The sequence below is a fragment of the Triticum aestivum genome, chromosome 3A, assembly GCF_018294505.1.
Source record: "Triticum aestivum cultivar Chinese Spring chromosome 3A, IWGSC CS RefSeq v2.1, whole genome shotgun sequence".
In the NCBI taxonomy this organism is placed as follows: Eukaryota; Viridiplantae; Streptophyta; class Magnoliopsida; order Poales; family Poaceae; genus Triticum; species Triticum aestivum.
The window spans coordinates 545516571-545588659 of record NC_057800.1 but is presented as its reverse complement, the minus strand read 5'-3'; positions in this window follow the sequence as shown (position 1 = coordinate 545588659).

The following is a 72089-nucleotide window of genomic DNA, read 5'->3' as shown; positions in this document are numbered from 1 at the left end:
TCATGTGACCCTTGTTTGTATTAATGTTGTGTGGCTCTTCTAGGCCTTAGCTATATGAGTTGCGTTATGTTGTGATGCCATGTTGTACATCACATACTTGCATGTTATGCGTACGTGTGACGTGTATTGCTATGTGTGGGATCCGAGAATCTAGTTGTTTTTCCTTGGCAGCCTCTCTTATGGGGAAATGTAGTCTAGTGCTTCTTTGAGCCATAGTAGTCCGCTATAGCCCGGTTCATCGGAGTCCTGCTAGCCCAGCACTACTGCTCAGGACACTTGACTGGCCGGCATGTGTTTCATTTCGTTCCTGTGTCTGTCCCTTCGGGGAAATGTCACGCGGTGACCTCCGGAGTCCTGTTAGCCCAGTGCTATAGCCCGGATTCACACGCTGCTGACCGACATGCTCGATGTGAATCATGTATGCCTGTCCCCATAGGTTAGTGCCACTTTGGGTTCACGACTAGCCATGTCGGCCCGGGTTCTCTGTCATATGGATGCTAGTGACACAATCATATATGTGAGCCAAAAGGTGCAAATGGTCCCGGGCCAGGGTAAGGCGACACCCGTGGGAATACCGTGCGTGAGGCCGCAAAGTGATATGAGGTGTTACCGGCTAGATCGATGTGACTTGGGATCGGGGTCCCGACAGTTTTGGTATCAGAGCCTGACTGCCTGTAGGATTTCCAAGCCAACCTAGTCGAAGTTGAGTCTAGAAACTCTTTAGTTATTTAAGGGAATTGATTATGGAAGGGAACGTAAGGCTCTTTTTACTCCTTTCACCTCTTGGCCTTCTGATTTGAGTCATCCTATCTTTCCTACGGGGTTAAGCAACTAGGCTTCCTCTTCTGTCTATCAAGATCACATGTTACTACTCCGTGGTCCCATAGGATTGGTTGATCAGAGTCATATTTTAGTTTTCAAGTACCTCCGGTGTAGTCTGCTTAGTAATATCTCAGAACCCTGAGTGATGATGTTGAGTTTGGTGCTACCCCGTCCTTGCAAAATGTTTCATTTTGAGCATTCTACTGCCGTTATGCTGCCGGAATTGTCCTAGGAGTTCAAGAGATAGTATTTTCCTTGTACTATATTCTACATCCTTATGATGATGCTGAATCCATCCTTGTTTCCTTGGTTTCATTCTTCAGGATGTTGTCGGTTAACCGAAATTCTGTTGCTCGTAGCCGGAACCACAGAGATGGTAGGGATGAGGATCCTCCCGATCAGTCTTTGTTGGCAAAGTTTATGTTAGAAGTTGAGATGAAAAAGCGTGAGACCAACCGCTTGTTAGCACGTGTCGAGGAGAACACCGCACCCCAGTGCAAGGAGTCAGCGACCATTTATGATTTCATTGGTCTGAAACCACCTACCTTCCATCATTCCATCGAACCACTCGATGCAGATGACTGGCTTCGTAGTATCACTCACAAGCTGCGTTCTGCGAACGTAGCTGAAAGTGACAAGGTCACCTATGCTACATATCACCTGGAAGGTCCTGCTAGTCTTTGTTGGCAGAACTATGAGGCTATGCTTCCAGCTGGCCAGATAACCACCTGGAGAGATTTCACTGAGGCCTTTCGCAAGCATCACATTCCTCAGGCTCTCATTGACCGCAAGAGAGAAGAGTTCTGTAGTTTCACCCAGAGTAAGATGGCTGTTGATGCTTACAGTAGGGAATTTGAGAACCTTGCCCGCTATGCTACAGAAGAGGTGTCCACAGACGCCAAGAAGCAGGCTAGGTTCCGGAAGGGTCTCAACCCCAAGTTGCGTCGTGATCTCCACTTGCACCATTGCAATACATTCCAGGCTCTTGTGAATAAGGCCATTAATGCAGAGACAGCTCAACTCACTTACGAGGAGTCTCGTAAGCACACCCGTGATTTGGGTTCTTCCTCTGGTTCTAGTTCTCAGAAGCGCCGGATTTGGGTTCCGAACTCCGCTCTTCCACCCGGTTATACACCAAGGCCTTCTTGTGTGGCACCTCACCCAGTTCAACCGTATGCTACACCCATGCCTATTGGTAGACCACTTGTCAATGCGGGTCCTTGTCCTACCTCCAAGATTTGTTACAAGTGTGGAGAGCCAGGCCACATTGCCCGTAATTGCACTCAGACCCGTGTTGCTCCACCCCAGCCCGATAAGTCTGTTGGCCGTGGTAGTAAGCCATCACGCAAGATAATCAGTGCCAAGTTAGCTTCCACTGAACTTGGACGTGTGCATCACGTCTCAGCTAAAGACGCTCATGATGATCCAGATGTCGTTCTTGGCACACTCCTTGTCAACTGTCATCCAGCTTCGGTTCTATTCGATACTGGAGCATCTCACTCCTTCATTTCCGAAAGTTATGCCCGCTTGCACGACATGTCATTTTTGATATGCCCTCCTACTCATTCAAACTCCTGGATCCAAGTGGCAAACTTCTAGGATAAGTTATGGCAATGAAATACATGTTGACAGACTTGTATTCCTAGCTTCCTTGATATCCCTTAAGTCTTCAGATATTAACATTATCTTGGGTATGGACTGGATGAAAGCTCATTATGCCAAGATTAACTGTTACACCAGGTCTGTTCAGCTCACACACCCCTCTGGCAAGATAGTCACTGTCTCCACCAAAATTGCAAAGCAACAACTATATTCTCTAAACGCTAGCCCTCTTCCTGACCTTGAAGATATCCCGGTAGTCCGCGACTTTCCGGATGTCTTTCCAGAGGAACTGCCAGGTATTCCACCTGACAGAGATGTAGAGTTTGCCATAGATCTTATCCCCAGAACCGCCCCAATTTCTAGGAGACCTTACAAGATGGCACCCTTAGAGCTAGCCGAGCTGAAGAAACAACTTGATGAGTCCTTGCAAAAGGGTTTTATCCATCCTAGTTCTTCTCCCTGGGCTTGCCCCATCCTCTTTGTCAAGAAGAAGGATGGTACGGACCGGATGGTTGTAGATTATCGCCCCATTAATTTGGTCACGATAAAGAACAAGCATCCGCTCCCCAAGATCAACAATCTGTATGATCAGCTTGCTGGATCCTCAGTCTTCTCCAAGATGGATTTGAGGTTAGGCTACCACCAAATCAAGATCAGAAACAGGGACATTCCTAAAACAGATTTTGTCACTCGTTATGGTCAGTACGAGTACATCGTCATGTCCTTTGGTCTAACCAATGCTCCAGCTACATTCTCTCGCTTGATGAACTCGATCTTCATGGAGTACTTAGATAAGTTCGTCGTGGTTTACCTTGATGATATTCTTATTTACTCGAAGAACGAGGAAGAGCATGCTGAACATCTTAGGCTTGTGTTAGAGAAACTCAGAGAACACCGCCTTTATGCCAAGTTCTCCAAGTGCGAATTTTGGTTGCCAGAAGTGACCTATCTCGGCCACGTAATCTCTGGTAACGGCATTACTGTCAATCCCGAGAGAGTTCAAGCCGTTCTTGATTGGACTCCACCTGAAACGGTTAAGCAAGTTAGGAGTTTCCTTGGCCTAGCCAGTTATTGTCGCCACTTCGTTGAGAACTTCTCCAAAGTGGCCAAACCTCTCACGGAACTTCTCAAGAAAGATAAAAAGTTTGAGTGGTCCCCACAATGCGAGTACAACTTTCAGGAACTGAAAAGACGCCTGACTTCTGCTCCCATACTTGTGCCACCGGATTTCACTAAGGACTTTGTTATCTATTGTGATGCCTCACGACAGGGACTAGGTTGCATTCTTATGCAAGATCGTCATGTGATTGCCTATGCATCTTGACAGTTGCATCCACATGAGGAGAACTATCCTACACATGATCTAGAGCTTGCAGCCGTAGTCTATGCACTTAAGACATGGCGACATTACCTTCTCGGTAAACGTTGCGAGATATACACCGACCACCAGAGTCTCAAGTATATCTTCACCCAACCAGATTTGAACCTTAGGCAAAGACGTTGGTTGGAGTTGATCTCAGATTACGACTTAGGAATTACCTACATCCCAGGCAAGGGGAATGTCATGGCTGATGCGCTAAGTCGTAAGTCCTATTGCAACAATCTCATGTTGCAACAGGGCCAGCCACTTCTCCATGAGGAATTATGTAAGCTTAACCTTCACATTGCTCCTCACGGATTCCTTTCTACCTTGGTGGCGAAACCTACCCTTGAGGATATTATCATTACTGATCAGAAGTTTGATAGGGGTGTTATCCGCATCAAGAGAAACATTAGGAAGGGAGTTGGTGGATGTTTCTCTATGGATGATCGAGGTGTTGTTTTCTTTGAGAATCGCTTGGTGGTTCCCAAGAATCAACATCTGCGACAACTGATTCTTAAGGAGGCCCATGAATCTCCTTTCACAATTCATCCCGGTAGTACTAAGATGTATCACGACCTGCGCCAGAGGTTCTAGTGGACTAGGATGAAGAGAGAAATTGCTCAGTTTATTGCTAACTGCGACGTTTGTCGTCGCGTTAAGGCAGAGCATCAAAGACCTGCTGGCACCCTTCAGCCTTTAGCTATTCCTGAATGGAAATGGGATAAAGTTGGTATGGACTTCATCACCAGCTTTCCCAGGACCAAGAGAGGGAATAATGCTATCTTCGTAGTCATTGATCGTCTTTCCAAAGTGGCTCACTTCCTACCTGTTCGAGAGAGTATCACTGCTAGTCAGCACGCTGACTTATATATTTTCTCGAATAGTGTCACTTCATGGTGTTCCACTAGAGATTAATTTAGACCATGGTAGTCTTTTCACTTCTCATTTCTGGGAGAGTTTCCAAACTGCCATGGGCACCCATCTTTCCTTCAATACCGCTTTCCACCCTCAATCAAGTGGTCAGGTGGAAAGGGTCAATCAAATCCTCGAAGACATGCTTAGAGTGTGCGTTATCTCATTCGGTATGGATTGGGAGAAGTGCCTTCCTTTCGCCGAGTTTGCTTATAACAATAGCTACCAATCCAGTCTCAAGAAAGCTCCTTTTGAGATTCTGTATGGACGAAGATGTCGAACACCTTTGAACTAGTCAGAAATCGGTGAAATACAATTCTTTGGACCGGATATGATCTAGGAGGCAGAAGAGCAAGTTCGCATCATTCGTGAGAATTTGAAAACAGCCCAATCTCGTCAAAAGAGCCAGTATGACCGTCGTCATAAGGAAGTGGCTTATGAAGTTGGCGACAAGGCTTACCTTCGTGTTACCCCTTTGAAGGGTATCCATCGTTTCGGTATCAAGGGCAAGTTGGCTCCTCGTTACATTGGTCCTTTTCTCATTCTCGCTAAACGAGGAGAGGTTGCCTACCAGTTGGAACTACCCCCACATCTTTCCCGAGTTCATGATGTCTTCCACATCTCTCAACTCAGGCGTTGCTTCTCGGATCCCATCCGCGGAGTGGACCACAAAATGCTTGATCTCCAAGATAACCTCACATATCGAGAGTACCCCGTCTGCATTCTGGATCAAGCAAAGCATGTCACTCGACATCATAACATCAAGTTTCTCAAGGTTTAGTGGTCTCATCATTCCGAGAGAGAAGCTACCTGGGAGCGTGAAGATCGTCTTCGACTTGAGTACCCCGCTTTCTTTCCACCAACTCCTGAATCTCGGGATGAGATTTTTTCGAGTGGGGGCGAGTTGTCACATCCCTAGTTCTGGTATGACCTAGACCAGCTAGTCAATTGTGCATCATGTTCAAATTCCATTTAAATTTGAAATGGGGATTTTTGAAACCCTCAGAATCATTTCTGGAAATAACCCAGATAAAAATTGCTCCAAAAGGGTCCAAGAAAATGTTCATGTAGCTCTCTGAAAATATTGGTTAGAGGTAAAATTGAAACAAATATTTTCAGGAGCTCATAAGTATTTATTTTGGCCATTTGGAATTAATGCAATAATTATTTGCATTGGATATATATATGCTATATTTATTTATATATGTCCAACAATTCTGATTTTTATGTGAGGGGCTCTGGAATACTTCAACTAGCTCCTACAATAAATTTCAGAAGAAAATAAATTGATTTAGTATTTTTATTAAATCAAAACAAATGTCACACAATAGAAAAGAAAAGAAATGGAAAAACCTACCTTGACCTTACCTGCGGCCAGCTCCTGTGCTGGCCCAGCACTGTGCGGCCTGGCCCGGCCCAACTGGCCAAGCCAGTCATTCTCCTCCTTGCCAGGAGGACGCGAAGGAGGGCACGGCGAGCGCGTGCATGCACGTCACGCTCCTGCCTGCCTGCCCCCCTTCCCCTCGGTGTTGTCCACCCCAGAGAGCTCCACCGAGCCCCCTGGCCTCTCCTCACTCTCTCCCGAGCTCTCTCCTCTCCTCTGCTCGTCTTCTCTCTCACGCCCGAATGCCACCGCAGCACGTCGCCGTGAGCCACCGCGACCGTCGCCACCGCCCTGTCCCTTGCTGTTGTCCAGGAGCACCGCCGCCCTCGACTACGCCTCCTCGTCGAGCTAGACAACGACAGGAGCAATGCAGCGTCGCCACCACCGTCATCCCCTTTGTCGGAGCCACGGATCGCCGCCGCTAAATTCGTCGCCGACTGGTCCTCCCCGAGCTCACTCATGACGCCTTCGAGTTTGTTGTGAGCTCCCCTTCCTCCTCCCCCTAGCCTCGTAGCTCGAGCGCCCCCCTAGCCCTGTCGGACACCTTGGCCGAGAGCTCGGCTCCGCCGTTCATGTCGCCGTCGTGGCCACAACTGCCACAACTCGCAACCGAGCTCACCGTCGTTCTCAGTGCCCTCCCACGCGTCATTTGCACCCAACCGCAGCCCCCCTAGTGCCCCACAGCACCTAACCCGCACGCACCCGACTCCGGCCGCGAGCTCTGCTCCGGCGAGCTCCGCCGTTCCCGCGGTCTCCCGTGAGCGCGGCTGGATGCGCCAGTGCACGGGCTACCCGCCGGTGGCCTTCGTGTGCCAAACCATGGCCTCCAGCTCGTTCCGGCGAACTTCCGCCATGGCTCGAGGTCGTTGTCGGCGAAACTCCGGCGGCTGACATGGTGCGTGATTAGCTTCTAACCCTGCCACTTAATCCACCCCCTAAGCCACTGACTATGGGCCCTAGGGCTCGGTCAAACCCTGGTCAGCTGGGTTTGACTCGGGTTTAGCCCCGGTGTCACTGACGTGTGGCCCCCACACGTCAGGTTTGACCTGGTCAGCCCTGCTGACGCCTTTGTGACGTCATGCTGATGCAATAATGATTTTTTCTGGATTTCAAATAATTCAGAGAATTCTAGAAATTGATATAAACTTCAAAAATTCATATAAATTCAACCGTAGCTCAGATTGAAATAATTTATATATGAAAAAATATTAGAAAAATTCAATCTATCCATCTGTACATGTTTCATGCATGTCTAACCAACTTATACTTGCTGTATAGGTGAAAAAATATAAATGGCATTTATAAAGATTTAATTTAGAGTTGCATTTGAACCTTTGGTTCAAATGGACCTCTTCCAAATGGAATGCTAAATGCATTAGCTCAAAGCACATCACATACTCATGCCATGATCATGCATCATATTGTTGCATATGCTTGTGTTTGATTATCGACACCGTTCCTTCTCAATAGGTGCTGCTCCGAAGACCCTTCCAGAGTACCTATCTGAGGAGCAGTGCCTTCCTTGTTGATCTACCAGGCAAGCAAACCCCCTTGTTCATCCCAATACAATCCTACTCTCTCGCTCCTGCTCTCATTTATTGCATTAGGACAACAACGATTCAACTGCTACTTTATGCTGCGGTAGTTGAACCCATTCCTCTGCATGACCTGTCATTGCCATAGTAAATAGTTAAAACCCACTAGCATGTGTAGGAGTTGATTGAGCCATGTTGTGTTCTTGCCATGCCATGCCTGCTATTGGTTAGAGTTGTGTCAGGTCTGATTCATCGGGAATGAATTGGAGTGGTACGATATGTTCTGGTGCTGAGAGTTAAGCGTGTGAACACGATTTGGTAAAGGTAGCGATGAGAGGCCATGTAGGAGTACATGGTGGGTTGTCTCATTGGAACCGTCCTTAAGCACTAAGTTCCATGTATGTTGTCTAATGACTAGCTACTACCACACATTGGAATGCTTAAGTGCCCCTCTCGACTTATTAGCCAACTTGATCTCTGTCCAGGAGCTGCAAATAGTTTCTGGTGTTTGTAGGTAGTGTTAGTAGTCTACCAAGTGGCACCCGGCCAGGTGGGCTTGGGACAAACTAGGCACAAGTGGCACGGTGTACCAAGCGTAGATCCATCCGGCTAGGTGGGCTTGGGAACCCTGCACATATCGTTTGGGGCCGTGAGCGACACCGCGGCCGGATCTCCTTGCGGATGGACCCGAATAGGCGATAAACCTGGACTAGAGTCTTGTGTGGTTAGTCTGGTCGTGGCCGACACCCTCGCCAGGCTTCCGCTTGAAGATTGCCGAGATACATGACGTGTACATGGTGATAAGTGGTGAGAGCGTGTGTGAAGAAGTACACCCCTGCAGGGTTATCATGATCTATTCGAATAGCCGTGTCCTCGGTTATGGACTTCTTGGATGCTTACGTGGTACATAGACAACTTAAAGTGGATACCCTAAAATGCTCAAGACAAGTGTGAGTGCTATGGATGGCCTTCTTGTAAGGAGACGGGGATGAATCCATAGTAGTGTATTTGATGTGGTGCTTAGTGGACTCGTGTGCGCTGCCTCACCTCAAAGAAGTTTCTCGTTGTCGTAGAACAGGATAGCCACTGAGTCAAAGCTGGCTTGCTGCAACTAAACCCCACATTACTTTCTTGATACAAATGCATGTATGATAGGATCTGATGTAAGTCTTGCTGAGTACGTTTGTACTCACGTTTGCTTTATTTATGTTTTGCAGGTGAGACATCTGTCTCACTAGTAGTACCGCTTGGACTTCGACGAGTAGCGTGTTACCTCAGCTACGATCTTGTACCCTTGGGAGGGACTTGTAGATAGTCAGACTTCTTAGCCTTTTCCTTTTGTAGTTGTCTGTACTCAGACATGTAATGCTTCCGTTGCTTGTATGCTCTGAATGATGGGTCATGTGACCCCTGTTTATATTAATGATATGTGGCTCTTCTGGGCCTTAGCTATATGAGTTGCGTTATGTTGTGAGGCCATGTTGTACATCACATACTTGCATGTTATGCGTACGTGTGACGTGTACTGCTATGTGTGGAATCCGACAATCTAGTTGTTTATCCCTGACAGCCTCTCTTATGGGGAAATGTAGTCTAGTGCTTCTTTGAGCCTTAGTAGTCCGCTACAGCCCGGTTCACCGGAGTCCTGCTAGCCCAGCACTACTGCTCAGGACACTTGACTGGCCGGCATGTGTTTCATTTTGTTCCTGTGTCTGTCCCTTCGGGGAAATGTCACGCGGTGACCTCCGGAGTCCTGTTAGCCCAGTGCTACAGCCCGGATTCACACGCTGCTGACCGACATGCTCGATGTGAATCATGTATGTCTGTCCCCATAGGTTAGTGTCGCTTTGGGTTCACGACTAGCCATGTCGGCCTGGGTTCTCTATCATATGGATGCTAGCGACACAATCATATACGTGAGGCAAAAGGCGCAAACGGTCTCGGGCCAGGGTAAGGCGACACCCGTGGGAATACCATGCGTGAGGCCGCAAAGTGATATGAGGTGTTACCGGCTAGATCGATGTGACTTGGGATTGGGGTCCCAACAGGCGTCACCGGATCGAAGGCGGAGGAGGACGTGGGACGCCGGATCAGGAGGCGGCAGCTGCGTTCGTCTCTGGCGGCGCGAGCAGGGAACGAGAGAGAGGGCGAGGGAGGAGATGAACAAGGTAAGTGGGGGCGGCCCTGGGGATCGAGAGAGAAATTGAGGAGAGGGAGATGGGATCGGGCAGAGGGCATCGGGCGGTGCAAGGTGGAGGAAAGGAGGAGTGGGTATCGAGCAGGAGGTTGGGCTAGGGTTAGCAGCAGGACTGGGAAGCAGGCCGGCCTGGACTGAGGCCCAAGTGGCCAGCTGGGCTACTCTCTCTCTCTCCCTCACTCCTTTGTTTTTTTTAAAACAGAGAACTAAAAGAAAGGAAAAAAGGACAGAGGAGAAGGTTGAAGAAGAATTTGGACAAGCGGTTAATTTTCTTGGACTCACAAAAATATGTTTGGTCCGAGAAAATTAGAAGTGGCAAGATCGAATGATAAGAATTCAAACTCATTTGAATTTAATTCAAATGGGTTTGAACTAGGACGAGGTTTTAGGAGTATCCAAAAATGTTGAGAATTTTTGGAGGAACCTCGGAAGAGGAGTGCGGGCAAGGTTTTGAAGTCAAACTTGAAGTAGAAAAGGCATGGGAAATATTTGCAAGTGTGTTTATGGGTGATTCCAAATAAATGGAATATTTTATAATAGCTCCACTAATATCGGGAGGATATGTTATAAAGAGAAGTCATCCTTCCCTCGATTTAAATGGATCAAAGATCCATACGATTTATTTAAAAAAGTTTTGAAACGGTTGCAATATTAATGGCATGATGACATGATGCGGTGCACATGATGCAATGATGAATGCAACAAACCAAACAAATCACCCCACGAAACCCGGAAACCCTGGAAGGCATCTGAAGCTCCGATCTTGGGGCGTTACACTGAAAGCGGAGAAGTCCGCAATAAGCAGCAGGTGACAATTAAGCGCGAAAGAGCAAATTCATTTTAAGTAGACGCGGGAGAAGCAAACGCCGTTGGGCCAGGCCCGAGCAGCCCGAGGATGATGCAGCCCGAGGGGCTCCCCCAACGAGGTAAGTAAAGAGCATAAGCAAAACGGATACATGCCGCAGGGACAGACCCATGCGACCTGGGAATGATGCGGCCCTGTGGGTGCTCCCAGCTAAAAACGAAACTTAGAAAGATGTCACCTGGTGCCGTTGAAGATGCAGTGATGCTGAAGAAGCGGGCGATGCGCGATGAAGACATCGATCCTCACGAGCCCCCATGCCCAGGAGCCTCGGGAGGCTCCGGGGGCACAAGTGGGTTTCCGAGGGCCATCTCCATCTCCGCCAGGAACGCACAATGCCTGACCTCCTGGGCCTCCAGAAGGCTCCTCAGTAGGCGCTGATGAGTGGCGACCGTGTTCGGCAGGCCGAAAGGCATGTGAACGTAGCTGTGAGGTGGACCCACGCAACGCCCCACTCGGGAAGGCCAGAGGCGCTCCTGAGATGCGGCTCGGTTGAGCCTTGGCACGTCGATGCAGACGCGCAGCCCACCATCCTCGCCTGGATATGGGGCCGTGGTGGGCAAGCGGCAGCTGCCGCGCATGACTCTCAACTCCTGTAGCTCCTCGGTGTTTCTTGCGATGAACTCGTGAGGGTTTGGTCTTCCTTGCCTCGTACCTTCCTGAGGGAAACTTGCCTGGAAGCACCCCTCCAAGTGGTGCCCAAGCGCCTCCCTCGCGACCTTGGCAAAGTCGGTGGCTCTCCAAGAAAGAGCCCCCGAGCCCTGCCTGAGGAGGGAGCCAGGCGCGCCTTCCTATGCAAGAGAGGGTGGCGCTCCCTGATTGGGCGCAGATCCTGACGCAACACCTCCGGAGGCGCCTGCCTCCTTATGGCTTGGGCCAGGCGAAACCTTCTTCTTCTTAATGGTCGCCTCGGGAAGTCTTTCGTTTCTGTGGTCCGGGTCTTCGATTGCTGCGGCTTGGAACACGCGCTCAAGTGAACACACTGCGTCCCTTTCTTCACAGGGTACGGTGATGACTCCACCGCTTCCTGGCATCTTGAGGACATTGTATCCATGGTGAGTCACTACCATGAACTTGGCCAGGGCTGGGTACCCGAGGATGGCATTGTATGGCAGACGGATGTGGGCAATGTCGAAGTCGATGAGCTCGGTGCGGTAGTTGTTGCGCTGCCCGAAGGTGACTGGAAGGCGAACCTGCCCTATTGGAATAGTGGAACCATTAGTGACTCCTGAGAAGGGCTTGGTCGGCTGAAGCTAATCGTACGGCACTTGGAGATTGTCGAACATCTCGCTGGACAGGACGTTGAGTCCTGCTCCGCCGTCGATGAGGGTCCTGGTGACCTGCACATTGCTGATGACTGGGGAGCAAAGCATCGGGAGGACTCCAGCCGTTGCCGCGCACTTGAGCTGAACGTGATAGCGCATGCAGACCGCCTGAGAGGGCGCGTGGCCTCAAGCTTGGGGAGGACTGCATTCACCTCGCAAGCAAACTGCTTGAAGATGCGCTGTGAGGCTGGGGCCTGCGCTCCACCCAAGATGCAAGCGATTGCGCGCGGATCCTGGAAGACCCCAGCTCCCTCTTCTTGATGTTGGTCTTCGTTCCTCCTTGCCGGTGGTGGCAGAGGAGGAAGGCCTGCATTGCCGTGTGGGTGATCCTCATGAGGCTGATCTCTCCAGCCTCCCTCGCGAGGCTGGTCCTTCCAGCGATCCTCGCGAGGTCGGTCACGCCAGCCTTGGTGAGGGCCACGGTCTTCCCATCGTCCGCCACCTCTTCCTCCTCCTCGGCCATAGCCCCTGTCATTGCGCTCGGGGCATCGGCCGACACGTCCATCTCTCACGGCCCTGAGCTCTTGACATTCGTTGGTGTTGTGGGTGTGGAGGTCGTGGTACACGCAGTACCGGCTGCCCTTGGATGACTCAGGCTGATCCCTGCCTCTCTTGGTGTCTGGTTCCGCTGCAAGCACGGCAGCCTCCTTGCGCTTCACGTCCTTGGCCTTGGGCTTCTTCTCTTCTGGGTCGGCAGCCGGGAGTTCGAGGAGGGAAAGGCGCCCTTCCTCAGCCCTGACGCACTTGGTTGCCAAGTTGAACAGCTCCAGGGATGTGCACAGGTCTTCATGGATTGTTAGCTCCTCCTTCATCTTGATGTCGCATACGCCATTGGAGAAGGCCGAGATGATGGCTTCTTTAGTCACCTTGGGGATCTTGAGGCGAGCGTTGTTGAAGCGCTGGATGTATTTCTGCAGGGTTTCCCCTTGCTGCTACTTGATGCGGCGCAGATCGCTCATGGCCGGGGGCTGGTCACGAGTGCCCTGGAAGTTGGCGATGAAGCGAGTCCGCATCTCGTCCCAGGAGGAGATTGTGCCAGGTGCCAGGTTCAGGAGCCAGGTGCGGGCCCCGTCCTTGAGCGCCATGGGAAACCAGTTCGCCATGACCCTTTCGTCTTTGTTGGCGGCTTCGATGCATAGCTCGTAGAGCTGCAGGAACTCCGCGGGGTCCGCCGTGCCATCGTAGCAAGGGGCAGGTCAGGCTTGAACTTTTCTGGCCATGCGACGCCACATAGCTCGGGGTGAGGGCTCGGCAGCCTGTTGTGGCCACCGGTGCCTTTTGCTGGTGCTGTGCTTGTTCCTGGGGATTACCGCGCGCCGCCGCTTGGAGCAGTGCGGGGTCTTGGCGTGGAGGTGCAGGGACGCGATCTTGGCGCGCCGGCGCTGGGAGCGCGCGAGCACCTTCTCGGGGATGAGGGATCTCTTGGCAGCTCCTTTCTTGCTGCGCAGGCGCCGGACACGGAGGGTCTCGCCCCGGGGCTGCGCGCTTTGGAGCCAGGGTGCCTTCTTGGGGAGGAGGTGGCGGAGGCACCTCCTGATCCTCGCCTCCTGCGCGGAATGGAGGGCGAGGCAACGAGAAGGACGGCAAGGGGGAGCCCCCTGCGGCGCTGACGAGCTCGGTGATGCGGGCGAGCCAGTCCTCGTAGAGGTCGTCGATGGGGCGGTAGTGCAAGAGCTCTCTTGCCAGGAGCAGCGCGGCGTGCACGTCCGTGGGGGCGCAACGGGCGTGGGACGACTAAGCGGCTAGAGTCAGCGACGGTGTGGCGGTGCGGCCGTCCCGCCGTACCGAAGGATGCTGGGACGAGGCCTGCTGCTCGTTTCCCACCGGGCCGGTGGCGGCGTTGGCGGCAGGCGACAGGGAACGACGAGGGCGTCCGCCGACGGGCGCCATCTGGGCGACGCGGGTGGCGAGAGCAGCCCGGCGCTTGGCGCGAGCCCGACGAGCGTCAGCCATGGACACGACGGAAGATCGCACGCGAACAGCGAAAGAAAGATTCCGGCTGTAACGCCCCGAGACCGTTGCGTCAGGTGTCTTCCGGTGTTTCGTTGTTGTTGCCTTGTCATTTTCTTGCGTGTTGCATCTTGCCATGTCATTATGTGCATTGCATCATCATGTTTTCAAAACTTGCATCCGTCCGGGTTCCCCCAGTTCCGTCTGTTGTCCGTTCTGAGCCCAGACACACTTGCACGCGCCCGCGGCACGTCCGAAATATTATTTTATAAGTGGCCGGAAAATGTTCTCGGATTGGGTTGAAAGTTGGCATGTGGTCTTATTGTAGTGTAGATAGACCGCCTGTCAACTTTCATCGCATTCGGAGTCTGTTTGATAGCCCAACCGTTAACTATAGCGGCAGTATAGTCGGTCTAACGTCGGACGTTTTCGGTCTCCGGAAACCGTGCCGGGCTGTTTCTCTCCCCTCCTCTCAGACCAACCCGCTCTCCACAGTCCACCTAGGCCCAGCCTAACCCTCTCTGCATAGTGCATCGACCCCTCGGGCGTGTCCGAAGCTGTCCCGGACCCGACCCGGACAGTCGTCACCGTTGGATCCGGATCATCCACAAACGTCTACAAAACATCTCCGTTTTGTTAATGGGGTCCCCTAACCTATGTATCCGGGATCGTCCGATTACGATCGGAGGGATCCATTAGCCCCTGACCAATCCCACCAGCGTATATATTTGGTCCAACCCTAAAAATTAGGAGGTATGTCCCATCCACCCTCCTGCCGCCGCCACCTACCTACCCTCTCCCTCTCGAGATCCTTCCTCTCCTTGTTTTTCAGCGCTGAGCCAACCAGATCCACTCCCCTGCCTTCTCGATCCAACCCCACCAAGCTCCTCTGCTCGACCCCCCTGCTCCCTGCCTTCTCCTCGTCGCGCTTGGGCCCGAGGCCCCAGCCAGCCGCGCCCCGCCTTCTCTTCCACCTCGCGTCGCCGCTCCCTGCGTCAGCCCCGCATGGACGCTGTCCCTCTGCACCTCGTCTTCAACCAGCCCGCCACCACGTCCTCGCCATTGACCGAACCAGCTAGCAAGATGAGCCCCATCGCGCCTCCCCTATCCTTCCTTCCCTCCTGCCTCGTTTCTCACCTTCCTTTATCTCTCTTTTCTTGGATGCAGCGCCACCATGGGAGCCTCGCAGAAGCTCCGCGCGGGTCGCCTCCTCGCCAAGTCCCAACACGGCCACCCACCAGATCCTCGCGGCCTCTCTGTTTCTTCAGACGAACAGGAGCTCCAGGAGTCCATGGCGCCGCCCTTGCCTCGTCTCGTTCCGGGGGATTCGAACGCCAAGTCCGTGCCGCCCCGGATCTCCTCCGTCCTCCCCATCACGCGCTGTCGTCGCCATCAGCGAGCTCGAAAACGACGCGTTGACTCCCCTCGCTCGAAGCCCTGCAGCATCCGTGGTTGGTCCAGCCTCGCCAGGAGCCGCTCGCTCGACGTCTCTCTGCCCGCGTCGAACCGTCCCCTGCTCAGCTCGCCTGCAGTCGCTGCCGCGTTGTACTCTGCTTTGAGATCGCGCGAGACGATGAGTGGTCAGCAACCGCGTTGGCCGGATCGGTCAGATCCAGCTCGGCCCGCGATGATTCCCCGTCGGCCCAGTGCGCATCCTCTCTGGCCCAGCTTCAGTTCGGCCTGCTAGGCCCGATTTGAGCTTTCCCCTCCAGATCCCCTGTTCTTGTTGGGCCAGCAAGATTCGGCCCGAGTGCCTGTTTTTTTTTCGCGACCGAATTTCCTATTTATCCAGAGACTGCAGTTTTACAGAAAAACCCTCCATGTTCATGCATATAATAACTTAATAACCGTGCATCATATTCAAATGATTTATATATGAAACTTGCTCAGAATTTTGTGTAGATTAATAATTTGCAACTTTCATCTATGTTTTAAATGTTTAAAATGATGTTTGATTAAATTTGCTCCTATGCCATGTTAAAAATGATTTAATTCATAACTAAATAACCGTAGCTCTGATTTTAATAAACTTTATATGTAAATGGGGTAGAAAAATGCCTAGTTTAACATGGTGGCAGTACTTTGCATGTTTAACAACTCCAAAATATGGTTTATGGCAGGACAGTACCAAACCTAATATATGCATATGGGGATTTACCGGAATTGTTGTTCGTTGCTTCCGGCCTCATTTAAACTTGACTAGATAGGTAGTTTTACTTTGCTTCACCCTCTTGCCATGTTTAACAACATTTAATATTGTTGGGTACATAAACAAGATCGAACTAAATAAGTCACGTGGTGTTTCGTCAATATGCAACGGAGTTGCGTATTGAGCTCCACTTAAGTTGTAGTGTTGTTTGTTGCATCATGCCATGCCATGCCATGTATCATTAAACCGGACATGCATCATACTTGGTTGTGCATCATGCCATGTCGTTGTGTTGTTTATTTACTATGTTGTGTGCTTCTTTCCGGTGTTGCTTCTTTGGGTTGGTTTCATTAACGTCGCGTTTGTGAGGAACCGTTAGACTACGTCTGTTTGTCTTCTTCATGGACTCGTTCTTTTTCCTTGTGGGATTTCAGGCAAGATGACCATACCCTCGAAATCACTTCTATCTTTGCTTGCTAGTTGCTCGCTCTTTTGCTATGCCTATGCTATGATACCTATCACTTGCTTATCATGCCTCCCATATTGTTGAACCAAGCCTCTAACCCACCTTGTCCTAGCAAACCGTTGTTTGGCTATGTTACCGCTTTGCTCAGCCCCTCTTATAGCGTTGTTAGTTGCAGGTGAAGATTGGAGCTTGTTCCATGTTTGGAACATGGATATTTTGTTGGGATATCACAATATCTCTTATTTAATTAATGCATATATATACTTGGTAAAGGGTGGAAGGCTCGGCCTTATGCCTGGTGTTTTGTTCCACTCTTGCCGCCCTAGTTTCCGTCATATCGGTGTTATGTTCCCGGATTTTGCGTCCCTTACGCGGTTGGGTTATAATGGCAACCCCTTGAGAGTTCGCCTTGAATAAAACTCCTCCAGCAAGGCCCAACATTGGTTTTACCATTTGCCACCTAGCCTTTTCTTTCCCTTGAGTCAGCCGGCTCAAGGGTCATCTTTGTTAAACCCCCGGGCCAGTGCTTCTCTAAGTGTTGGTCCAACCCAGAGCACCGTGCGGGGCCGTCCCTTGGCAACTTGGGTTACATTGGCTCCCGTACGCTTAGCTTATCCGATGTGCCCTGAGAACGAGATATGTGCAGCTCCTATCGGGATTTGTCGGCACAGTGGGTGGTCTTGCTGGACTTGTTTTACCATTGTCGAGGATGTCTTGTAACCGGGACTCCGAGTCTGGTCGGGTCTTCCCGCTAGAAGGAATATCCTTCGTTGACCGTGAGAGCTTGTGATGGGCTAAGTTGGGACACTGCTGCAGGGATTTGAACTTTCGAAAGTTGTGCCCATGGTTATGGGCAGATGGGAATTTGTTAATGTCCGGTTGTAGAAAACCTGAACTTGATCTTAATTAAAACACATCAACCGCGTGTGTTACCGTGATGGTCTCTTCTCGGCGGGGTCGGGGAAGTGAACACGGTGTTGGAGTAATGCTTGACGTAGGTTGTTCTAGGATCACTTCTTGATCATAGTTTTATCGACTGTTGCCTTGCTTTCTCTTCTCGCTCTCATTTGTGTATGTTTAGCCACCATATATGCTAGTCGCTTGCTGCAGCTCCACCTCATACCTTTACCTTACCCATAAGCTTAAATAGTCTTGATCGCAAGGGTGTGAGATTGCTGAGTCCCCGTGACTCACAGATACTTCCAGAACCAGCTTGCAGGTGCCGTTGAACCGTGCAGATGACGCAACCAAGCTCAAGGAGGAGCTCGATGAAGATCTTGTCCTTAATGTTGTTTCGTTCTAGTCGATCAGTAGTGGAGCCCAGTTGGGGTCGATTGGGGATCTGTGTAGCTTTTGGGGTAGTCTTCCTTTATTTTGGTTCCGTAGTCGGACCTTGAGTGTATTTGGATGATGTAATGCTTTATTCATGTAATTGTGTGAAATGGCGATTGTATGCCAACTATGTATCTTTTCCCTTATTGTATTACATGGGTTGTTTGTGAAGATTACCTCACTTGCGACATTGCTTTCAATGCGGTTATGCCTCTAAGTCGTGCTTCGACACGTGGGAGATATAGCCGCATCGAGGGCGTTACAAGTTGGTAATCAGAGCCCGCCCCGACCTTAGGAGCCCCCTGCTTGATCGAATCGCTGGCGTTATTGAGTCTAGAAATGTTTTGAGTCATTTAGGAATTATATATATCGGAGAGTTAGGAATTCTTTTTACTCCTCAGTCCCTTCGTCGCTCTGTTGAGGCATCCTGATGTAGAGTTTTGACTCTTCTCTTCTCATATTTCACTAAAAAATTTAGGATCACGCGGGTATTTTGGAATCGTTCCGATGGTTTTGTGACGAGAACATTGTTCTTGGTGCCTCCTGTCATTTAGGGGTTGTGGCAGTGTCCCGGGGAGTTGAGCTCCGAGGTATTGTCATCACAATTTTATCATTGCAGTTCTAGAAATCCTGAGTTTAGTTTTGCCAACATTGAAAATCTCTTTTATGCAGTTGTTGGTGAGATAACCTCGACGCCACCCAGTACTGGGGCGGGAGTTCAGGAGTATTGCCATAACTCGTATAACGGATGCTTTTCGAAGGTTGAGGTAGACGATTTCTGAAGGTTTCTTGGTTATGTGTTGAAGGATGGATACAGCTGGATGTAGGATTTGCTAGCTTTGGGTGAGATATTATGCTTCCCCTGTATCCCCAACACCTGATTGCATAACCGGAAAGTTTCAAGAGTTTATAAGTGGGAATTCAAGTAGTTCTTAGGATATCTTTCCGACAGATGTATGATATGAAATTGGGGTTCGACGTCTAGTGGTCCGCCTATTCACGGTTGGTTTTACAGTGGTCTCGTTGTGTCTTAAAGAGTCCTTGGCTATGCTGACTCGGGGATGCTTCGTATGTCATGTGCACTGCCTTGTACATGATGGTGCTGTACGATCGAGCCCGTGTAGGCCCCACCACGAAAACTTCGGACAAAATCTCTATCATATGTTTGTTTCGGCTTATTCTGCAAGCCAATCCTTTGTTTTGTTTTGAGTTGTGGTATTCGAGTTGCTTCAGAGACAAATGTGGATTCCATCCCTTTCCTAAGCGGTGTTCTCATATTTCTATGTGAATACTAATTCTTCATGATAATCGAGATTGTCATGTTAATCCTTTTCAACCAGTGTGCTTCTCTTCATGTGGATCCGATCATTTTAACATCGCAAGATCACCTCTCGGTTTCTCAAAGGTGTTTGTTTCATCCGTCTCCAAGTTGCCTTTGTTTTTTCCCGCCCACCCACCCTTTTTCTTCAAGGATTCAGATTTCTTGATCATGTGTCCATCTTATTTATGTGAAGTCTCTTCATTCTTTTCTTCCAATGTTCGTATCCGGTGATTCTCAGGAAGTTTCTAACGGAGCTTCAAGTTCGTCACTTTTCACTCGTTTTCTCCTCCGGTGGTTTCAATTCATGTTTTCTGTGTTGATTATATTCTTTTCCTCGTTTCAAATACCCTCTCATGCCGGTGCTCCTCATATTCATTCACTTCTCGCCATTCTATTATTCCGGAGTGTTGAAGATATCTCCAAGATTCGTGTTTCCACTCTGCTTTCATTCAAACTCTTTCGAGGATGTTATCTCTTTCAAGTCATTTAATTCAACCGGCGCAATCCTCTCTTTTAGATCATTTCAACAGTGTTTCTTTTGAGGTGGGCCCTAACCCACAGGTCTTTTCCCAGGATCTTACCTGACTTTTCTTATTTTCCCGGAGCTATCCTCAAATTTCTTTTCGAAGTTTGACGTAAGAATGATTCATCATCAGTCATATGTATTTCTCCAAGATCTTTCAAATTCTTTTCATTGTTGGTTCAACTTTCCATTCTTCTTCATTACGGAGTGCTTCAACAATTCTTCGTGGTGTGTCCCGCCGTAATTCTCAGAATTTGAAGACCGAAGAAGAGTTTTACATCCATATCTTATCCGTTCTCTCAGAGATTCATGGCTCTAGTTCGAGACTATCCTCTCATAATCATTTTCGATTATCAGAATTCTTTTGACCCACCCGGAGCACTTCATGAGTTGTTTTCCATTCATTTCCTCCGAAGGCCATCTTTTCAAATATTATTCATTCTCAGCTTTTAGTTATCATTCTCCAATCTTACCGGTGTTTCGTTCAAGTGATATCTAATCGGCTTGTGATCTCTTCGTTCCCATGTATCTAAATCCTCTCAAGCATCTTCATTCATTTTATAATTCGTCCCGGTGTTTTCTTTATCTTCTCTTCGTTCATTCTTAATTCTTACGGTGGGTCGTTCAAGATCTCTCTTCCTTCGTTGTAATATTAATTTATTCGTTGCTTTAATCCTACCGGTGGTCCATTAAGTTTATGTTATATCTCTCTTAATCTTTTCTACGGGAATAAGTAATATGTCAAATCCGTTGATTATCATCAATTTAAAATGGTGAAGGATAAGCATAATGTAATTCTTATTCTTGTTTCATCCAAGCGTTTAATTCTTTATTCCGGAGGCTCATCAAATTCCCGATTTCCATTTCATCTTCTCTTCTTCCCGGAGTTCCAACCTTTTTCAATTATTTTATCACGGAGATCCATCTAAATCATTACAAGGTTTCACCTTGTGTTTTCAACTTCTCTTTCTTTTCGTTATCCGTTTTGTTACCCAAGTTCTTCATGGAGGTTCTACATGATTGGTTCATCGAGGACTTAAATCTTTCTAGAAGTGTTCATCAAGATTCTTTTCAGAGGAGCTCAAGCATTCTTCATCTTGCTATCCGGAGTGCAATTCTTTCTTCCATATTATTGGAGGTGGTATTATGCCATTCTTGATAATTTGGGTTCATGTTTCATGATTCACATGTTGTTAGGAATGAGGTATTTTAAATCCATCAATCTCTTCATTGAAGTTTTCTTGGGTTATATTTCACCTAAAGCCTTCCCTAAGGATTGTTGCTATCTATGGTGTTTATAAATGACCCAAGTTATTCATCTATCCTCCCGGTGAAATAAGTTTCTCATCTCCTTGTTGTTATCAATCCAATCTATCATTTCCGTTAGTGGCAGATTTTCACCTCTTGGTTTTGAGATGTTTTCCATGAGCCCACTTCAAGCCTATCTTTTCGTTGTTGGGTTTCCAACAACTCCGTTCGACCCCTCTCCTAAGGATGCTTTCCAAGTTCATTTGTGGTAGGAGTTGTCATTTTCTTCTCCGTTCTTTTGTTCCGATGATCTACCTTTGATTCTTTCATCTGGAGGCATTGTGATGTTGCTCTTTTCAACCTGTAAATGCATCTAGTGCCACCCCTAGTTGGTTTTCGAGTATTCACGACAAACCTAGTTGAGGGACTAATGTGTTTGTGAGAATTGCAGGATAATACAGGTAGAAGTCCCTCATTGATTCGGTTTTACTACCAGAGATGACCCCTAAAAATGTATGAAGACATTGAAGACAAAGGTGGTACATGAAGATATTCACTTTGAAGACTATGACAAAAGAAGACACGTTATGAAGCCTATGGAGCTCGAAGACTTAGATCTTTCGTAGTTCTTCTTCTCTTGTGTTGAGTCATAGGAACCACCGTACTGTTAAGTGGGGTCCAGGAGAACCAGTCAGAATGACTGAAGTGATGCTCAAAATCAAAAACCTATGTCTTCGAGTGAAGACAATGAGAGCGAATCTTGTCCAGAGCCGGACAAGTCAGCTTTGCTTGTAGCCCAAGTAAAGTTGCCATGAGATTTTGAAATCTGACCGTTGAGACACGTGTCAGTTCCTTAGTGACCCAGGGTCATTTCGGACAAATCAGGTCGGGTTGCCAAGTGGCTATAAATAGCTCACCCCCTACAACCATAAACGGTTGGTTGCTCAGATTTCAGTGCACGGCTTTTGTCGTTTGAGAGCAACCCACCTCGAAGCCTTTGAGAGAAAATTCCTAGTGAGGAGAAAAGCCCTAACCACCCAGAGCCAGAGCAAATTGGGCATCACTTAGGTCTTCTTGTCTGTGTGATCTGAAGACTTATTACACTTGAGGACTGTGAATCCTCCAGACGGTTAGGCATCGCGTTCAGAGCATCCAAGAGACATTGTGGATTGCCAGTGAATGAAGTTTGTGAAGGTTTGGGAGTCTACCTTGAAGACTTACCAGAGTGATTGGGCGAGGACTAAGTGACCTTACCTCAAGGAGAATACGGTGAGGACTTGGTGTCCTGAACTGTGTGTTCAGGGCTGGGTGTCCAGGACTGTGTGTCCTAAGGTTTAAATACCTAGCCGCTCCAACCAGACGTACAGTTGTCACAGCAACTGGAACTGGTCCAACATATCATTGTCTTCAACGAGTCACTGGTTTCATCTTCACTTCCTTTTCTCACTGTTACACATTGTGAAGCCATTGCATGCTTGCTTTATCTTTTGTCTTCACAACGTGAATGTATGATCTGTTTGGCTTCATAACTTCTTCCTACCTGATCCTTATTACACTGCAGTTGTTTGTCATTGTGCTTTCACTCTATTGAATACATGACCATGGCTGGCCTAGTGTAATCTAACTTCCGCTGCATAGTAATAGGCATAATCTTCGCTGTTTGTCTTCATAACTCTCACGTTTTGAAGACTTTCATAAAAATCGCCTATTCACCCCCCCTCTAGTCGATATAACGCACTTTCAATTGGTATCAGAGCAAGGTGCTCCCTTGTTCTGTGTGATTCGGTTTAACCACCTGGAGTTTTAGCTATGTCGACTGCAGGGATAATCAAAGTCTCCGTTGCGTGCCCCGTCTTCGATAGAACTGAATATCCCTACTGGAATAATAAGATGCGCATGCATCTTGAAGCCATTGACGTCGACCTATGGTATGTCGTCGAGAACGGCGTTCCCAAGGCTGGAGAAGGTGTCACTGCTGCTGATGTCAAGAAGTTCACTCAACTGGACTCTACTGCCAAAAATATCATCTCTGGCCATCTGACAAAAGGACAGTATGGCCGTGTGAGTGCCTTGAAGACATCCAAGCTGGTCTGGGACTGGCTCTCCAAGGTCAATGAAGGCGTCTCAACCCAGAGAGATCAAAGAATCAGTGTTCTTCGCAACCTCTTCAACCGCTTCAAGCGAAATGACAATGAGAATGTCCAGCACACATTTGATCGGCTCACTGACATCACAAATGAGCTTCAAGCCCTCGGCGCCACTGAGATCACCGGACATGAAATCGTCAAGACGCTGCTGAGATCACTTGATAGTTCGTTTGACATCCTAGCCCTGATGATTCAAGAACGTCCTGATTTCAAGACACTCGATCCGTCTGACATACTTGAGAGGCTCAACACACATGAGTTTCAACTTTCTGAGAAAAGAGATATCTACGGTCCAAACTATGGGCGAACTCGTGCCTTGAAGGCAAAAGCTGTTTCCTCATCCGAAGAAGAATCTGACAGCTGTTCTGATGATCCTGAAGACATTGGAAGAGAACTTGCAATGCTAGTGAAGAAGTTCCAAAAATTCACCAAGAAGAAAGGCTTCAGAAAATCTTCACGATCAAGCTCAAGGAGTGATGAAGCTTCTGCTCATGACTACAAGAAGAAAACATGTCACAAGTGCAAGAAAACTTGACACTTCATCTCTGAGTGTCCACAATGGGACAATGAGAACAGAAGGAAGAAGAAGAGCAAGGAATATGATTCTGACGACAAGAAGAAGAAGAAATACTCAAAGTCTTCTTCCAAGTCTTCCTCAAAGTCTTCATCACACAAGAAGAGCTCATCTGGCAAGGCACGTGCATTTGTTGGCAAGGAAATGGATTCAGAGGAGGAGTCCGCTTCTGAGGAGGCGGAGGTGGAGTCTGAGGAGGAGTCTGATTCTGGCATTGCGAGTCTGGCTACAGCATACGTCGCCAAGTCCATCTTCAACACTGAAGACAATGACTGCATCACCGACGCCGATGCAAATGACAAGAACGACTCCACTCCTACCTACTGCTTCATGGCACGCGGTGCCAAGGTAAACTCACGCACTACTCGCTATCAAACATCTAGTGACGATGACTCTGACTGTGATTCAAAACCCAGCTACAAAACACTTGCTAAAATTGCAACTGAACAATAGAAAGCTATGGAACATATTCAAAAACTGTTAGACAGAAGCGATGATCTGTTGGGTGCTGAAATGACTCGATCTGAATCCTTAATTGAAGACATAAAAAATCTTCACGTTAAGTATCAGGAACTTGAAGATCGTCTTGATACTCTCTCAACGACTCATGAAAAGCTTTCTTATGATTATCTTCAAAGGAAGCAAGAACTTGAGAAATTGAGAGCGGCTCATGAAGATCTTCAAAAGGAAAACGAGTCACTTCGCGCCGAACAGATCAGTCCCGCTCAGGAAGGATTTGAACCACCATTTCTTAAATGCATTGAGCGTGATAATGCTACTTCTGTTGTTGAATGTTCCACTGCTACTACTGTTGCAATATCTTTAACTGCTGATGTGGTAACTAACCCCTCTGCTGAGAATACCACTGCTATTGCTGATGAGAATGCTAGGTTGAAGACATTGCTTGAAACAGGGATGTACAAAAGTCTTAAAGGACATCAGACATTATGTGATGTCCTCAAGAAGCAGATTCTAAACCGAAACCCCAGGAAAGAGGGTGTTGGGTTCGTGAGGAAAATAAACACAGATGGCTCTTACTGGAAACCTGAGCAGTACCCCAAAACCACATGGGTTGCTGCAAAGGAACTTTCAGCAGATCCATCCAATTTATCTGGCTTCACTTGTGCTAACCCCATTATCATTGATGAATCCTTTGATGCAAACTATAAACTGTTTAAGAATCAGAATGGTGAAGTGTTTGCCAGGTACATTGGTACTAATTGCAGGAATGGACCGCCTATGAAGAAGATCTGGGTTCCGAAAAAGTGTCTGGAAAATCTTCCTGTGAATGTCTTCATGACACCTCACTTGAAGAAGACAAACCTCAGACCAAAGGCTTCATACGGTCCAAAGGCTTCATACAAACAGAGGACTCACCTGAGTCACACTAACGCAAATGTTTTGCAGGGAAACCATACTCAGGCATACGAATATGAGAGCGGTTCTTCGAACCGTCATGTTCATATGACCAAAAATTATTCTGCTTATTCCTATGAGTATTATTGTCCACCTGCTAGACTGTTTGCTAAGGCTTCAAAGCCAAAATTCTCAGATGCTGCACTTAGACTTATAGCTTCTAAGCCACCCTTGAAGATGTGGGTGGTTAAGAAAGCTTAACTCTCTTTTGCAGGGAAAGGTCTCTAGCACAAAAACAAAATCTTCTGATGCTATTGCTGGGGACCTTAAAAATCTTGTGGGGCGCAAGATAAAATGCCCAAATGGCATCATTATGTACTTCGTTTCGGAATCGCATGCTACTCTCCCTATTAGTCCTAATCTGGATCTAAGTTTTCGTAACCCACTGGTTCGTCAAATGTTTTTGCTTCACAATTATCTTCGTGAAGCCTATCCCCCTAACTGCACTGTAGGGTACGACACCAGCGACTTCAAAGTCTTCAGAATGGATTATTGACAGTGGGTGTACAAATCACATGACTGGCAAAAGAAGCCTTCTTATGGACTCAACCTTACGTCCATCCGACAAGAGTCACATCACATTTGCTGACACTGGTAAAAGTAAGGTATTGGGTCTAGGTAGAGTTGCAATCTCAAAGGATCAACACATGGATAAAGTCATGCTTGTTGAATCCCTTGGCTTCAACTTAATGTCTGTCTCAATGCTTTGAGATTTGAACATGATCGTAATGTTTGGAAAATATCGTTGCCTGGTACTAATGGAATCTGACAAGTCTCTAGTGTTTGAAGGGTATCGAAAAGATGATTTGTACGTGGTAGATTTCTCAGCAGGGCCACAACTGGCAGTATGTCTTCTTGCAAAAGCTTCAGAATGCTGGCTTTGGCATCGGAGGCTTGGGCATGCTGGCATGAGGAACCTCCACACCCTTGCGAAGAAGAAGCATGTCATAGGCATCGAGGGCGTCAAGTTCAAGAAAGATCACTTATGCAGTGCCTGTGAAGCAGGGAAAATGACAAGGGCAAAACATCCTTCGAAGACAATCATGACTACTACACAACCCTTCGAACTGCTCCACGTGGATCTTTTCGGTCCCACTCACTACTCAACTTTTACTACTTCTGCTTGCCTCTATGTCTTTGTCATTGTTGATGATTATTCTAGATATACGTGGGTGCACATAATCCTTTACAAGACTGAAGTGCAGGATGTCTTCAGACGCTTCGCCAATCGAGCTATGAACAATTTTGGCGCCAAGATAAAGCACATTAGAAGTGACAATGGCACTGAATTCAAGAACACTGGCCTTGATACATATCTTGATACCTTGGGCATCACACATGAATTCTCAGCTCCGTACACGCCACAGCAGAATGGTGTCGTCGAACGCAAGAACAGAACACTCATTGAGATGGCCAGAACAATGCTAGATGAATACAAGACTCCAAGAAAATTCTGGACTGAAGCCATTGACACTGCATGCCATACAATCAATCGCATTTATCTTCACAAGCTTCTGAACAAGACATCTTATGAACTCCTAACTGGCAAGAAGCCAAATGTCAGTTACTTCAGAGTATTTGGAGCAAGGTGCTGGATCAAGGACCCACACCACACCTTAAAGTTTGCACCAAAAGCACATGAGGGCTTTATGCTTGGATATGGAAAGGATTCGCACTCCTACAGAGTCTTCAATCTCTTTCATTACAAAGTGGTTGAAACAGTGGATGTGCGGTTCGATGAGACAAATGGTTCACAAAGAGAGCAACTGCCAAATGTGCTAGATGAAGTTCCAGCTAATGAATCAATCAAGCTTGTGGGAACTGGAGAGATTATACCTTCTGAAGCTCATCCTGAAGAAGAACTTATCATCTCAGCACCTGATCAACATGAAGACAATGCTCAGCCTGAAGACATTCCTCCCAACTACAACACAGATCAGCAAGAGCAAAGTCTTCGCCCTGTACACCCTCGTGTTGCCAATGAAGTGCAAATTGATAGAATAATTGACAGCATCAATGCACCTGGTCCACTCACTCGTTCAAGGGCAACTCAACTGGCGAATTTCTGTGGGCACTTCGCACTCGTATCAATATCAGAACCCAAGAAAGTTGAAGAAGCCTTCATGGAACTTGAATGGATTCAAGCTATGCAAGAAGAGCTTCAACAGTTTGAACTGAATAATGTATGGAAACTGGTTAAGCATCCTGATCCACGGAAGCACAACATAATAGGCACCAAATGGATATACCGCAACAAGCAAGATGAGCATGGTCAAGTTGTCAGAAACAAAGCTCGTCTCGTTGCTCAAGGATATACTCAAGTGGAGGGCATTGACTTCGATGAAACATTTGCTCCTGTGGCTAGGCTTGAAGCCATACGCATACTGCTGGCCTATGCAAATCATCATAACATACTTCTATATCAAATGGATGTGAAAAGTGCCTTTCTCAATGGCAAGATTGAAGAAGAAGTGTATGTTGCACAACCACCTGGCTTTGAAAATCCAAAACATCCTGACATGGTATACAAGCTCAACAAGGCACTGTATGGCCTCAAACAAGCCCCTAGGGCCTGGTATGACACACTCAAATACTTCCTGAAGAGCAAAGGCTTCATACCTGGTTCCCTGGATCCCACTCTCTTCACGAAGACATATGATGGTGAACTGTTTGTGTGCCAAATATATGTGGATGAGATTATCTTCGGCTGCACCAATCAGAAGTACAGTGAAGAGTTTGGATATATGATGCAAGAGCAATATCAGGTGTCCATGATGGGGGAGCTGAAGTTCTTCCTTGGTCTTCAAATACGACAACAACGCAATGGCATCTTCATATCTCAAGAGAAGTATCTCAAAGATTGCCTGAAGAAGTTCGGTATGCAAGACTGCAAAGGCTTCACAACACCAATGCCAGCCAAACATCATCTAGGTCCTGACGACAATGGTAAAGAGTTCGATCAAAAGGTATACCGCTCCATGATTGGGTCGTTGCTTTATTTATGTGCATCTAGGCCATATATTATGCTTAGTGTTTGCATGTGTGATCGATTTCAAGCGGCACCAAAGGAGTCACATCACTTAGCTGTGAAGCGAATTCTTCGATATTTGGCTCACACCCCAGCTCTAGGATTATGGTATCCCAAGGGCTCAGAGTTTGATTTGGTTGGATTTTCGGATGCTGATTATGCTGGTGACAAAGTTGATCGCAAGTCTACATCAGGCACATGTCACTTTCTGGGACGATCACTTGTATGTTGGTCTTCAAAGAAGCAGAACTGTGTATCTCTCTCCACTGCTGCATCTGAATACATTGCTGCTGGATCTTGCTGCGCTCAGCTTCTGTGGATGAAGCAAACACTCAAGGACTATGGCATTCATCTGAAGCAAGTGCCACTTTACTGTGACAACGAAAGCGCCATCAAGATTGCCAACAACCCAGTTCAGCACTCGAAGACAAAGCACATTGAAATTCGTCATCACTTTCTCAGAGATCATGTTGTGAAGGAAGACATTGATATCATACACGTCAACACTGAAGAGCAATTGGCAGATATCTTCACCAAGCCCTTGGATGAGAAGAGATTTTGCAAGTTACGGTGTGAGCTAAATATCCTGGAATCCTCAAATGTCCTGTGATCAGGCACACATCCTAACACTTATGCATATGATGACTTAGATGTGCAACACACAAAGTAAAGTATATCTTCAATCAATGAAGACATACATTCTAAGTGTGAATACATTAATGCGGAATTTGACTTTGGAGCGCCACGATAATTGTGCGCCGTGTCTGGGTCTAATACTTCCTATACGGTGGGTAACACCACCACCAAACGTTCTATTTTGAAGTGTTTCACTCATGGCGTTACCTTGCAATATCTTCACATTTGGTTTGGCTTCGAACTCAACATGTCTTCATTATTATCTTCACTACGTTGATTATATAGATATATACATACTAGTGTTCTGTCCTCTACATCATTCACTTATAGCTATGTCTTCTTGGTTGAATCTTTTGAACTAAGTGAATGTGATCGGACCCTAATCTCTCTATGCTTTCTATCTCAAATTCTATCTCTCCAAGTCATATGCATTCTATTGAAACTGTCGAATGTCTTCACTGCGTCCTTGTTAGCAGAAGATAAAGAGACAACCATAAAGTCCGTTTTCAATGCTCATTCCTCCACATAAAATCTGGAGAAGCAGGAACGACCGCCCGACAATTCAGGCGTGCGTGGGACGTGGAACAAACCCAAAACTTCCACAAACTGGCCGCACGTTCCTTAGATGCGAACCGCCGGGGGAACCTGTGTAATAGCACAGTGCCGCCCCTGAGCCTATAAATTCACACTTACCGCGGTCATTATCTCCTTCTTCCACCCTCGCACGAATCCTAGCGCCACCGCTAGCACTCGACGACGCCGGAGACGAAGCGCTTCACTGCCGCAACTTCTCTGACGCCGTCTTCACGCCGATCGCGAACATCGTTCTCTCTGCCGTCGCCGTAGGTGTCTTCCGTCGCCAAGTTAGGGCACTGAGGACTGAACTGCTTGGCATCATCTCCCACTCCGTCTAGCAGTTCCAAGTGTGGTAAATAAAACCTCTTTTTACAGCCCCATTTGATCTCATGGTTCTGTCACTTTCTACCATAAGAGGTTTATCTTCACACAAGTTAGATCTCTCAATCTGCATCTCATAACATGCCTAATATATTCACTTGTGCTTCATCAAGTAGTTAGATTCCTCACTTGTACTGATCTGTGGGTTCGTACAAATTTGGAACCAACTTCTTATCTATGAGTGAATGTCTTCGCACGATGAGGTCAATGTCTTCTAAACTGATTAATCTTGAAAACCTTCTGAGAATGCATATGACCTCTTCCCCTTCCCTCGCACCTTAATGCTGTCACAGGTACATGTCCGTGGGAGAATCCTTCGGTTCTCATAGTCTGCATTCATTTGCAGAATTCCTAAAGCATCACATAAACTCTCCTGAAGCCAGTTCCTGTTGGTCCAGCAAAAGAAAGCCTTTGAAGCCTTTGAAAGTTTTGAAGCCTTTCAAGTTAAAGTTTATGACTTCAGAAGTAGCAGTAAGGAAGGGGGGCAAACAGCGAAGTGAAGGAACTTCCAAAGATCTGCCTGAAGACCTGGCAGAAATGTATAAAACAGATCCAGAAGAGAGTTATGGGCAGCGCAAGACCCGAATCCAATGGATTCGACGCTATTGGGCAGAACAGTGGTTCAAATACCGCTTCGTCACCCAGGAGTATGCTAAGAAATGTGCCATCAAGAAGCCATGGGGGGACATCCTTTACAAGAATCTCATACCCAAGACTAGAGGTGAAGCCATTGCTCAAGGCTTCTACCCATGCATGGTCCGAGGACCACAGCCTGATGATGCGCATCCGTCGTCACTCCTCTGGTGTCGTGACGACAATCTCTTCAAGCGCAACTTCCAGTTTGCTCAACAGTCAGCGAAGCTGAACAAGAAAAAATTTGGGTTAGACTTCAACCCTGGCCCCTCAGCACCAAGGGCAGATGGCACACGTTATGCAGAACCCAATATCATCGGTCCGTTTGCAAATCTTGAGGGCCTGATCACCCACATCTTAGTCCAAGGGACTGCCGTGAGTGACCCTCCAGCTGACTCTGAGTCTGATGAAGCTCCTGCTGTGCCGAAGCCAAAGCAGTCAAAGAAGCCAAAAGCTTCAAAGCCAGGCCCTGCCTCAAAAATCTCAAGGGCGAAGCCATTGAAAACTGCACCTCCTGAAGTCAGTGTGCAGTCTGAAGACGTATCCCGCATCTCCAAGCCCCAGAAAGAAAAGGAGCCCCAGCAACAAACCGGAAAAGAGATCACTGCTGCTGCCATTCTGCGCAGCGAAGCCATTGATCTATCAAGCGATGAAGATCTTGGAGATGACGCTCTAGAGCAGCTTATCAAAAGCAAAGAAGAAGCTGAAATCTTCAAAAATTTGCCTCTCTTTGATGTCGCCATCATCCACAACTTCATCGACGAATGGTTTGCCTCCCCAGACATAAGCTTCAAAGATCTGCAGCTGCCTGCCGGCCTCAGCGTCGCCTTCCAAGGCGCAATTGCTTCCAAACTTGCCATTGCTCAGCGCATAGTTGAGCTGAAGCAGAAAATTGATCATGAAAAGGCTCAGTTCAAGAATCACATGGCCAGGCTCAGCGTGCAGGAAGTGAAGAGCTTCAAAACCATGTTGCATGAGCTCAAGGCAAATTTCCTGAAGAAGCGTGCTGAAGCTCAGGGCTCGCGTGAGCGGATGAAGTCTCTGGCAGAACGATGTGTGCAGGCCTACAATGAGGCCGAGAAGCACAAGGCACTTGGGCGTCCTGGCATCGACCCCAAGATGGCCGCGAAGAAGAAGAAGCAGCCTACTGTGAATGAACCAGAGGCACCAAGACAAGAAGCTATTCCGATTGTCTTCCCAACCGCCACGACTGGCTCGAAACCAAAGAGCCGGTCAACCGCTTCAGAGCTTAAGAAGACACGGAATGCAGAGGCTGAAGCTAGGAAGAGGAAACACTCTGAAGCCTCTCCTTCTGACCCCAGCAAGAAGAAGCGCAAAGTCAAGAAATCTCGGGCTGCTCCCACAGAGCCCTTGATGGTTGAACCTATCTCTATGGTTCGCCCAAACCCAGAACGCCAATTGACAGTTCATGAGCCTGCTTCCACAGAGGCTCCTAAAGCGGAAGACATTCCAGCAGCCGACCCCATCGCTGCTGAAGACATTGGTCACCAGGACAATGTACAAGATGGTGCATCCCTTCCTCAGCTTGAAACAAGCGAACTCATCAGCATTGGTTGTCCTCTGACGCCAATGGCACAAGATGAGTCATGGGCGGATCGCCCTCAGGAGGAAGAAGACTTTGAGGCCCAGCCCACTCCAACCCCACAAGCGTCGTCTGTGTTTCGTAGGCTTCGCAAAGGTCCAAGGCCTCAAGTTCATACTGAAGAAATTCCGGCTGCATCAGCCGAAGACAATGAAGAAGCACCACCAGAACCCACTCCCCCGCTACATCAAGATGTATTTCTCCAGGAGAACATGCCTAAGGTTGTCCCTCCAACTACACAAGCGGAGGAAGAAAATGTTGAGGCTGCCACCACAAACACTGAAGCCAATGTGGAGCCCGCCCCACCAAATGCTTCAGCAGACAGCGAAGCTACTGAGCCAGACACTTCTGTTCCTGAGTCTGCTGCAGGTCCTCAATTTGATTACCATGTTGAGCACAAGCCTCATGTTCAGAAGCCAGTCCCAAGGCTGCCAAGGTTCCCAGGTCCTGCATCAGCACCTGGCTCCTTTGATATTAATAGCTTCAAGGCAGACAATACATTTTTCAACAGCTCCAAGAACCCCTATTCAAGGGAAAGGATTGTATCAGATAGGTTCTGGAGCTATCCTCAGCGCAGCTACTACTCAAGCATCCTATACAACCAAGGTCGCATCTTCCCGCACAAGCGCCTTGAGGTTGAAGCCATTGCTGGTCTGCCATGTCTTGAGGAAGCCTTGGATTGCTTTAAGCAAGTGGGTTTGCTGCCGTTTGTCACAGATGAAGAGCACTAGAATGAAGAGCTTCTGCTTCAGTTCTATGCCACCCTCCATATAAAAGGATACAACAGAGATCCGAAGACTTGGGTCCTAGAGTGGATGACTGGCAATGTCCATCATGAAGCCAATGCATTTGATATCATTGAGCTCACCGGCCTGCCCACTCCTGGCGAATTCTTCCAGGAAGGCTGTCAACCACATTCTGAAGCTATTGAGAGCATATTCCAGAGGCCTGAACCAAATATGAGTCAGATGCTCTCAATGATGAAGCCATTGCCTCATGATGCACCCTATCCAACTGAGTTCTTCGTTGAAGACCTTGAGTACCTGCCCAGGACCATATATCACATCATACGGCGGACTCTCTGGCCCATTAAGGGACACTCTCCACATGCCAAGATTGAGGGTGCAATGAAGACTCTCATATTCTATATCCTGCATGGCAAATGCTTCAACGCACAGGATCTCTTCATACGCCAACTTGCAGCGTCAGGCTCAGAATTATTTGGTTTGAAGTTCTATGCTCCTTGGGTGATGAGGCTGATCAAACTGCACTCTGCGATCTCGTATCAGCCCTCAGCCCGAAACCATCGGATCTTCTTGCCAGATATGGATACCTCTGTGGAAGCTATATATCCAGAGCCTGCCAAGCAACCGTTGAGTCTTCAGAATGCAGAACACCAGAGCTTCACTCAGAACGATGAAGGTGTTGAAGCCATCTCCAGGGTGTATCCTTTGGCTGGCACTACACGTGCGCCACACCCTGCTTCAACTGAAGCCACCGATAGTGCACCTGCTTCAAGACCCAAGAAGCGCACTCGTGTTCTCACTGACCGAGAGCTTCTTGTGGCCCTTCATCAAAAACAAGATAGGCATCACGACTGGCTAAAGCGTCAGATGAAAAGCCTCTTGGTGGATGTTAATCGACTTCGAAATCTTGCCACCAAGAATGCCTTCATCACTCATGAAACCTGTCGTCGTACCTGGAAAGGGCTCTCAATGATATGTACTGAAGCTGAACTTGAAGAGGATGGCTTCACAGAGCGATTCAAGTTTGACACCACACCTCCTAGAAGGGCTGTGATGCGCAACACACCATTACTTGAAGACTCTGAGTTTTCTTCATCTGCTGCCACAGTCACTGCCAGAATCATTGATGAAGAAGACGATGCTACATCACCGCCACCTGCTTCAGCACCTCCAAGCTCTTCTGCACCGCCACACACCTCCAACGACCCTGTTGCTCCTGGGAACACGTAGAAAACTCTATGTCTTCAAACCTTTTTGGTCATCACTGACAAAAGGGGGAGAAGCATATGATGTTTATAGTCTTCAAGCGGGTCACAATGGGCGGGTGCCTTTATATTTTGCTACATTTTGCTTCGTGCTTACAACTCCTGTTTTTGCTACATTTGCTTCTTTGAGTTGTAACACTAAAACTCGATGGTCGTCTGCTACTTGTTTGCCACTCTGTTTGCGAAGATAAATTCCGCATGTGCGACGATAAATTCCGCACTTATCTCATTCTGCAGACGTCCATTTTCCATTATGAATGTCATTATCTTCATATACTTTCACATGCATAGTGGATTGTCATCATAAGCTGAAGTGGATCTCCACAAGTACAACCTGCCATGTGCATTTGCATTCCAAAAGCAAATTAACTTATATGCACATCTTCAGGGGGAGCCCTTGCAACTTATGAAGACAATTCCTTTACAATTTCACAGACTATATTCCCCGTTGAAAACTTCAACTAGTTTGTCATCAATCACCAAAAAGGGGGATATTGTAAGTGCATCTAGTGCCACCCCTAGTTGGTTTTGGAGTATTGACGACAAACCTAGTTGAGGGACTAATGTGTTTGTGAGAATTGCAGGATAATACAGGTAGAAGTCCCTCATTGATTCGGTTTTACTACCAGAGATGACCCCTAAAAATGTATGAAGACATTGAAGACAAAGGTGGTACATGAAGATATTCACTTTGAAGACTATGACAAAAGAAGACACGTTATGAAGCCTATGGAGCTCGAAGACTTAGATCTTTCGTAGTTCTTCTTCTCTTGTGTTGAGTCATAGGAACCACCGTACTGTTAAGTGGGGTCCAGGAGAACCAATCAGAATGACTGAAGTGATGCTCAAAACCAAAAACCTATGTCTTCGACTGAAGACAATGAGAGCGAATCTTGTCCAGAGCCGGACAAGTCAGCTTTGCTTGTAGCCCAAGTAAAGTTGCCATGAGAGTTTGAAATCTGACCGTTGAGACACGTGTCAGTTCCTTAGTGACCCAGGGTCATTTCGGACAAATCGGGTCGGGTTGCCAAGTGGCTATAAATAGCTCACCCCCTACAACCATAAATGGATGGCTGCTCAGATTTCAGTGCACGGCTTTTGTCGTTTGAGAGCAACCCACCTCGAAGCCTTTGAGAGAAAATTCCTAGTGAGGAGAAAAGCCCTAACCACCCAGAGCCAGAGCAAATTGGGCATCACTTAGGTCTTCTTGTCTGTGTGATCTGAAGACTTATTACACTTGAGGACTGTGAATCCTCCAGACGGTTAGGCGTCGCGTTCAGAGCATCCAAGAGACATTGTGGATTGCCAGTGAACGAAGTTTGTGAAGGTTTGGGAGTCTACCTTGAAGACTTACCAGAGTGATTGGGCGAGGACTAAGTGATCTTAGCTCAAGGAGAATACGGTGAGGACTTGGTGTCCTGAACTGTGTGTTCAGGACTGGGTGTCCGGGACTGTGTGTCCTAAGGTTTAAATACCTAGCCGCTCCAACCAGACGTACAGTTGTCACAGCAACTGGAACTGGTCCAACATATCATTGTCTTCAACGAGTCACTGGTTTCATCTTCACTTCCTTTTCTCACTGTTACACATTGTGAAGCCATTGCATGCTTGCTTTATCTTTTGTCTTCACAACGTGAATGTATGATCTGTTTGGCTTCATAACTTCTTCCTACCTGATCCTTATTACACTGCAGTTGTTTGTCATTGTGCTTTCACTCTATTGAATACATGACCATGGATGGCCTAGTGTAATCTAACTTCTGCTGCATAGTAATAGGCATAATCTTCGCTATTTGTCTTCATAACTCTCATGTTTTGAAGACTTTCATAAAAATCGCCTATTCACCCCCCTCTAGTCGATATAACGCACTTTCACAACCCATCATCTCGTTTCGTCAAAGATCATGTTCTTTTCATCCTTATCCTATTTAACCGGAGTATCGTGCCCTCTTTTCAAGTTCTCTCATCTTATCAAGTTTTGCCTCACTTTTCAACTGGAGTGCCGTCTCAAATCGTTCTTACCCCTAGTACCATTCTTTCAATAGTTCCGAAGTTAGTATGTTTGATCTCATCAAGTATCCTCTCATCTTGCCAAGTTCTTATTCAATTCCTTTTCCTTTCAATCGGAGTGCTGCCCGAAGTTGTTCTTCCTAGTTTCTCTTTTCTAACAGAGTTTTTTTCAACTTCGCTCATCTCCGCTGTATTCTTTTCTTGAAATGGCTAAACCTTTTCAAGGTTCTTTGGTTTCACTCGTTTGTCAAAGAAGCAACTTAGCTTTACCTCTTCTCTTTCCCTTCCGTTTTTCCCTCCGGTGCCATTCTAGATCTCGGGACGAGATCCTCTCATAGTGGTGGAGTGTTGTAACGCCCCGAGACCGTTGCGCCAGGTGTCTTCCGGTGTTTTGTTGTTGTTGCCTTGTCATTTGCTTGCATGTTGCATCTTGCCATGTCATCATGTGCATTGCATCATCATGTTTTCAAAACTTGCATCCGTCCAGGTTCCCCCAGTTCCGTCCGTTGTCCGTTCTGAGCCCAGACACACTTGCACGCGCCCGCGGCACGTCTGAAATATTATTTTATAAGTGGCCGGAAAGTGTTCTCGGATTGGGTTGAAAGTTGGCATGTGGTCTTATTGTAGTGTAGATAGACCGCCTGTCAACTTTCATTGCATTCGGAGTCTGTTTGATAGCCCAACCGTTAACTATAGCGGCAGTATAGTCGGTCTAACATCGAACGTTTTCGGTCTTCGGAAACCGTGCCGGGCTGTTTCTCTCCCCTCCTCTCAGACCAACCCGCTCTCCACAGTCCACCTAGGCCCAGCCTAACCCTCTCTGCATAGTGCATCGACCCCTCGGGCGTGTCCGAAGCTGTCCCGGACCCGACCCGAACAGTCGTCACCATTGGATCCGGATCATCCCCCAAACGTCTACAAAACATCTCCGTTTTGTTAATGGGGTCCCCTAACCTGTGTATCCGGGATTGTCCGATTACGATCAGAGGGATCCGTTAGCCCCTAACCAATCCCACCAGCATATATATTTGGTCCAACCCTAAAAATTAGGAGGTATGTCCCATCCACCCTCCCGCCGCCGCCACCTACCTACCCTCTCCCTCTCGAGATCCTTCCTCTCCTTGTTTTTCAGCGCCGAGCCAACCAGATCCACTCCCCTGCCTTCTCGATCCAACCCCACCGAGCTCCTCTGCTCGATCCCCCTGCTCCCTGCCTTCTCCACGTCGCGCTTGGGCCCGAGGCCCTAGCCAGCCGTGCCCCGCCTTCTCTTCCACCTCGCGTCGCCGCTCCCTGCGTTAGCCCCGCATGGACGCTGTCCCTCTGCACCTCTTCTTCAACCAGCCCGCCACCACGTCCTCGCCACCGACTGAACCAGCTAGCAAGATGAGCCCCGCCGCGCCTCCCCTATCCTTCCTTCCCTCCTGCCTCGTTTCTCACCTTCCTTTATCTCTCTTTTCTTGGATGCAACACCACCATGGGAGCCTCGCAGAAGCTCTGCGCGGGTCGCCTCCTTGCCAAGTCCCACCACGGCCACCCACCAGATCCTCGCGGCCTCTCTGTTTCTTCAGACGAACAGGAGCTCCAGGAGTCCATGGCGCCGCCCTTGCCTCGTCTCGTTCCGGGGGATTCGAACGCCAAGTTCGTGCCGCCCCGGATCTCCTCCATCCTCCCCATCACGCGTTGTCGTCGCCATCAGCGAGCTCGAAAACGACGCGTTGACTCCCCTTGCTCGAAGCCCTGCAGCATCTGCGGTTGGTCCAGCCTCGCCAGGAGCCGCTCACTCGACGTCTCTCTGCCCGCGTCGAACCGTCCCCTGCTCAGCTCGCCTGCAGTCGCTGCCGCATTGTACTCTGCTTTGAGCTCGCGCGAGACGATGAGTGCTCAGCAACCGCGTTGACCAGATCGGTCAGATCCATCTCGGCCCGCGATGATTCCCCGTCGGCCCAGTGCGCCTCCTCTCTGGCCCAGCTTCAGTTCGGCCTGCTAGGCCCGATGTGAGCTTTCCCCTCCAGATCCCCTGTTCTTGTTGGGCCAACTAGATTCGGCCCGAGTGCCTGTTTTTTTTTCGCGACCGAATTTCCTATTTATCTAGAGACTGCAGTTTTACAGAAAAACCCTCCATGTTCATGCATATAATAACTTAATAACCGTGCATCATATTAAAATGATTTATATATGAAACTTGCTCAGAATTTTGTGTAGATTAATAATTTGCAACTTTCATCTATGTTTAAAATGTTTAAAATGCTGTTTGATTAAATTTGCTCCTATCCCATGTTAAAAATGATTTAATTTATAACTAAATAACCACAGCTCTGATTTTAATAAACTTTATATGTAAATGGGGTAGAAAAATGCCTAGTTTAACATGGTGGCAGTACTTTGCATGTTTAACAACTATAAAATATGGTTTAGGGCAGAACAGTACCAAACCTAATATATGCATATGGGGATTTACCGGAATTGTTGTTCGTTGCTTCCGGCCTCATTTAAACTTGACTAGATAGGTAGTTTTACTTTGCTTCACCCTCTTGCCATGTTTAACAACATTTAATATTGTTGGGTACATAAACAAGATCGAACTAAATAAGTCGCGTGGTGTTTCATCAATATGCAACGGAGTTGCATATTGAGCTCCACTTAAGTTGTAGTGTTGTTTGTTGAATTTTGCCATGCCATGCCATGTATCATTAAACTGGACATGCATCATACTTGGTTGTGCATCATGCCATGTCGATGTGTTGTTTATTTACTATGTTGTGTGCTTCTTTCCGGTGTTGCTTCTTCGGGTTGGTTCCGTTAACGTCGCCTTTGTGAGGAACCGTTCGACTACGTCCGTTTGTCTTCTTCATGGACTCGTTCTTCTTCCTTGTGGGATTTCAGGCAAGATGACCATACCCTCGAAATCACTTCTATCTTTGCTTGCTAGTTGCTCGCTCTTTTGCTATGCCTATGCTGCGATACCTATCACTTGCTTATCATGCCTCCCATATTGTTGAACCAAGCCTCTAACCCACCTTGTCCTAGCAAACCGTTGTTTGGCTATGTTACTGCTTTGCTCAGCCCCTCTTATAGCATTGTTAGTTGCAGGTGAAGATTGGAGCTTGTTCCATGTTTGGAACATGGATATTTTGTTGGGATATCACAATATCTCTTATTTAATTAATGCATCTATATACTTGGTAAAGGGTGGAAGGCTCGGCCTTATGCCTGGTGTTTTGTTCCACTCTTGCCGCCCTAGTTTCCGTCATATCGGTGTTATGTTCCCAGATTTTGCGTCCCTTACGTGGTTGGGTTATAATGGGAACCCCTTGACAGTTTGCCTTGAATAAAACTCCTCCAGCAAGGCCCAACATTGGTTTTACCATTTGCCACCTAGCCTTTTCTTTCCCTTGAGTCGGCCGGCTCAAGGGTCATCTTTGTTAAACCCCCGGGCCAGTTCTTCTCTAAGTGTTGGTCCAACCCAGAGCACCGTGCGGGGCCGTCCCTTGGCAACTTGGGTTACGTTGGCTCCCGTACGCTTAGCTTATCCGGTGTGCCCTGAGAACGAGATATGTGCAGCTCCTATCGGGATTTGTCGGCACAGTGGGTGGTCTTGCTGGACTTGTTTTACCATTGTCGAGGATGTCCTGTAACCGGGATTCCGAGTCTGATCGGGTCTTCCGCTAGAAGGAATATCCATCGTTGACCGTGAGAGCTTGTGATGGGCTAAGTTGGGACACCCCTGTAGGGATTTGAACTTTTGAAAGCCGTGCCCGTGGTTATGGGCAGATGGGAATTTGTTAATGTCTGGTTGTAGAAAACCTGAACTTGATCTTAATTAAAACACATCAACCGTGTGTGTTACCGTGATGGTCTCTTCTCGGCGGGGTCCGGCAAGTGAACACGATGTTGGAGTAATGCTTGATGTAGGTTGTTCTAGGATCACTTCTTGATCATAGTTTTATCGACCGTTGCCTTGCTTTCTCTTCTCGCTCTCATTTGCGTATGTTTAGCCACCATATATTCTAGTCGCTTGCTGCAGCTCCACCTCATACCTTTGCCTTACCCATAAGCTTAAATAGTCTTGATCGCAAGGGTGTGAGATTGCTGAGTCCCCGTGACTCACAGATACTTCCAAAACCAGCTTGCAGGTGCCGTTGAACCGTGCAGATGACGCAACCAAGCTCAAGGAGGAGCTCGATGAAGATCTTGTCGTTCATGTTGTTTCGTTCTAGTCGATTAGTAGTGGAGCCCAGTTGGGGTCGATCGGGGATCTGTGTAGCTTTTGGGGTAGTCTTCTTTTATTTTGGTTCCGTAGTCGGACCTTGAGTGTATTTGGATGATGTAATGCTTTATTCATGTAATTGTGTGAAATGGCGATTGTAAGCCAACTATGTATCTTTTCCCTTATTGTATTACATGGGTTGTTTGTGAAGATTACCTCACTTGCGACATTGCTTTCAATGCGGTTATGCCTCTAAGTCGTGCTTCGACACGTGGGAGATATAGCCGCATCGAGGGCGTTACACTGGCGCACCCCTACCTGGCGCGCCAAATGTCGGATTTCGGGTTCTGGCAGACCCTTGAGGTTCAAACACTAGGCTGCTCGCGGAGATCTCTCCCCTACCGATCTATGTCCGATCTCCTCACGTGATCTAAGCTGGAAACAACGAACAACACAAGGGACACGAGGTTTATACTGGTTCGGGCCACCGTTGTGGTGTAATACCCTACTCTAGTGTGTGGTGTGGTGCATTGCCTTAGGGGCTGATGATGAATAGTTCAAGGGAAGAACAGCCTCGCGAGGGGTGTTCTTGAGCTGGTGCGATGAACTTCTTGGGTGAGTTCAGTCGCCGCTCTCTCTCTCTCTCTGTGTTAGGGCTCTATCAGATCTCTAGATGTCTAGGTGTGTCGATCTCTCTCCGTCTCGATGTCTCGATGCCCCCTCTCCCTCTGTGGTGGCTAGCTCTATTTATAGAGGCCCTGGGCCTCTCCCCAAATAATGAGCAGGAAGGGCGCCAACAATTGGCCATTTTGAAGGGGAACATCTAGTACAAGTTATCCTGACCAAAGGTGGTCTTGGGCTGCCAAAAGCACTAGTGATGACGCCGTCTTCGGCTCCACGGTGACCTCCGTCCTGCCGCTTTGTTGGTCTTGGTCTCGTTGTGTCAGGACCCCGATTCCAAGTCACATCGATCTAGCATGTAACACCTCATATCGCTTTGCAGCCTCACGCACGGTATTCCCACGGGTGTCGCCTTACTATGGCCCGGGACCGTTTGCGTCTTTTGGCTCACATATATGATAGTGTCGCTAGCATCCATATGACAGAGAACCTGAGCCGACATGGCTAGTCGTGAACCCAAAGCGGCACCAACCCATGGGGACAGGCATACATGTATCACATCGAGCATGTCGGTCAACAGCGTGTGAATTCGGGCTGTAGCACTGGGCTAAAAGGACTCCGGGAACCCGGGCTGTAGCAGGCTAGGCAGGACTCCGGATGTCACCGCGTGACATTTCCCCGAAGGGACAGACACATGAACAAAGTGAAACACATGCCGGCCAGTCAAGTGTCCTGAGTAGTAGTGCTGGGCTAGCAGGACTCCGGTGAACCGGGCTGTAGCGGACTACTATGGCTCATGGAAGCACAAGACTACATTTCCCCATAAGAGAGGCTACCAAGGATAAAGAACTAGGTTGTAGGATCCCACACATACCAAGGATTTCAATCATACACACAATATGCTCGACATGTGAAAATACAACATGGCATCAAAACATAACTCTACGACTCAAGTATTTATTCATTAGGCTCCGAAGAGTGACATATTACAAACATGGGTCTCATGACCCAACATTCAGAGCATACAAGTCAAATCACATGCGGAAGCTTAACATGTCTGAGTACAGACATCTACAAATGAAGAAGGCTGAGAAGCCTGACTATCTACCAGATCCTGCCGAGGGCACAAGATCGTAGCTAAGGTATCAAGCTAAATGTCGAAGTCCACACGGAACTACTAGCGAGACTGAAGTCTCTCTGCAAAACATAAAATAAGCAAACGTGAGTACAAATGTACCCAGCAAGACTTACATCAGAACTAACTACATATGCATCATTATCAACAAAGGGATGGTGGGGTTTAACTGCAGCAAGCCAGCTTTGACTCAGTGGCTAACCTGAACTACTACTGCAAGTAACTCTTTTGAGGTGGCGCACACGAGTCCACATATTCACCATTTCAATACACCACTATGGATCCACTCCCGTCTCCCTACGAGAACACCATCCATAGTACTCACGCTTATCTTGCGCGTTTTAGAGTATCCAATTTCACTTGTCTATGAACTGTACAGGCAACCCAGAAGTCCTTCACCGCGAACACGGCTATTCGAATAGATGATGTTAACCCTGCAGGGGTGTACTTCTTTACACATGCTCTCGCCACTTACCACCATGTACACGTCGTGTATCTCGGCAACCTTCAAGCGGAAGCCTGGCGAGGGAGTCGGCCATGACCTGACTAACCACACAAGTCTCTAGTCCAGGTTTATCGCCTATTCAGGTTCCATCCGCGAGGAGATCCGGCCAGGGTTTCGCGCACAGCCCCAAACGATGTGTGCAGGGTTCCCGAGACACCAAACGGGGCGCCCGGTACACCATGCCACGGTGTATCTACCGCATCATATCCCACCCCTAGGGTCAGTACTACGCACGGCCTCCAACACATATCCTATAAACACCAGAAACTAGTTGCAACTCCTGGACAGAGATCAAGGCGATTAATAAGTCGAGAGAGTCAATTAAGGATCCCAATGTGTGGTAGTAGCTGTTCATGGATCACAAACACAGAACTCAGTTCCCGAGGACGGTTTCAATGAGACAACCCACCATGTACTCCTACATGGCCTCTCACCGCTACCTTTACCAAATCGTGTTCACACGCTTAGCTCACACACAGTAGGACATGTTCATCACCATTCCAATTCATCCCCGATGAATCAGACTTGACTCAACTCTAAGCAGTAGCAGGCATGACAAACAAGCATGAATGAGTAGGCACATCAGGGCTCAAACAACTCCTACTCATGCTAGTGGGTTTCATCTATTTACTGTGGCAATGACAGGTCATGCAGAGGAAAGGGGTTCAACTACCGCAGCATGTAATAGTTGAGTCGTTGTTGTCCTAATGCAGTAAAAGATAGCAGAAGCGAGAGAGTGGGATTGTATCGGGGAACAAGGGGGTTTTGCTTGCCTGGCACTTCTGAAGATAGTACAGATCTTCATCGCTGTCATCGAACTCATCGTCGGAACACGTCTATCGAGAGGGGACAAATACCAGCAAACAAGGAAGAACACAATCAATGAAATGCACAATATGATGCATGATCATGACATGGAAATATGAGTGTGTTGGCCTAATGCAACTACAACCAAATGAGTTTGGGTCATTTTGAACCAAAGGTTCAATCCCAAACTCAATTTATGAATTTAAATAGTGCCTTATCATGTTTTGCACTAAACAGCAAGGTTAAGTTGCTTTATCATGCATGAAACCAGTACAGATGGATATATTGGATTTTTCTGATCATTTTTCATATATAACACTTTGCATTTGGAGTTACAGATTAATTTCTATGAATTTTGAAGTTTAAACCATTTTCTGGAATTTCCTGGATTAATTAAACGCCAGAAAAGCTTTATTACGTGAGCACTAGGTCATGATGACGTCAGCTGGTCCACAGAGTCGACCAGGTCAAACCTGACGTGTGGGGGTCACACGTCAGTGACACAGGGCTATTTAGCTCGTTGACAGGTGGGCCAGGTCAACGCCACGTCGGCAGGGTCAACTCTGACGTGTGGGTCCCGCTGGGTTAATCTAAACTAAACAGGAAATAAAACCTGGGGTTAATTACGGTGTGGGGCCCATCCGTCAGTGGCACCAGCTTTAGTTAACTATAGTTAGATCCTAAACTAATGATGCCACATCGGCCACCGACTTTTAACCGCCGGCGACCTCATATCACGGCGGCGTCCGCATCGGGATTGCGCTACAGGGCACGGTTTGGGGTGTGGTTGGGTTCTATGGAGAGCTGGGGCTGAGCCGTGTCTGTGGGTGGTGGACCTGGACCAGATGGTCGCCGGAATCAACGCCGGCGATGAGGTTTGCAGCGGCCGTGGTTCGGCCGTGCTCGAGTTCCTCGCTAGGGTGTTCGGGAGGAGGAGCTGGTGATGGCTACGGGTGCGCGGAGAGGTTCTGAGCACACTGGTGTGCTCGGGCACGGGCTGCAGTGACCATGGCCGCAGCATTGACATGACCGGCGGGCGGAAGCTCACGGCTCCGGCGGATTCGATAGCTACGCGATGCAAACGAGGCAGGGGAGAGGGGGGTTCAGGTGAGGGGCTCACGGCGGTTGCAGCGGCGGCCTCTTTGAGCTCGGGGAAGGGCTGAAGACGACGGAACGACGCCGGCGATCTCAGCGGCCGTGGTTGAAGAAGACGACGGGGAGAGCGCTCGGGGGCGTCCAGCGATGCGTAGCACGTCGAGGACGAAGAAGAGGTCGTAGAGGAGCTCTTGGGCATGGAGATTGGTTGAGGGGAGACTCTGGGTGCGGTGGTGCTCGTTGGCGCTCTCAAACACTCTCGCACCCGGGCGAGAGAGAGAGCAGAGGAGGGGGAAGAGGTCCAGGGAGAGAGAGAGGAAAACGAGAGGGGATCGAGGGGGGGGGGGTCGCGTGGCGTCTCCAGCCAGCCTCCAGCGTCGGCAGAAGCAGGAGGTGGCTCGGGTGCGTGGATGCGCGCAGCGAGCACGCGACTCTCGTCCTTCTGGCGAGAGGAGGGAGATGACTGGCATCGGCCAACTGGGCTGGGCCGTGCTGGGCCAGGCCAGGTGAGCGCTAGGTAAGTGACTGCATAGGTAAGCCTCTGCTCTGTTTTATTTTCTGTGTTGTTTTCTTTTTATTTAATCATTTTTCCAATGATTCAAATTCAAAAGAATTTCAAAACAGTGACAAAGCCCTTTGAACAATTTTATGTTGCTAGATGGACTTTTCCAACAGCACATAAAACATTTCAAAGTTAATTGAAAATATATCCCATATATTATGAATATAATTCCAAATTCAAATACAATAACGATTTAAATTCAGTGCCAAAATAATTCCTTAAAAATGTTCAATATTTTTGGTTTGGATACAAACCCTTGCCAAAATTATCAAACATTAATGAAGGCCATTTTGGTTTCACTGAATGCAAGCTTAAGGGTTCTTGCCCCTTTTTTATTTAAGTTTTTGAGGCTTCCACTTTCCTCAATTCAAGTTTCAGAAATTTAGACATGATGCAGGATGCTTATGAAACTAATTGCAATCAAATTCTAGGGCTGTGACAACTCACCCCCACTAAACAAGAATCTCGGCCCGAGATTTGAGATGTGAGGTAAGAAGGAAGGGGGGTCACAAAACTATCACAGTCTTCTCGATCCAACTGCCCTTCCCAAGGATGTTGATTCATTGCATCATCTTGATCTTAACGTCTTTGCTTTCGGGATCTTCATCCAGCATGATGACGGCAGAAAGAAATTCTACAGGAATCGATCTCCTCAAGGATCAAGCACTCAAGATCAACTCATGGAGTGAGATAAAAAACATCTCTTGAGCGGAGACACGAAACACACATCAGGGGTGATGGAAAGAAGCGGATGATAAAGGTTCAAATTTGGTAGGCAACAATTCCACGCTTAAGATGATGGTGCATGGTTTCAAAGTAGCCAGGAGATAATTGCCATGATACCATAACGGGCCATCTTAAAGAAGGTGAGTCGCGGAAATATTCCCTTAAGTGGCAAAAAGAATTACTTTTGATTCAGAGATCATTGAAACCCTTCTCACCAGCCTGAGGCAATCACAAATGATCGTGTGAAGGAGCTTGAAGAAATGGCATACTCATACTAGAATGGATGATGTGGACTACCTTGTTGAAGACAACACAATGGATGATTTCTTCTTATCATCGAAAAAGGATAGGGTCTAGGGTAAGCCCACTTTTGAGGATGATCCTAAATTAAAAATTACTGAGAAGGCAGACCATAGTAAAATGGCACAAAGGCGGGTGCAAGCTGGGAACAAAATGCAAATGCTGGGAATGATTCTAGTAACTAGAGAAAAACTCAAAGTGATTCCACTTTTTAGTTATAGAATAACTGAAGAAACTAAGAGCACAAGAATCCCCAAGGAATAACTCCTAGAATAAGTTGCACTAAATCCTCATGGAGAAGATGGTCAAATAACTCAATCAAGTTACTACAATGATAGACCTTCCAGCTAGGTGTGTCTGCCAGAACATCAGCCTTGTCGGGGCCTACATCATAGATCTTGGAAAAATTCCAACCATCATATCTGCCCGAGATTCAGATCTGGTTGGTAACACGATATCCCAGACTCATCAAGTCTAGAAAGACAATTAAAGTTTGCAACACAAATCAACGAGATGACATTGCGAGATTCTCAGGAAATGGACTATGGTAGTAAGCTCCAAAACATGAGCTAGTTCTGCTAAACACACGTGAACATGTCCGAGACAAGCATGACCACATGGTGGTCTTACAATGAAACACTACCGAGTCCTGGTTGGGAACCATCATCAAGGATATCGAAGTCCTGTGCACTTAAATTAGACTTCTTTACCTAGAACAAGTCAATCAGTGGCTTGGTGGGCTACGGAATTCATATGGAGTGGAGGTAATTAATCTACCAAACCATAGTATACTTTGCACATGCATGACTGACTTGGCACGATTCCAAACAAAGCAAAACTAACTCTCTCAAATTCACGGCGGCAACTTGCATCGGATGCACATGAATGAGAGGAAGTCACTTCTTTCATCCAAACATATGCTTCATGAGCGGAACATGAAGGCATTGTTTACAAAGTTTCCAACACTAGCTTAATGTTTAACACGAATCATGGGGGAGACAAGATGCTGCTGATGGGCCCAATAGCAACTCATCGGAATTTCCATATCACTGGACTTCCACCATCATGTGAACACGGTGATAGCATTGGTCAGACCAAAAGACGTAATAGTGTATGCTCTAGGGATGAACCACGAGTAAGACAACATTACGAACATTGTTGGTTCTGATTTGACTTGAGGATAGCCCATACTCAAGTCAAAGTTTTGACAAGATAGATAGATCCAACAACTGATCATGAGGACCAATCGATGAAGATATCATCTTTCTTCAACACACACACAACACACAAGGATATCCCTTTGGAGATGAACTAAGCAGGACAAGCTTTCATCTTCCAACTCTCCAAGTTGTTCTCTAGCTCAACCAACTAGCTCAGGGGTATCCAACATAGATTCTTGGAGAATGGATGGTTTAAAGAAAAACCAACATGATCATGAACTCAACATAGCGATCAGGGAACAACCTGGTAATACTTCTGAGAAGATATTCGGAAAATTGCAAACCACCGATATATTATTAAGCTCGAGAACAATCTTGCTTTTCAGGGCAAGACGATATGATCAAGGAGCAAGGGATTGTCACAATCCTAACTCATTGGTCGATGAGTGCACCCGGAAATATGGACTAGGTAGCACGATCAATCTTAGGATGATGATTCGATAACCAACACGCTAAGAATGATAATAATGTCCATAACTACCAAGCAACACAGTTGCTAGGAGTATTGATTTCACACATCATGGTTCACTCGTCGGCATTCCGGTTACAACAACACGGGACCGAGGAATGAATAATGATGGAGAGAAGCATCACTGCATCAAGAATTCACAAGGGGTGGTGCAATTCTCATGACATTCTTGACATAAGACGGTAATACTTCAGGGTAGAATAGAATCAAAGGTTGGGTTGCCATTTGATTTGCAGATTACAACTGCTTTGACCCAATCCTAGAGATGGATAAGGCACTGGAGTTTGTTTCTCCTAGTCATTCTGGAATAGGATGGCTTGACGGACCACAAGAATAATAAGCATCGATAACACGGATGCACAATTACTCTTGATCAACAATTGATAGACGAAGGTCAGATAACAGCTAAAGAGGGACAACTCAAAGGAACATATATCTTTATGAGTTGTAGATGCATAGATTAGCATGTCGAACGAGTTCAACATAATTCTTCCGGATAACCCATGCAGAAGGGTAGAACTGGCAGAGTCATAATATAGAATCGAGAACTCATCAAGAGCTCTGGTCGTGATCTTTGGTTCAAGAACTTCTGCCATATTGGTTCATGGTACTGGAAGAATGATGTACCACGAACCTCGAGGTCTATCACAAGGTTTACTAATGTCCTAAGGAACTAGCAAACACTATCAACATGAAGCAAGTAGGGTGAGTCTCAGGTTCAAAACCCAGGAATAGAATGCCTACTAACTAAATGGCATCACGGGATGCTCTCGAGAATGGTGGCCAGATTCATCATACTGGGAACACAAAACATGGCCATATTACTAGGTGGTTCTCTAGGATGCCTAGGGTCATAATACTAGCTCCAACATATATGTCAAGGCAATAGAGTACCTCAACAGACCGATTAGTGTGCTTAATCTGGCCCAAAGGAACATCGAGAATGGAAAGAAGGGATTTGCAAATGCATCAGACTCGTTAGAAACCTGGGATGACTCGGACAGCATAACGGCTGTATATGCTCAAAAATATTTGTGACATCCTGCAAAATAGTGGCATAACCACTCAGAAGCACAATATCAAGATTCTGAGATCAACTATGAACACACGGAAGTGGTAGGAACTGAACTGGGGCTTGAAACCATCAATTCTATAAGTCTACGGATTAGTAACATGTGATCCTGATAGAAGAGGAGAAAGCCTAGTTCTTAATCCCCGTAGAAGAGAAGAGGATGACTCAGATCAGAAGGACATAAGGTATAAGGAGTAAAAAGAGCCTTACGTTCCCTTCCACAATCAATTCCTGTATATAACTAAAGCATTTCTAGACACAACTTCGACCAGTTGGCTTGGTAATCCTGCAGGCAGTCAGGCTCTGGTACCAAAGCTGTCAGGACCCCGATTCCAAGTCACATCGATCTAGCATGTAACACCTCATATCGCTTTGCGGCCTCACGCACGGTATTCCCACGGGTGTCGCCTTACTATGGCCCGGGACCGTTTGCGTCTTTTGGCTCACGTATATGATAGTGTCGCTAGCATCCATATGACAGAGAACCCGGGCCGACATGGCTAGTCATGAACCCAAAGCGGCACCAACCTATGGGGACAGGCATACATGTATCACATCGAGCATGTCGGTCAGCAGCATGTGAATCCGGGCTATAGCACTGGGCTAACAGGACTCCGGGAACCCGGGCTGTAGCAGGCTAGGCAGGACTCCGGATGTCACCGCGTGACATTTCCCTGAAGGGACAGACACAGGAACGAAGTGAAACACATGCCGGCCAGTCAAGTGTCCTGAGTAGTAGTGCTGGGCTAGCAGGACTCCGGTGAACCGGGCTGTAGCGGACTACTATGGCTCATGGAAGCACAAGACTACAATTCCCCATAAGAGAGGCTACCAAGGATAAACAACTAGGTTGTCGGATCCCACACATACCAAGCATTTCAATCATACACACAATATGGTCGACATGTGTAAATACAACATGGCATCACAACATAACTCTACGACTCAAGTATTTATTCATTAGGCTCCGAAGAGCGAGATATTACGAACATGGGTCTCCTGACCCAACATTCAGAGCATACAAGTAAAAGCACATGCGGAAGCTTAACATGTCTGAGTATAGACATCTACAAATGAAGAAGGCTGAGAATCCTGACTATCTACCAGATCCTGCCGAGGGCACAAGATCGTAGCTGAGGTATCAAGCTAAACGTCGAAGTCCACACGAAACTACTAGCGAGACTGACGTCTCTCTACAAAACATAAAATAAGCAAACGTGAGTACAAATGTACCCAGCAAGACTTACATCAGGACTATCTACATATGCATTGGTAACAATAACGGGAGGTGGTGGAGTTTAACTGCAGCAAGCCAGCTTTGACTCAGTGGCTAACCTGAACTACGACTGCAAGCAACTCTTTGAGGTGGCGCACACAAGTCCACATATTCACCATATCAATACACCACTATGGATCCGCTCCCGTCTCCCTACGAGAACGCCATCCATAGCACTCACGCTTATCTTGCGCATTTTAGAGTATCCACTTTCACTTGTCTATGAACTATGCAAGGGGTCCAAGTTTCTATATCCGAGGAATCCGGCTATTCGAATAGATAATGATAACCCTGCAGGGGTGTACTTCTTCACACATGCTCTCGCCACTTATCGCCCTGTACACGTCATGTACCTCGGCAACCTTCAAGCGGAAGCCGGGCGAGGGAGTCGGCCACGACCTGACTAACCAACAAGTCTCTAGTCCAGGTTTATTGCCTATTCGGGTTCCATCCGCAAGGAGATCCGGGCGGGGTGTCGCTCACAGCCCAAATGATGTGTGCAGGGTTCCCAAGCCCACCATCTGGGTGCCACTTGGTACACCGTGCCACTGTGCCTAGTCTGTCCCAAGCCCACCTATACCGGGTGCCACTTGGTAGACTACTAACACTACCTACAAACACCAGAAACTAGTTGCAACTCCTGGACAGAGATCGAGTTGATTAATAAGCTGAGAGGGGCCGAGTTACCGGAACCCAATGTGTGGTAGTAACTGTTCATGGATCACAAACACAGGACTTAGTTCCTGAGGATGGCTGCAATGAGACAACCCACCATGTACTCCTACATGGCCTCTCACCGCTACCTTTACCAAATCGTGTTAACACACTTAGCTCTCAATGGCAGGACATGTTCACCACGTTCCAATTCATTCCCGATGAATCAGACCGGACTCAACTCTAAGTAGTAGCAGGCATGACAACAGGCATGAATGAGTAGGCACATCAGGGCTCAAACAATTCCTACTCATGCTAGTGGGTTTCATCTATTTACTGTGGCAATGACAAGTCCTGCAGAGGAAAGGGGTTCAACTACTGCAGCATGTAACAGTTGAAACAGTGTTGTCGTAATGCAGTAAAAGAGAGCAGGAGCGAGAGAGTGGGGTTGTGTCGGAATGAACAAGGGGTTTTTGCTTGCCTGGCAATTCTGAAGATAACATTGAGTCTTCATCAGTGTCAACGATCACAGCGTCGGAGCAGCGTCTACCGAGAGGGGACAATTACCGGCAAACAAGGAAGAACACAAGCAATGCGATGCAACAATATGATGCATGATCATGACATGGCAATATGCTGTTGATTGAGCTAATGCAACTAGTAACAAGTTAAATGGAGTTGGTTCGAACACTAGGTTCAAATTCAAATTCAAACTATGAATTCAAATAGTGCATTATCATGTTTTGGACTAAACAATGAGGTTAACTTGCTCAAACATGCATGAAAATGGTACAGATGGATTCCTTCAATTTTTCTGATAATTTTTCATATATAATTTGTTTGATTTGGAGCTATAGATTAATTTCTATTATTTTTAGAAGTTTAGGCAATTTTATGGAATTTCCTGAATTAATTAAACGCCAGAAAAGCTTTATTACGTCAGCACTAGGTCATGATGATGTCAGCTGGTCAACAGAGTTGGCTAGGTCAAACCTGACGTGTGGGGGCCACACGTCAGTGACACAGGGCTGTTTAGCTCGCTGACAGGTGGGCCAGGTCAACGGCCACGTCAGCAGGGTCAACTCTGACGCGTGGGTCCCTCTGGGTTAATCTAAACTAAACAGGAAATAAAACCCGGGGTTAATTAGGGCGTGGGGCCCATCCGTCAGTGGCACCAACATTAGTTAACTACGGTTAGCTCCTAAACTAATGACGCCACGTCGGCCATCGGCGTTTAACCGCCGGCGACCTCAGATCACGGCGGCGTCCGCGTCGGGATTGCGCTACAGGGCACGGTTTGGAGCGTGGTTGGGTTCTATGGAGAGCTGGGGCTGAGCCGCATCTGTGGGTGGTGGAGCTGAACCAGATGGTCGCCGGAATCAACGCCGGCAATGAGGTTTGCGGCGGCCGTGGTTCGGCCGTGCTCGAGTTCCTCGCTAGGGTGTTCGGGAGGAGGAGCTGGTGGTGGCTACAGGTGCGCGGAGAGGTTCTGAGCACACTGGTGTGCTCGGGCACGGGCTGCAGTGACTGTGGCCGCGGCGTTGACATGACCGGCGGGCGAAAGCTCACGGCTCTAGCGGGTTCGACGGCTACGCGATGCAAACGAGGCAGGGGAGAGGGGGTCTCGGGTGAGGGGCTCACGGCGGTTGCAGCGGCGGCCTCTTTGAGCTCGGGGAAGGGCTGAAGACGACGGAAGGACGCCGGCGATCTCGGCGGCTGTGTTTGAAGAAGACGACGGGGTGAGCGCTCGGGGGCGTCCGGCGATGCGTAGCTCGTCGAGGACGAAGAAGAGGTCGTAGAGGAGCTCTAGGGCACGGAGATTGGTTGGGTGGGAGACTCTGGGTGCGGTGGTGCTCGTCGGCGCTCTCAGACACGCTCGGACCCGGGCGAGAGAGAGAGCAGAGGAGGGGGAAGAGGTCCAGGGAGAGAGAGGAAAATGAGAGGGGATCGAGGGGGGGTCGCGTGGCATCTCCAGCCAGCCTCCAGCGTCGGCAGAAGCAGGAGGTGGCTCAGGCGCGTGGACGCGCGCAGCGAGCACGCGACTCTCGTCCTTCTGGCGAGAGGAGGGAGATGACTGGCATCGGCCAACTGGGCTGGGCCGTGCTGGGCAAGGCCAGGTGAGCGCCAGGTAAGTGACTGCACAGGTAAGCCTCTGCTCTGTTTTATTTTCTGTGTTGTTTTCTTTTTATTTAATCATTTTGCCACTGATTCAAATTCAAAAGAATTTCAAAACATTGACAAAACCCTTTGAATAATTTTATGTTGCTAGATGGACTTTTCCAACAGCACATAAAACATTTCAAAGTTAATTGAAAATATATCCCATATGTTATGAATATAATTCCAAATTCAAATACAATAATGATTTAAATTCAGTGCCAAAATAATTCCTTAAAAATGTTCAATATTTTCGGTTTGGATACAAACCCTTGTCAAAATTATCAAACATTAATGAAGGCCATTTTGGTTTCACTGAATGCAAGCTTAAGGGTTCTTGCCCCTTTTTTATTTAAGTTTTTGAGGCTTCCACTTTCCTCAATTCAAGTTTCAGAAATTTAGACATGATGCAGGATGCTTATGAAACTAATTGCAATCAAATTCTAGGGCTGTGACACGTTGCACCGGAATGGTAACCTTTGCCCGATGCCTTGGCCTATGCTTGCCCCCTTTGCACCAAAGGGGAAGCAAGGACACTGCGCAGGCCGGCGCCCGCCTGGTCTCGATCGTCATGGCTTGCGTCATGGGCTCCTCGCGAGGTACCCCTGCCTTGATCTCTCTGCCTCCTCGCGAGCCTGCCTGATGTGGCTGCCTCTGAGGAAGCTTCCTGTCGTCCGCCCTGTGAGGCTTGGCCCCTCGCGAGGGTCTTGAGCTTGAGCTGATGAAGATGGGCCGCGCTGGGCCCCCACTTGAGCCACGCCGCAGGCCATAGGCAGGCAAGTCTGGGGACCCCCGTTCCCAAAATGCCGACAGTATTCTGTGGTGCTACGTTTACGATGGACGGCCCATCACAAATGGTTCACTGTTAAGAAGATTAGATAACCGTCGTAAGAGTGTCGGACAGGATTACGAAACGTCAGACCATCGTAACATCGTCGTACACGACAACTATCGCACACGCTATTCTATGGTGCAACGTTTACGATGCATACTTCATCAGAAATAGTTCACAATTGCGAATCATGTACGATAAGGCAACTAACACAAACGTTTAGTTTGTCCGCACCGTTCGTGATATTGTCTGACATCACACACGCTTTGCAAACGGCAACTGTGTGCATGCTTGCACACGTTTCCTCTTTGTGAACCATCTCAGATTATGGTGTATATCACAAACTTTTGTGTTTTACCAACCGTGTGTGCCGTAACAACCTCGAGAGCATAATTTCACTGTAATTTAATTCTTGCTATTTCAAATTGTACCGGATTTGAATTTGAATGTATGCTACAACTTTATTGATATCCATCAGGTTCAAACAACCAATGCATTATTCGATTCATAGGTACATATGTTCAATAATTACATAAGAACCAAATAAAGAATGATGAACTACAGTTGTATACTTGTACTATTAAAGACGGTAAAGAAAGAGGCAAAATATATTCGGGTTGTTGAACAAGGTGAAGCGGAATGCCCATATTGTGCCCTCCTCCATGCAGTAGGCACGCATGACTCTAGTCCAACCCCTTGTGATGGCCGACCACCCATCCTTCACGGTCTTCATGAAAACATCTAGATAATCATCGTGTTCTAGTAGAAATACTTTAACCTTTGCATGCCCACCAATCATGTAGTTTGAGAGGTAATCTTGAGTAAACTGCTTTGGCAACCACTTCAAAGGAAAAAGATTCAGACATTGTCATCTAACAAAACTCATTATGGGCAGTAAAAAGAAGGCTGCAGAGTTCTTACTTACCATCATGCAGTTCGCTGTTGTCTTGGATAAAGTGTAAACAAATAGTTTAATTGCCATCTTTGGAACCATTTTACTAACGATCTTTATCAGCTTCCTCACTTGATGCCTGTTCATCGATATCTCATTGCCCATACGCAAAAAGGGTCAAAGCACGGATCTTTACCAATGACATATGTACCTAAAAGCACCAAGTTAATATTAGAAGCTAAACAACAATTGCACAATGATGTAGCACAACACTCTTTTATAATATGTATATATACATCCGTATGTGGTAGTCCATTTGAAATCTCTAAAAATACAAATATTTAGGAACAGAGGGAGTATCTTATAACATCCAATATACTCACATATTAGATGAATTAACATCTTATATTATCGGCCGGAAGGAGTTTAGTGCGTTCTTACAAATTATCGGCTGATTAACTGATGTTGTATCCATGGGTTACAGTTAGTTTGAGCTAGTTCGGGCTCAAATAGCCCTAAAGTATATCTAAACATGAGGGCAAGTTTGAGCTAGTTGCATCATAACCCACCCAAAAAAAACTATCCAACCTAAGAGGTGCTAATTGGAGCTAGTTCTCCTAGTGCATTTATTGTCAATCTAACCCTGCCATCCAAACAACTCTTTGGATGGAGTTAGTTCAGGGTTAGTCATGAGCTAGAAACTAACTCTAACCTCTAGCTAAGTTGAGTATCCAAATAGGGTTGTGTTGTTGTTGTTGCTGCTGCTCTTCTACGTATATCTAGACATCATTAGAACATTAATGTAACACTCTTCCTTGTTGCTATGTAGCCTAGGATTGCATATTTAGACATTAAGTACAATGCATGTTGCTATGTAGCCTCGGATATATTACATATGGCCCTAGTTAACCTAATGATAAATGGGTTACAGATATATTTAGTTAAAAGTCTGATTCACCGAGTCCCTTATCAGTCGCCGACCTATATGGTACCAGCTACCGATATCCTGAACAGTGAGCAGATATAAGCCATGGGATGAAACTAACCTCGATGGAAAATAGTAGTCGTTCCCAAAATTGTCCTGTGTAGGTACATCGAGAAGCATGTTAAGCACAACAGGCTAAACATCAACCAAAATTATCCATGGCAGACAAAATAATCTCCAAAAGATAGCTTCAGTGTGCAGGTTTAAGCATGCTAGTAAAGAAAAACAAGTGGAAATGTGTGCTAACTACAACAGGCCTAACATTTAACAACAAGCAAACATAGTCATTCAAACTAGTATTGTGCCGGTCTAAGTACACTGGTTATTGTAGTCATTCATAGTGGTATTGTTGAAACTGGTACTGATGAAATTGAACTGCACAGTTCATACTTGCACATATAGAACATCACGTTGTGTATAACTGGAATAAACAGAGCATACTACAAACAACCAAAGATGGCATTTGAAACTGGACATATGCTAACTACAAACAATCGAACAATCAAAAAACTTTAAAAGAGGCATATTCTAGCTATAAGAGGCTTAACAAACAAGCAAATATATGCATTCCTATCAGTATGTTTAAAACTGGATTGATGAAATGTACTACACGGTAAATAATTGCACATATAGAGCATCACATTGTGAACAACTGAAATAAACAAGGCATACTGCAAACAACCAGATATAGCAATTAAAACTGGACATATTCTCACTACACTACAAAAGGGACTCGACAAAACAAATCATGGGTTTCCCCCTGTGAAGAGGCACGACAAAACAAATCATGGGTTTCCTCACTTGTGACAGAAGGGCTCGTTCCCGTGGGAAGAGCATAGACCCTAGATGCGCTCCATGTTGTCGCAGATAGGATCCTTCCCCTTAGAAGAGCACGGATGTAGGGTGCCCTCACTGATATCGTAGACGGGCACTTTCCCCTTGGAAGAGCAGATGGGCTCTTTCCCCTTGGAAGATTCGAAGAGGGTGCCCTCCTCGTGGTCGCCGTCGATGAGGTCTGACTTGGAAGCTGTGGATCCCAAGCCAGCGTCGCTGAACGTGTCCTTCAGAAATGATAAAAGGGGCTAGATGGCGATGTAGAATGGAAAATTGTTGACAACGAGCCAGAGGAGATCAACGGCGGGGCCATGGATGAGATCGACGGTGGTTGAATCCGAGGGGTTGGGGGTGGGTGCTACCTCTTGAGCATGCGTTGGTTTTCCCTTGAAGAGGAAAGGGTGATGCAGCAAAGTAGCGTAAGTATTTCCCTCAGTTTTTGAGAACCAAGGTATCAATCCAGTAGGAGATTACACGCAAGTCGCCTAGTACCTGCACAAACAATCAAGAACCTTGCAACCAACGCGATAAAGGGGTTGTCAATCCCTTCACGGCCACTTGCTAAAGTGAGATCTAATAAAGATAATAAGATAAATATTTTTGGTATTTTTGTTGTGTAGATTTAAAAGTAAAGATTGCAAAATAGTAAACGAGATGTGATAATAAAAAGAGATGCAATATAATAAGAAAGAGACCCGGGGGCCATAGGTTTCACTAGTGGTTTCTCTCATGATAGCATGTATTATGGTGGGTGAACAAATTACTGCCGAGAAATTGATAGAAGAGCGCATAGTTATGAGAATATCTAGGCAATGATTATGAAATATAGGCATCATGTCCATGTTAAGTAGACCGAAATGATTCTGCATCTACTACTATTACTCCACACATTGACCGCTATCCAGCATGCATCTAGAGTATTAAGTTCATAAGAACAGAGTAACACATTAGGCAAGATGACATGATGTAGATGGATAAACTGAAGCAATATGATATAAACCCCATCTTTTTTCCTCGATGGAAACAATACAATATGTGCCTTGCTGCCCCTACTATCACTGGGAAAGGACACCGCAAGATTGAACCCAAAGCTAAGAACTTCTCCCATTGCAAGAAAGATGAATCTAGTAGGCCAAACTAAACCAATAATTCGAAGAGACTTGCAAAGATATCAAATCATGCATATAAGAATTCAGAGAAGAACCAAATATTGTTCATAGATAAACTTGATCATAAATCCACAATTCATCGGATCTCGGCAAACACACTACAAAAGAATATTACATCGAATAGATCTCCAAGAACATCAAGGAGAACTTTGTATTGAGAAGCAAAGAGAGAGAGAAGAAGAAGCCATCTAGCTAATAACTATGGCCCCAAAGGTCTATGGTCAACTACTCACACATCATCGGAGAGGCTATGGTGTTGATGTAGAAGCCCTCCATGATCGGTCCCCCCTTCGGCAGATCGCCGGAAAAGGCCCCAGATGGGATATCATGGGTATAGAAGGTTGCGGCGGTGGAAAAGTGGTTTTGTGGCTCTCCTGGCTGTTTTTAGGGTATATGTCGGGGGTTAGGTGCGACATATGCCAAAGGATGGCTTATCATGGTGGGGGCGAGTAGAAAGTCGCCGGTGCCTAGAAACAGGATGAGGCAAAGACATGCACGCCGGCGAATCTTACCTAGCTTCAGGGCTCTCCGGGGAGATAATACCCCTACTACTGCTCTGCGGGGTCTCCGCATGATCACTATGGCAAAGTGTCTACACGGTTGCTCCTTGAGCTGTTTCTGGAGGCAGGAGAGGGCAAGGCTAGCTCTCTCCCTTCTATATGATCTGGTCTAGAGCTAATGGGTTCCAACCCTTTGCAAGGGTGCCCTGGGGGGTTTATATAGGCCTACCCCCCCGGGGGTACAATGGTAATCCGGCTGGACACGGGCCTAGCCGTCAGCGCCTCTGTCCTCCGTCTTCCCCGCCGATCGCTGGGGCCCGCCGACTGGCCTGGCATGGAGCCGACAGGCCGTGTCCGCCGCGGGCGGGTCTTGCCGGCTGCTGATTACTGTAGCCGTGCTTTTGATGACGCGGGCTTGATCATAGGGTCATGGCAACAGCCCCGCCGCCTGGCGAGCGATCACTATTGCCACTCTCCAACACATCTTGATTAATGGCATGTGGGCCCCGGGGGAGGGCTCGGCCGACTCCTCGGGGCCGACTCCCGACGGGTCCGACTGGTGGTCCTTTTGCCGTCTCCTGGGGTCTCACTGACTGGTGGGACCCGCTGCCTTTGGGCCGTACAGACAAGTCGTCATGGGTACAGGATTCGGTCCTGTGGTGCTCATGTCAGGGCCGGTATGGCAACAGTGCCACGCCACACGGAGATCCTCCCGGGTATGGCGTGATGTGTCCATGCCTGCCCTTGGCAAGGGGCGGGAGTGGGCTCCACTGTAGCCACTTCCCTGCCCCGTCCCTCTCGATGAGGTCATGGGGTTTGTTGGAGTTGCAGGCCGACTCCCCAATGTCGGCTTCTCTGGAAGTCGCCAGTCAGGAGTCAGCTTATCCCTGCAGTCGTACCTGGGACTCGGCCATGAGTGGTCAGTCGACCGTCTTGCCGTCGGCTCCTTAGAGGGCGGCTCGTCGTCTTGGGGTCTTGAGGGGCGCAGCCTGCCCCGATGCTTTGAAAGGTTCTGGGCCTCGAGTTGGCCTACCCGTGGCCCATTACTCCGACAGTAGTCCCCGAAGCTGGTGAGGCGCCGCGGACGATCGGCCGAGAAGCCTCAGCAGTTTCTCTTTCCAGGTGACCAACACAGGGCTCTTGGTTGACTTCTGCCGGGCCGGCTAAACGGAGTCGGACTCGCCCAACTCTGACTCGCACAATATTTCGAACGTCGCGGCAGGATTCAAGTAGCGTGCTTGCTAAGCCTCTGGGCCGCCGCCCGTTCTAGGCATGTCATGCGATGACACGTGGCTGGGCCATTCTGCTAGCCTACGCGTGCGACGGGACAGGCCCATAGGCGGGGCCCGCCACTACCGCGCCTCAGCGCCCGAGCGGATCCGCCGCGGCCCCAGCGGACGGTTGGGATTCCCGTGGAGTTACTGCGCGCAGTAACTTTGTCGTGGAACGTGGGGGTCGTGGGGCCGGGGGCGCAGTAAATCCCACGACCGCCCCCTCGGCTTCGCAGCCCACGAGGCTATAAGTAGGGGAAAGAGGGGGGCACGCGCGCTCCTCCTTCCCACCACTCCTCGCTCTCCTCCTTCTCACTACTCTTTGTTCTCCTCCTTCTTCTTCTTCTTCGCGTCGCCGCGCGCCCAAGCTTCGGCGAACGCCGCGGCGATCAGCTCGCGATGAGCTCCTCCTCTGCCGCCGCGCCTCCCCCGGTGCGCTCCGGCACGTGGGACTGCTCTGAAGTTCATGACGACCACATCGAGTTCCTCCGCCGAACTCGTCAGCTCCCCGGCGAGGATCACGTGCGGGTGCATCTTGCGCCGAAGGGGGAGATTTCCCCCGCGCCGCAGGAGGGCGAGCGGGTCATCTTCCGCTCGCACTGCTTACGCGGGTTGGGGCTGCCGGCGAGCAGTTTCTTCCGATCCTTCCTAGAGTTCTATGGCCTCCAGCCGCACCACCTCACCCCCAACACGGTGGTGCTGATGTCTGCCTTCGTGGCCTTGTGCGAAGGCTTCCTCGGAGTCCTCCCCACCCTCGAGCTCTAGGGGGAGTTCTTCTTCTCCAAGCTCGGCACCCAGGCTGCAGGCGTGCCGGCTCAATGCGGTGCTTTCATCGCCATGCAAAGGTCGGGGGCCGACAACCCCTTCCCCTCCATCTCGCTGATAAAGTCGGTGAAGATGTGGCAGAGATCGTACTTCTACGTCAGGAGCGTCTCCACGAGGGGTTACTGGGTCAACATGCCGGCTTTTGAAGCCGGCCCGCCGGCTGGGAGACTGCCCAACTGGTCGTACCGGGCCAAGTCGCTGACGCCTGCGGGAGTCGGCGCCATCGCGCGACTCCGAGTGCTGCCGCAGTCGGAGGGCTTGACTGGTCCAGACCTGCTGGCCGCCTTTGTGGCGCGCCGAGTTCTCCCGCTCCAAGGCCACCCCCATATGATATGCCAAATGAGCGGGCACCGCGACCCGAGTCGGATGTGCACCAAGGACATGCCTCACGAGGAGGTGGCCTTCATGGTGAACTACCTCTCGGACAACAAGCTCTTGGAAGATTGGCGGTTCGGCAAGGAGCCGTACTCCCGCGTCAACCCCCCGCCCGTGGTGAGTTGCCTTTCCTTTCTTTCTTTGGATTGTCTTCTTTTTCGCCGAGCTTGTTTTGACCAGTCGGCTTTGGTCAGAACCCCCTCCTTCACTCGCCAGCCGGCACCTCAGGGCCGGCCCGCGAGTTCCTTGCCGACCGGGCGGAGAGCGACGTTGACGACCCCGATCTGGGGGCGGCGGCTCTGGAGGATGATGCCGAGGAAGGAGGAGGAGCAGCAGGCGACTTTAGGCCTTCGGCCACCTTCTCCGACTGGCCTGATGACGACGCCGAGGGAGAAGTCGCCCCCCGCCATCGGCCAGGAGCCAGCCAGCCTGGCGCGGGCTCTTCTGCCGCGTCGGGTGCTCCAGGCGGCGGGAAGAAGCGTAGGGCCGTGCCGACCTTGTTCGGCAGTCGGCCGAAGATACCCAAGGGTTCAGCTGCAGCGACCCGGCGGGATGAGGCAGCTGCGAAGGCCATCCGCTTCCGTAACGAAGTGAAGAAACCGCCATTGGTTTCTGCGTGAGTATTCTATCTCAATGCTTTATTCTTTCTTTGTGGCTTTGCCTGAGTCTTTTGCTTGCTTCCCTTGCTTCAGGGCTCCCCTCACTCTTGAGAGGGTCACCGCCGCCCTCATCATGGGGTCAGCAGAGACGTCCGCCACTACTCGGCGGATTGACCCGGCTGCTGACCTCCGGGAGGCGACAAAGCGAAATGCGCAGGAGAAGTGCAACGAAGAAGAGGCCACTCGCCTGGAGAAGGCGGAGGCCGATAGGGCGGAGGCCTCCGCCAAGAAAAAACTGGCGGAGGCCGAAGCCGTCGCCGTGACGAAGCGGCAGGCTAAGGAGGCCGCACGCCGCCAATCGGCGGTGTTCGTCACCCCGTTGAACTATGCGCCGCGGCGTACCTGGCATCGTGGGCAGCCGTCCGGGTATGTTTTTTCCTTTGGTCCTTGTTTCCTTGTTCCTCTCTGTGGGGGCGTGCTAGCGCACCCACTGGGTGTAGTCCCCGAGTTTCGGGCTGGCTGCTGAGCAGGCGGCCCGGAACTCCAACTGATGAACTCTGGGTATTAACTTTTTGTCTGAAAACACTTGACGCAAGATTACCACAACCTCCGCGTCACTGCCTTCAACCGCAACGTTGAAGAGCTGGGCAAGCGGACTGCCAATTTGTCGGAGAGCCGGAGTAAGTCATTTTCCTTCTTTGCAGGGGCGCGCTGGCGCACCCGCGGGCTATAGTCCCCGAGATTCGGGCCGACTGTTGAGCAGTCGGGCCGGATCTCTCCGGCGATCTTCTTTATTGATGACTTAACGCCTTCTTTCTTCCTTCTTTTCAGGAGCCAACGCTGCTCTTCAAAAGCAGCTAAGCGAAGCGAACTCCGCACTGTGCGCCAAAGGAGAGGAGTGCAGCAAGCTCGCCACAGAGCGCGACCTGCTAGCCACTCAATTGGCAGAGCAGAAGGAGCTGCTTGCGAAGACGCAGAGGGAGGCGGAAGAGACGGAAACCGCCCTCCTGGCCGAGTTCGCGAGCGAGCGCTCCTCCTGGTCTGACAAGGAGGCGATGCTGGCCTCCGGCTTCCATGAGATTGAAGACATCGTTGATGGTGAGTTTCTTTACTTTCTTTCTTCGAGCTGTCGATTATAAGTCGTGCCGACTCCTGGTTTTTGACTTGCTTCTTCGTTTCTTCCATCTTGGCAGACTTCTTTCCTGGGCACTCGCAGGCCACCATCCAAGCCATCGAGGCTGACCGTGAAGGTCGGAGGGCGGAGGGTGCAGAGATCGCCGCCGACGCCCCCCGAACCCTTGACGAGCACATCCTGAGCATCGAGGCTCACCTTCGGGACGGCTCACCGGATGCTGCGCCGGCTTCAGCGTGTCGGTGCTCAGGCGATTGCCGCCCTGTGGCCGGACATGCAGGCTCCGCGCACCCCCAGCCTGACGGCCGACTGGCTAGAGGTCGCGACTAGTCGTCTTGAGGCCTGGAAGGGTTCTTCAGCCCGAGCTGGAGTGCGCTGGGCCTTGGAGTTCGTCAAGGCATGGTATCCGGGGCTGGATCTAGACCGGCTGGCCACACTTCGGTCGGAGGCCCAGCCGGAGCTGGCAGCTGCGGAAGACGCCCTTGTCAAGCATGCTGCGGCGATCGCCGAGTACACTGACACCAGCATCTTCGTCCCTGAGCGGTCTGAAGACAGCAAGGATGTACCGCCGGAGTGGTTTGGGATGAACACAGACTACGGCGAAGACTCGGCGGAGGTGATTGGCTCCAACGTCGAGGAGGAAGGCGAGGCGGAGGACGGAGGCGAGACGGAGGCGCCAGAAGACAGAGAAGACGGCCAGGCTCAGCTCAACTGCGCCTCCAGCAACGAGCCACGTGCGACAGACCTGACTGCCGCCGGAGGCGATCAAGCCGAGACTAGCCAGCCGGCCACCCCGACACCTGACGCTGTCGCCTCCTCCGACCCTCTGAATCCGTCTGCTGCTTCTTAAGCTGCCGCTTTACCTTTATTTTATCTGCTTCAGTAGTCTTTGAAGAACTTGTTAATTTGCACAATTCCACCCGCGGGGTGTATTTTGAACTTCTGCTCGAAGATTCGGCCAAGGGCCTATGCTATGTAAATATATTTATCCAAGTTCTATCTTTTCTTGCTCATTGCTCTTTTGGCTTTTTTCCTTTGCCGCTTTCTCTTAGTTGCCTGCCTTGCCAATTGGACAGCCGCTCTGCGGACTGCCGCTGGATCAAATGCTTGGCTACTTTGGGAAGGCAAGTACTTAGTCATTTTTAAGAGTTTTTGAGCAAGTTGAATAGAAGGCGGCAGTCCGACTACTCGAGAGTCGGTTTGCAAGAAGGCAGGAGGCCGTCTTGAACTATGCTTTATGCTTTGAGTCCTTAGCCATTTTTCATGTGAATGCCCATTCTACCTTACTTCTGCCCACCATACAGTCGCTCTGCGAGCTGCGGCTTCTGACAGGAGACGGTTTAGGCGTTTACACACTACTTGTCCGACTGCAGGAAGCATTTCATAGTGCAAGGCGGCAAGTCCCCGGGCCGACTTGTCGAGCCCGGTGCCAAATGGCATAACAAAGAGTAACATACTTGTAGGCATAATTTTTATCATACAGACAAAAGAGGGTAGTCCCCGAGCTCGTCTCGGGGGGCCCGAAGTCTTGGTACTTTAATACAAAAGGTAGCATGGTACATACTGCATTAACTGTAAAATCTTTGGAGGAGGTTTGCATTCCATGGCCGCTCCGTCTCTTTGCCGGAGTCGTCCCTCTTGCGTGCTCGGGGCTTCTGAGCGTCAATTAGGTAGTAGGAGTCGTTGCCCGGTACTTTGCTAATGATGAAAGGGCCTTCCCAAGGCACCGACAACTTGTGCTAGCCAGCTGTTCGCTGGATCAGCCGGAGCACAAGGTCGCCTTCTTGGAAAGATCTTGGCTTGACCTTCCTGTTGTGGTATCGGCGCAGGCTCTGCTGGTAGATACTGGACCGGCTGAGTGCCAACAGCCGGCCCTCTTCCAGCAGATCAACGCTGTCTTGTCGTGCTTCTTCTGCTTCCTCCTTGGTGTACATGGTGACTCGTGGGGAGTCGAACTCTATGTCCATTGGGATGACGGCTTCGGCACCGTAGACGAGGAAGAAAGGCGTGAAGCCGGTTGACTTGTTTGGAGTCATGCGCAGACTCCAGAGGACGGCTGGTAGCTCGTCGAGCCAGCAGCCAGTCGAGCGCTCCAGAGGCTCGATCAGTCGGGGTTTGATGCCGGACAGGATGAGGCCGTTTGCTCGCTCCACCTGGCCGTTTGACTATGGGTGGGCGACGGACGCTAGGTCCAATCGGATGCCCTGTGTTGCGCAAAAACAGGCCAAGGCGCCTTTGGCAAAATTTGTGCCGTTGTGGGTGATGATGCTGTGTGGTATGCCGTACCGAATTGTGATATCGGCGATGAAAGTTACGACAGTCGGACCATTCAGCTTCTTGATTGGCTTTGCTTCTATCCACTTGGTGAACTTGTCCACTGTGACAAGTAAGTGAGTTAAGCCACCTCGTGATGTCTTGAATGGTCCCACCATGTCTAGACCCCAAACTGCGAAAGGCCAGGAAATGGGGATGGTCTTGAGTGCAGAAGCCGGCTGGTGCGGCTTGGAGCTGAACTTCTGGCACCCTTTGCATTTTTGGACCAACTCCTTGGCCTCTTCTAGGGCAGTCAGCCAGAAGAAACTGTGTCGAAAGGCTTTGGCGACGAGTGCTCTTGAAGCCGCATGGTGGGCGCAGTCGCCTTGATGGATGTCTTTGAGAATTGCTTGGCCTTGCTCTGGCTCTACGCAGCGCAGGTAGACACCAGTCACGCTGCGCCTGACCAGCTCTCTATTGACTATGGTGTAGGCTGCCGCCCGGCATTGTACTTGCCGAGCTGAGGTCTCATCAGTCGGCAGCTCTTTGCTCACCAGGAATTTGAGGATGGGCTAGGCCCATGAGGGTGCTACTATTTCTTCAACGGCCAGAACTGCGACTTGGGCGAGGGCGGTTGGGCTGAGAGGCGGCGGGTTGGAGTCAACAACCGCTTGCTGGGTCGATGAAGTCCCCAGGCCGGCTGGCGCGGCCCTTGGGTCGAGTTCTACAGTCTTCGAGTCTGCCGCCGCAGTCCCCGGGCCGGGCTCGACTGTGGCGGCTTTGGAGCTATCTGCCAAAATCCCCGTACCGACTGCCGGGGCTCTGGAGTCGGATCCGACATCTTCGGGAGGAGCTGGCACAAAAATGGAGTCTGATTATGGTGAAGGCTTGACAGACGGCTTGAGGAGTCGTTGAAGGGCGACGCTGGATGGTATTGCTTGGCAGGTAGAGCCGATTCGTGCCAAGGCATCTGCTTGGTCGTTGCCGTTTCTTGGCACATGGAGGAACTCGCACCCTTCGAAATACCCGCTGAGTTGCTGCACAAGGAAACGGTAACTCGCCATGTTTGCATCTTTCGCGTCCCAGTCACTAGATGACTGCTGGACCACTAAGTCCGAGTCGCCATAACACAAGATCCGGCGGATGCCAAGCTCTTTGGCAAGCCGGAGCCCGTGAATGAGCGCCTCGTACTCAGCGATGTTGTTGGAGGTGGCAAAATGGATTTGCAGTGCGTATTTGAGCCTGTCGCCCTTAGGAAAGGTGAGGACGACGCCGGCTCCCAAGCCGGTGCACATCTTGGAGCCGTCGAAATGCATCAGCCAATGGGTGGAGTCAGGTGCTGGAGGTAGGTATTGGGTCTCGGCCCAGTCGACGAGGAAGTCGGCCAGTGCTTGTGACTTAATAGCGGTGCGGGCCTGGTAGTGGATGGGGTAAGGAGCCAGCTCTATGGCCCACTTGGCCACTCGGCCAGAGGCATCTCGGCTACCAATGATCTCGACAAGTGGGGCCGTGCAGACCACCGTGATTGGATGCTCTTGAAAGTAAGGCTTCAATTTCTTGGCAGTAAAGTGTACGCCATAGCACATCTTCTGGTAGTGGGGGTAGTTCTTCTTGGAGGTCGACAGCTCTTCGCTCAGGTAATATACCGGTCTCTGGATAGGTAGTGCCTTGGCTTCCTCCTTGTGTTCTACTACAATGACCGTGCTGACCACCCAGCTGGTGGCGGCGATGTATAGGAGCATAGGTTCCTTGGGAGTCAGAGCCGCCAGGACGGGTGGAGTAGTCAGCATCTTCTTCAACTGGAAAAAAGCTTCGTCTGCCTTATGGTTCCACTCAAAAAAGTTGTCTTCTTCATGAGTTGGTATAAGGGGAGGGCTTTCTTGCACAGCCGACTGATGAATCGGCTAATGGACGCCAAGCAGCCGGTGAACTTTTGCACATCCAGTAGTCGGCTGGGTACCTCCATTCTCTCAATGGCCTTGATCTTTACTGGGTTGCATTCTATGTCGCATTCAGAGACCAGGAATCCAAGGAGCTCGTCGGCTGGTACTCCGAGGACACACTTCTCGGGATTGAGCTTGATCTGGAATCGGCGTAGGTTCTCAAAGGTCTCCTTGAGGTCTTCCAGCAGTGTTCCATGCTTTTCCGTCTTCACCACCACGTCGTCCACGTAGACATGGGCATTTTTGCCGAGCTGCTTGAGAAGGCACTTCTGCATGCAACGCTAAAAGGTGGCGCCGGCATTCCTTAAGCCGAACGTCATGGTGAGGTAGCAGAAGGCTCCAAACGGCGTGATGAAGGCGGTCTTCAGTCTGTCAGCCGGGTTCAGCTTGATCTGGTGATATCCTAAGTATGCATCAAAAAAACTCAACAGCTCGCATCCGGCTGTGGAGTCTATCACCTGATCGGTTCTTGGTAGAGCAAATGGGTCCTTTCGGCAGGCCTTGTTGAGGCTCGTGTAATCAATACACATTCGCCACTGCTTATTCTTCTTCAGTACCAGGACCGGATTTGCTAGCCATTCTGGAAAGAATACTTCCATAATGAAGCCGGCTGCTAGGAGTCGGGCTATCTCTTCTCCGACAACTCTTCTCTTCTCTTCTAATAGGCAGCACAGGGGCTGCCTGACCGGCTTTGCATCAGATCGGACATGTAACTTGTGCTCGGCGAATTCCGTCGGTACACCTGGCATGTCTTTGGGGGACCATGCGAAGATGTCCCGATTCTCACGGAGGAAATCGACGAGCTCGCCTTCCTATTTGCTGTCGAGGTTTGCACCTACGACGGCGTACCTCTCTGGGTGCTCCGGATCCAAGGGTATCTTCTTTGTCTCTTTGGCCGGCTTGAATGAACCCTCAGCCTCCGACTCCTTTGGGTTGGGCGATACCTCAGGCTGCTTGCCGGCCATCGCCACAACTCACTCAAGGAGCCGCTTCTTGGCCGCGATTACCAGGGACTTGGCCAGCCGACTGCTCTCAGCCGCATAGGCAGACGACTTCCGGTAGTCACCGGCTACAGTTAGAATTCCCCTGGAACTGGGCATCTTCATCTTGAGGTAGGCGTAGTGGGGGACCGCCATGAACTTGGCCAAGGCGGGTCGGCCGAGTAGCGCATGGTATGGGCTCTCGAGGTTCACCATCTCAAACCAAACAGACTCTCGGTGGAAGTGATCTTTGTCTCCAAAGAGGACGTCCATCGGGATCTTGCCGATTGGTGAGCAGGAAAGCCCAAGAACAATGCCGTGGAACACAGTTCGGCTATTCTGAAGCTGTCTTTGCTTGATTCCTAACTTCTCCATGGTGTCCTTGTACAGGATATTGATGTTGCTGCCTCTGTCTATCAGAACTCGCGAGAGACGCGCGGCTCGTCTATCCATAGCAAAGGTGGCGTCCAAGACCAAGGCATAGGAGCCCGGACTCGGCATCACCTCTGGGTGGTCAGCCCTGCTCCAGCTGATGGGCTTCTCGGACCAGTGCATGAACTCAGGCGTCTCTGATGCTACCGCATTCACCTCTTGTCGCTGCAGCCGCCTGCTACGTCGATCATCAGCCATACTGGTAAACACCATGTAGGCTCCGTGTTCTTCAGGGTACTCGTCTTGTACTGCGCCGACTGGCCTGGCAACCGGCTGCTAGGGTGGAGGCGGCTACCCAGCAGGCGTGGGAGGCAGGAGGCCGTCTCCCTTGGCGATCCTGGTGAGCCAGTGGCACTTCCGGGTGGTGTGATTCGATATCTTCGCACCGCTATGGAACTTGCAAGGTCCATCCAAGGTCTGCTCGTAGGAGAAGGCCGGCAACCAGTTTGGCTTGCCGCCTTTCTGTCGCTTGGGTGGAGGCTGCCCATCCGGCTGCTGGGCTTCAACGGTCGCGACCTGCCGGCTGCTGGAAGCCGGCTGCGGGGCCTTGCGCTTGTGGTCGCCCTGTTGTTGTCGCCGGCTGGCGTCTCCCGCCGAAGTTCTTGGAGCTTGACGGGCCACTTTGCCAGTCGTGCTGATTTGAATCTCCGCCTTCATGGAGGAGTCAGCCGTGGCGTACTTGTCCGCTACGATCAGCAGCTCGTCGAGGGTTTCTGGCTCGTCGCAGAGGAGCTTGTGCTTGAGGAGGGTGCCTTCTCTGCACCCGGCTGTGAAGTACTCAATGGCATGCACCTCATGCACGCCCTCGCATGAGTTCCAAAGGTCGGACCAATGCGTGAGATAACCGCGAGTCGACTCATCGGGGCCTTGCACGCACAAGCAGAGCTGACGAGGCTTGGGAGGACACTTGTACGTGCTGGTGAAGTTGCGGACGAACGCTTCGGTGAAGTCGACCCAGCTGTTGATGCTGCAGGGCTTCAGGCTGTTCAGCCATGTCCGGGCCGTGCCCTAGAGCATGAGCGGAATGTACTTTACGACGACACGCTTGTTGCCATTTGCTATACTGACAGCCGTCGAGTAGTCGACTAGCCAGTCTTCCGGCTTCATGGAGCCGGTATACTTGGGCGTGTCTCTTGGGAGCATGAACCCTCTGGGAAAGGGCTCGTCTCGAATGCGAGGCCCGAAACAAGGCGGACCCAGCTCGTCTTCTTCTTCCAGCGCTAGGGATCGGTGAAGTCGGTCGATCCGGTGGCGGGCGTCATTTTCTCCGACTCCCTCTCGGCGGCCAAGGCGGCCGCTGAGAGTCGGATGGTCAATAGGCGGCGGGGAGACTCGCCTCTCCTGGCGAGGAGGGGGAGGCGGACAGTTGTCCCGTCGTTCCACTGCTCTCGGGCGGCCGTCTAGGTCGCGCTCCATGGTAATGTGAGTCCGACTATGGCTGACAGCTGGATCCTTGTCTCTTCTTCCTCGGGCGCCGCCAGTCGGCGTCCGAGACGTCGCGCCTTGATCTCGGTGAAGGTCGTTGTTTTGCCGCTGCGGCGCCTCTGTGCGGTAGACGACCTCGTTCTGCGCGACGGCCGCGTCGAGGAGCCGCTGGACTCGCTCCATCATGAGGCGGCGTTCTTCGCCCTTGAAATTGTCCAGCTCGTCCGCCGCTTCTTGGGCGGCTCGGATGTTCTCCGCTGGTGTAGCGTACACAGGGCGGCTTGCCCCAAACACATTGGCGATGGCTACGCCACACTGCTGGACCGCACCAAGGTGGTTGGGCCCCGCCGGGGCCGGCGAGCCACCGACGGCGCGATCCATCTCCCGCTGGTAGGCTTCCGACAAGCGTCTCATGCTGGCCAGCTTCTTCACGCCTTCAACGAGCTGAAGGCGGCGCGCCTCCAACGTTTCTGCGTCAGCGTCTTCCGGAATGGGCGCAGTTAGGTCTTGCAGCACCGCGCCGAGTGAGTCGTGCGCTCCTCCACCGGGGGGCTCGTCATGACCAATGACGAGCACCTCGGTGATGGTGCTTCCGTCGCTCTCCGCGCGAGGGAGAGGTTTGTCGTAAACCACCACATTGGTGGGGAACGCGTCGAGCGACGCGGTGTCGGAGTCGACCAGCATCGGGTCGGTGGAGCCTACAGACTCCAAGTCTATGGCAGGCTCGCCGGAAACGTGGAGTTGATTGAGGAGGCCCACGAGGAGGCTCTCAGAGCCGCCCGTGCCTGCATTGGATGCAGGTTCGTCCGAGAGGCGAACCTCGCCAACAAGTTCGGCCAGGCAGCTGGCCGCGCAGGCGATCTCAACGCCGCACAGTGCGTCGGCGCAAACCCCGTCTGGCGTGCTTGGCTGGCTGCGCTTGCTAGGGAGGAAAAGGGTTCCCATCTAGAGCAGGTCTCCGGACGGTGGTGCACCATGCCCCACGGTGGGCGCCAAATGTCAGGGGTTAGGTGCAACATATGCCAAAGGATGGCTTATCATGGTGGGGGCGAGTAGAACGTCGCCGGTGCCTGGAAACGGGATGAGGCGAAGACTTGCACGCCGGCGAATCTTACCCAGCTTCAGGGCTCTCCGGGGAGATAATACCCCTACTGCTACTCTGCGGGGTCTCCGCATGATCACTATGGCAAAGTGTCTACACGGATGCTCCTTGAGCTGTTTCTGGAGGCAGGAGAGGGCATGGCTAGCTCTCTCCCTTCTATATGATCTGGTCTAGAGCTAATGGGTTCCAACCCTTTGCAAGGGTGCCCTGGGGGGTTTATATAGGCCTACCCCCCGGGGGTACAATGGTAATCCCGTTGGACGCGGGCCCAGCTGTCAGCGCCTCTGGCCTCCGTCTTCCCCGCCGACCGCTGGGGCCCGCCGACTGGTGGGCCCCGCCGACTAGCCTGGTACGGATCCGACAGGCTGCGTCCGCCGCGGGCAGGTCTTGCCGGCTGCTGATTACTGTAGCCGTGCTTCTGATGACGCGGGCTTTATCATAGGGTCGTGGCAACAGCCCCGCCGCCTGGCGAGCGATCACTATTGCCACTCTCCATCACATCTTGATTAATGGCGCGTGGGTCCCGGGGGAGGGCTCGGCTGACTCCCCGGGGCCAACTCCCGACGGGTCCGACTGGTGGTCCTCTTGCCATTTCCTGGGGTCTCACTGACTGGTCGGACTGTCGGATTTCGGGTTCCGGCAGGCCCTTGAGGTTCGAACACTGGGGTGCGCGCGGAGATTTCGCCTCCTACCTACCTGCACCTCTCTGCCCCGCTAAGGTCTAAGCTATGGAAAGAATAACACGAGGGACATGAGGTTTATACTGGTTCGGGCCACCGTTGTGGTGTAATACCCTACTCCAGTGTGTGGTGTGGTGGATTGCCTCTTGGGCTGATGATGATGAACAATACAAGGAAGAACAGCCTCGCGAGGGTCTGTTCTTGGCTGGGGGGATGAACTGCTGGGAGGAGTTCAGTCACCCTTCTCTCTCTCTCTCTCTCTCTCTGATCCCTTGATCCTTCAATTGATCGATTGATTGATCCCCCCCTCTCCTTGGGTGGCTGGTCCTATTTATAGAGGCCCTGGTCCTCTTCCCAAATATCGAGCGGGAAGGGAGCCAACAATGGCGAGCTAATTTGAAAGGGGACAGCTAGTACCAGCTATCCTGACAAAAGTAGTCTTTGCCTGCACAAAGCTCTGGTGATGACGTCGTCTTGGGCTCCACGATGACCTCCATCTTGCAGTCCTCCTGGTCCTGGTCTTGTTGCACCGAAATGGCAACCTTTGCCTAATGCATCGGTACTCCGCGGCTGCGTTTGCCCCCTTTGCACCAAAGAGGAAAGGAGGACACTGCGCGGGCTGGCACCCGCCTGGCGCCCTTGGTCGTCATGGCTTGCATCACGGGCACCTCGTGAGGTACCCCGCCTTGGTCTCTCCGCCTCCTCGCGAGCCAGCCTGACGAGGCCGTGCCTAAGGAAGCTTCGCGTCGTCCGCCCCGCGAGGCTTGGCCCCTCACGAGGGTCTTGGGTTTGTGTTGGTGAAGATAGGCTACGTTGGGCCCCCCTTTGAGCCACACCGCAAGCAGCAGGCAGGCAAGTCTGGGGACCCCCGTTCCCAGAACGTCGAGAGTAGCCCCCGGGCCCAAGGCGCGCCCGGACTTGGCCGTGCAGGGAGGCGGAAGGGCAAGAGCGAAGCACCGTGGGCCCTAACAGCCTGCGGCCTTGGGCGCCGCGTGGCGGTTGATTGGACGTGGGCGCCTTAGCAACCGCGCAAGTTGATAAAGGAGCG